The sequence below is a fragment of the Scomber japonicus genome, chromosome 17 (genome assembly GCF_027409825.1).
Source record: "Scomber japonicus isolate fScoJap1 chromosome 17, fScoJap1.pri, whole genome shotgun sequence".
NCBI lineage: Eukaryota > Metazoa > Chordata > Actinopteri > Scombriformes > Scombridae > Scomber > Scomber japonicus.
The window spans coordinates 14,373,651-14,445,739 of NC_070594.1; the positions used below are offsets into that span (position 1 = coordinate 14,373,651).

The 72,089-nt window shown below is 38.5% G+C and overlaps 1 protein-coding gene across 1 annotated transcript; it reads right to left on the bottom strand.

Moving 5' to 3' along the window:
* Window positions 1–5,210: 5,210 nt before the first annotated feature.
* On the bottom strand, window positions 5,211–31,903 carry syndig1l (synapse differentiation inducing 1-like). The gene is made up of 3 exons (XM_053337168.1): window positions 31,391–31,903; window positions 12,905–13,042; window positions 5,211–5,396 (listed from the first exon to the last, which is right to left on the bottom strand). The coding sequence occupies exons 1-3, from the start codon at window positions 31,901–31,903 to the stop codon at window positions 5,238–5,240; spliced, it is 810 nt and encodes a 269-aa protein (XP_053193143.1). The 3' UTR covers window positions 5,211–5,237.
* Between the last annotated feature and the right edge of the window lie 40,186 nt (window positions 31,904–72,089).

Here is a 72,089-nt window from a genome sequence, read left to right on the forward strand (position 1 = left end):
TTGTGTGATCTATAGTTATAACCTTAGGGACTGCTATGAAAATGGAGCTGAATCAGCCTGGGCCTTGGCTAGTCCTGCCATCCAAGATGAGAATATTTAAAATATGTAACATCTGTATGGCTTTTTACATTTTTTAATGGTTTGAAGCCTGTGAGACATTTAGTTTCCTTTCCGCGCCTTTCTTAGTCACATTACAAATTCACACAGCATGCTCAACACTAGCACCTGTTCATTGTGCCCTTTTTTTATATAAATGTGTGAGTCATATGAGCTAACTGGATCTTTGTCTGTGGCTGCAATCTGTAAAAAAACCTTTTCAGTGCCCCAAGCACTTTCTTTAAAAAAAATTAATTATATCTTTTTTTCTTAGTGTAAAGGAATTTTTCATATATCAGGAGAGCCAGCTGTCCTCTCTTTGCTTAGGCTGACCTCTCCTCATGGTCAATCTCTTGAGAGCCAGTGTTGAAGTAAACAATCTTATAGCAAGGTCTCAGGTTATATTATGACTCAAGCCAAGGCCGTCTGGTAAACAAATCCTTATCTGGACTTTAACTAAGTGTTGCTCACACTCTCCTTTAAGACTTAGGGTAGCATCTAATGGTGTGCAATGAGACTGCATCCATATGTTAATCAATAAAGTCAAATGTTTTGCCAGGTTTCTTGGTACTTTCTGAATTACAGCTCCAAATTTGCATTATACTTATCAAATCAATGAAAAACTAAGGCAATGTCACGAATTGACTAAAGTCAAATAGGTTAACCAAGTATGGCTACTTGAAAAATGATTTGCATTGCTTCTTATTTTACAGCTGTGGGGAAACATCCCAGGGAGTGACCTCGGTGGGAGGAGGCTTCTCGCTCGCTTTCATTTTCCATTTTCCTCAGCTTCTTCGATGGTATGAAATCCTAACAGGCTGCCCTGAAGGCACTTTATCTCCCCAAAGAAAAATTAAAAAAACATTTAAGAGAGTTTGGGTTACTATGCGTCACACGTAACTTTGGCAGATTGGGAAAACAATATAAGCAAAACAACAATATATATATATATATATATGCAATATGCAAAATATTCTATAGCATTGCAATCAAATTCAGTCTCTTTCCTTTCCAGTCTCTTTCTTTCTGTTTTAAATGATTGTCACGTCACCTCTGTTTACTGTGGTGAAAACAACAGTAGGAAAAGAGTCAGACTCAGAAAACAATCAGTGAGGGACATGTGGCGTGCAGGCTGTAATTAAAACACAAATTGTACCACAGTGTGGAAGCAGTTCCAGGCTTCTTTTTGCCTAATCCGCCTGTGAACAACATCACCGTAAAGCAATAAAACTCCAGTGACTTGCAGTTTCTGTCGTGTGTGGGCAAGAGTGAGAGCTCATAAAGTGGAGGTTTCCAGGGTATTGCACCATCCTTGAGTGAAATACAATAACCAATCTCAAGAACCGCACTTGCAGAAAAATACCTGTAGTGTGGCATTGTAGCTTCCAGTCAGAAACATGAGGTGAGCAAATACAGCTATTGCTTTGATAATCTTTGTCATGATGCACTGTTGCAGGCAAGAAGTAGTTTTTAAAATTATGAGAACTGAGACGCCCAGCACTACTCTTTTTAGACAAATCTAAAAAAAAAACCCTCTATATTCGGATATGAAAGACTGTGATGACTCTATTTGTAACTTTACAACAGGGCCTGCTCCTTTATATTTATAAATTCACATATTATTTTAAGGGAGCATATGAAATCCCTCTTGCACAAATCAGGCAGAACACCAGAAGATGAGCAAAATATTTTTCTTGTGCAGTGTCTTGTTTGCTCAGGCAAACTCACTGAGCGCTGAAAAACGCAACAGTCTCCTTTTGATCTGTAGTGCTTATTAATTCAATCTGCCTGAGTGGTGTTGAGCGTTGCCTGTTTAGCATATCCTGGTGGAAAAAAAAGTGGAGCATGCTCTTTTTGTTTTGTTTTATATGTGCATTTTTCACCCCTGATGACTACGCAATCATCTCAACATGGTTTATTGTGCTGCGGTGTGTTCACTGACAAAGACATCAGCATGTGACTCACTCCTTACTCACTCCTGCAATGAGAGCTCTTCCCCAGCTGGTGCTGCAGTTGCACCCACCACTGTTGCATGTACCCCCAGCCATGTTCAGCCATGTTCAGAATGAGGCTCTGGCACAGGAGGATTTGGCTGCATGTTGAGTTCACTTCCTTCACGGGAGAATTTTGTGAAGAGGGCTCACTTTTGTAGATAATAGCCTACATATCAGACAATCTGAGCACACTAAAACATAATCTCTGCTCTGTTAGACTTTGTGAATATGGCTATCAATATAATATCTAGGCACAGTGTGATGTGTCTGTTTGTCCTGTACTTTTATTGTTCGGTATGAAATGTAATGCTGAGCGGTGTGCAGCTCTGCATTGACGTGCAATAACCATGATAGTGACAGCAAAAAGAAAGGTATACTTTTCAGCTATGACAACACTATATCTACACATTTCTGAGCTTCTCCTCTGACTTTTTCTGGCAAAACCACCTACACTCCATGACTCAGTCTGTTTGCCTTTGCTTTAAGGACAACTCAAGCATCTCAATTATTCAGCCAATTCTCTCAGGCTGTTCAGCATATTTGGATCTGACTGAAGGCCGTAATGTTATATAAACCACAGAAAAAAAACAAATTCTGCTTTTAAGAAAGGCCATCCCTCCTTTCTGATTTATTTGTCATTACATTTGAACATGTCTTTATTTGCACTATGTACATGTTGCCTTCACACACACAAAAAAAGTTCAAAAACAGAAATTAAAAAAAATTTCGGCTGAAGAGCAGGACACAGAGATAGCGCTATTACCCTGGCATTGAGGAATTCATTCAGCAAACATCTTTGTTGCGTGGATGTGTACATCAGCTCATCACAGTGAGGGGAAAAAAGCACTGAGAACCACATACTGTTGACACCGTGACACATCGCACAATACCAGGTTGCCAAAGAAACCAGATAAAAACACATCATTTGAATGGCACGCTACATAACACAAAGCATGTTCATCATTATCTGCAATAAAAACGTTGTCCAAGAGATGAAAGCAAACATACAGAGGCTTTTAGTTTAATTACAGTGATGGTCATCATTTGTGCACACACTGTTGTGGAATAATGAGTTAGCACTGAAACATGTGGTCAGAAGGGGTCAGAGGTTATAAGGCCAAAACATATACTGTGGAATAACAAGCTTTCCAGATGACCAGAAACTCAATGAGGTGAATGTGAGGGCTCTGAACAAATGCCATGAAATCAATCAGATTTATCAGTCTTTATCTAACTGCTTTTTATCAAAAGACGACTGGATGTTTACTCACAAAGGCAGAAAGGACAAAAAAAAGTTGTAGTTGCAGTTTTTATTTAAGCAAAGCACACTGTCGCCCCATGGAAAGTATGGGAAATATTCACTCTTCATTAGCACAAGAGAACTGACTTACATGTTTATTTTAAAATGTTCACAGAGCTGGGGATGTATAAATGGATTGTTTACTTGCAGGGTCTGACAGCAAGCAATGACGCCAAAAGTGGCTTATTAGTGAAATTAATGTGGTTGTGCTATTTTAGGGCTATGCTCCAGAGAGTACACATTCCTTCAGAAAAAGCCATTACAGGGAGCTAATTGTGCACCATAAATGTCAGGTATGACTAATGCAGGATGTATGCAGGGAAACTAAGTGTATTATGTCACCTCTTGAGGCTTCACTGCTTGAACTACTGTAGCATCCGCCTGGCTTAAATTTCACAATATTAAAAGAAACACAAACCAAACCATCAGTCACCAATAAGCCCTTGATAGAAAGATTCAATGAGTTTGTCTGTTTCCAAACTTGTGTGAGAAATCTTGAACATGTATGAGGAAACATATAGAAACGTCTCAGTGTTTTATTACTATAGAATGTTTTTTTTAATAGCTGAATTGAAGAATGTGGGTTAAGTATTGTTGACCCCCTTCAAAGCCTAATCAATATTAATTGAAGCTTTTTTACGATCTGACAAAAACAAGTTCTAAATCCAATCATTCATGCGTAGCAGTACGCTGCTGGCATAGCTAGAGTCATGCAAAGAATAACTGATCACGGTTAAATTCAAAGCTGTCAGACTGCAACACGTTTGTTTATATGTGCAGCGGATACGTAAGGCCTGCCTTTTAATGACTTTAATTATCGACCTGATTTATAACATTTATCACATCCTCATTTGTGTTTTCTGGATGCAGCCAACGTGTAACACACTGGACACTGTTCCCCTGAATTTCTGACCATCTGGCCACTGCACATCTGTGCTTTTCTTCAAAGGCTGTAAATGAACATTACTGAAAGCGAGATTAATCAAGGTGCCTTTAGACAGCAGGGAGCACAAAAAGACAAACATAAAAACAAAGCACATTTTCATTTATGTAGGCAAACAATGTCTGGCATGATTTTGTGAGATTTCAGGTTTTCCACAATTGGATAGTAATGCCTTCTCAGAGGTAAAGCACAAGCTTGAGATTCTTGTAATTCATGCCACTGCATATTGTTCAATGAGAAAGAAACAAGTCTGCAATTTTTATTTGATCTTTTTTTTCCACCTCTCAGAGTTTTATTCTTTCATGATAATATTGTTGTCAGTTGTTCTGTACATTTTGAAAGTTTCTCTGGAAATGAAAACACCTCTGTCAAGACTGATTAACTTGGTCCGTTAAATACTGTCCTGACAGGTAAACTGGGATGACAGGAGACAGGAGGAGACAGGACAGGACTGTGTTGACTTCTAACTCTCTTTGACCTTTGCTAATTGCTCAAGTTCAAGGAACTCATGTTATTGTCTCAGTTTGTTCTCCTCAAAGTTTCTGCAGGGGTCTTGGAAGTTAAAAATCAGCCAACCATAGGAGGTTGAAGACAAGAGGGATTTATGTCAATGGGATGCAAACTGGGCTCCAACATGGAATACTTCCGTTCAACTCAAACCCACTCTCTGTTTAAAAAAAAAAATCTATCCCCAATTCCCTCTTTTCTCACCCTCCAACTTGACCTCTCTCCAGTCACTGTGGCTAATCTTGGCTGGCAGAGGGCCTGTAGGGAGAGAAGACTGGAAAGAAGGAAGGTGGAGGGAAAAAAATGCACATCCCCAAAAAACTTTCCCCGAAACCAGCAGGAGCAACGCCAATCCCGAGAGGTTCTCTTCCTGTGTTCCCTGGAGTGTGTATGGCTGCTATATGTGTCCGGGTTTGGAAAGGTAGGCAATGAGAGCAACCACCACCCCCACATACACACCGGTGCCTATAGTAATGGAGAGGGCAGCTAGGAACAAAGCGCGTCGGGAGGCGATGTTGGCCAGTGGGAAGTCACCTTTGTGCACCGCCTTGGTGGTCTGGAAAAGAGAAAATCCAAGACAAGATGGAAGTCAGACACAGATTGGGGTCCTCAAGAGAAAGAATTCATTTTTCAAAGGAACCACAAATACAGAAGCTGTTTATAATATCTGTCTCAGTGTGAAAAACAAAAGGAAATGAAATTGGAGGACATCGAACAACCCAGGAGAGCTTATCATGCATGGCAGGATTGAAAAAAATGGCAATTAGTGTGAAAATGTCAAGGACTTGAGGTTATGGTCGTATGAGCTGCTAGCACTGAATGATAAATGGCACATGATAAAAGCAAATTTATCAAAATGTGTCAAAAATATTAAAAAAACAACAACAAAAGCAGCAGAAATAATGCTATAAAACAACATCTTTCAACTCAAGTAAATAAGAAAAATGTCAACAACTACTTTATATTTAGTAGAAGTTAGAACAATCTAATAATTGTTGAATAAGCAGGTGAATTGTGTACATAAATTGCTTTTTCTTATTTTTTTCGAGGCAACAACCCCTTTATCAGCCTGACCCAGTTACTGCATTTTAAGTTACAGTGCATTGATACAGCCCACTATAGGCACATATAGATCCTCTCTGGAGCTCGTTCTCACGAAGCCACGGCTGCACAAGCTTTCACAACAGAATCAACCAGCCCACTAAATAACATTCACTAATGAAGAATGAGGTATGATACTTATGATTTAACCCTCCTGTTGTTCACATCACCAAATGCAGGTCAGCACTAAAGCAGAAAACACACATGCAGACAGTAGAAAGTGTTACAGTGGCATTGGCTGGATTTTGAATAGTCTTTTAGATTCTGTCTCAATTATCTTTACCTAAACTAATTTCTGTTCTGTTTTGTTACAAATGCAGTCACATAGTCATTCATATCTATTCTTTAATTTATTTTGCTGATGATTCATTGATGTTAACAGATCAGCAACAATTGATGAAACTGCAACAGTAGTTTCTTGTTGGCTATTGTGCTGCAGCCATACTAGCATAGTATGAAATGTTGAATCAATTCTAATAACGATGGAACTGACTTGTGATGTGTGTGTGAGTGAGAAGGAGTTTGCATCAAGGTCAATGCTGGCTACTCCAAAGCCACGGTTTACTCATAAACTTCAGATCTATTCAGTTAGGGATTCAGCTTCTGCACAAGGACGAGCTTATGTGTCATAAGGGTGTCAAGAGGGATTGTGACGCTTTCAGGTAGTTAGGTGCAGCATCTGCAGTGATGCTGACTTTTTATGTAACTGCGTATGAACAGAAAACTAAACACTCTCTCTTGGTTGTATGGGCTCTTCACAAACCCATGAAAAACGTGGATTTCAACTTTGCTCACAAGTTTTCTTTGAAGGATGCCTCTCCCTATTCTTCATAAACGAGCTCAAGCTCATAAATCTGGGAGGACTTAGGAATCAAGCCACTGCTTCTCTTCATCAAGACCTGTTTGGGTATGGCAACTGACCCCAATCCTCCTGTCTTTTTATAAAAGTGCTTTATATGGCTAACTGAAGGGAGAGCCTAAGGCAAAAATACACACAGAGACTAAAACTCCCAGCTAAAGCACATTCCCCTCAAGGAGCTAGAATGTTACACTTTTGGCTTTGGGATCCTGACCCAGATGAGCGGCTAGAAAATAATGACAGGACTGATATTTAACCATTAGGAGGTGAATTTTGATGTTCTTCAAACCTAGTGACAGTCAAATGGGAGTGGGTCAGGTAACCATGCAGTAAAAATCATGTCCATCCTTATTTAAATAGATTTCAAAACAGTAATAGCAAACAGATGAAAGACTGCATGTCCTTTGAAGTTTGCATCACGTAGGGTTGGACCTAATTTAACCTTTTTTCATAAAAATAAAATCTATGCACTACCTGCAACATTTTCTTGGTATACAGATACCCCCGCACATTTGTTTTAATTAATACTGAATGCTTACTGATGCCTCTGCATCTTTAATTTGTATGTAAAATTGTGAAAAATGCTTTATTATCCCTATCTCCATTTAGCTCCATTTATACCACAGTCGACTGGAATTTATCAGCATTTAAAACATATTCAGACAGATGCAAATGACAAAGTGTGTGTTCAGTTTGTTGTTAGGCCATAATATTGGAATAATAAGACAGGTGGTGGCAAATATATTACTGCTAAGCGAAGCAAATTAGATAATTAGTATCTGTCTTTTCTGCATTAGTTTAGGAGGCATCACAGCATAATGGCTACTTTGCTAATTTCAAGTGGATTGTTATGTTCATTGTAGTGGAATGAAATGCAAGTTCTTGATTGTGTTGTTTGCATTTCATCATATTAGTGTTGCCTTTAAGATGCACTTAGTGCCTCTAAAATGGAGATGTCTTTTAGTTGTATCTCTCATCATTTGTAACTACAGCGCTTTTGTCAACTAAGTACTACATTCTTTTAAAAAAAAAAACTCCATTTACCTTTTATCCATGATGGCTGCTACATTTGTTTTTTAAACTATGTGTAAGGTCTTTCCACTGTGCATCAAAGCATTTTAGTAGTGCCAAAAAGACTTTTAGAAGACAATGCTTAATAGTCCTAAACAAAGACAGCCAGATGGGAGCCAAAGAAAGAGGCAAATATACAGTATACAAAGGACATGTATTCAAGGCAGGGCCTTTAGCTTCCATGCAGTAATTATTGAAACAAAAGCACTGTTTTGAAGGTCTTATGGGAAATTAGGTTTGAGTTTTCTTTCAAAAAGACACACATTCTCGTGTTGAGGATGTATTATCCCCCCAGAAAGTATTGGTTGAACACACCTTGATTCATCAGATTTTTTTCTTTCCTTTACATGAATACTTAAATGAATGTATGTTATGGGTCCTTCTGAGGAAGAGGAAAAGGATTCTGAAGGACTAGATATAATATAAAACAGATGAGGGTAGTCTGTTGAAAGTGTATGTGGGCTTATTCTGTCTCTCAGTGAGCATCAGCTGTGTATAATCTACCTGCCAATGTGCTGATTTTTCCCTGAATCCCCTTGAGAAGAAAATGGTTAGACGCATTAAGGCTTTATCTCTACAACCTTGACAAAATGACTGAAATGTGGTGTCATAGAAAAAATAGATTAACATCTCAGACTTAGCTGCATTGAGACGCATTTTGCGATGTGCGATTGGAAGTCAATTCAGCACCCTCAACAGGTTTTCCTTCCATATAAACAGCATGTGAAGCCCTAAATCTCTCCCTTTCTCTTTCCTGTTCTCTGTGTTTGTCTCTCGACCTCCCTCACGCAGACACACATGCTAATATATTAAAATGTTACACAATAATTAGCTCATTCTTTTTCATCTCTTATGACGATGTGCATGCCATAAGATAACTTCAGGGGAGTCTTATTTGCATAATCGTGAAAAGAATCACTGCAGCTTCTCAACCCTCTGTATTTCCAGCGCAGATGTCTCACAGCTGAGAGAAACATTTATCAACATCTCTAAACAAAACCTTCACCCTATTAGTGGCAATAATTGAAACTCAATTTCGCTTCCCAATCAAATGTTCAAAGCTAATTTCCCCCAGACATTCATGGTATTCTAGTCATTATCAGTTGTGTGTGTGTGTGTGTGTGTGTGTGGGTGTGTGTGTGTGTGTGTGTGTGTGTGTGGTTAAAGCTGAATCCTGTGCAGCACAGTGTACCATGAAGACATTACAATGTAAGATGCAGTCTTTGGCAAATAGGATACAGATGATTTGAAGCAGCACATGATTGCATGTCTGTTTAAGCATGTTCTTTGACAATTATGCACATATTCAACTCCTGTAAATGAGCAGCCAGCAGCTCCCTGTTTGACTAGGCCTGACCTTCCAGTGGGACAAAAACACTATTGATCTGCTTTCTGCAGACTCTGTTATAGTGGCTAACCTGTTTGTTTGTATATGTCCTTAGAGTAAGTAGTGAAGTTGATGTACTATCATTTCTAAACTCAGGGCTGCCAAGTTTTGACTTTAGCTTGGCGTGATGAGGATGGATTACAGTATAATAGATTTGTGTATATTTCTCGCTTCCCCCCAGGTGGTCTGAATAACTTGCTGCTGCAAAGTGCTACTGTCGCGCTGTGCTGCTCTGTCAGTCTCCCCTTTTTCAAGCTGCTACATTATGAACTGTTTTTCATTGTGTGAGAATTGTGTGTGGTACGAGAGCGTGTGAAAAGTGTCAATTGTGTGTCTGCTAGTCAAAGCTTGAGAGTTGGCAGCCTTGTCTAAACTCTTTTTTCTGATTCAGTCTGCAGCCACAGCAAAAATAAGAGTTGTTAAATTTCTTTTTAAGTAGATTTCTCACTCCAAAAAACGTCTTCATCACAAACCTTACAAAAGTCTTAAAACGATCAAGATACTGTTTATTTGTCCAATATAAAGAGCAAAAGAAACAGAAAAAACAAACAAAATACCATCTTTAAGCTCTATTTAAATTAATCTGATCTTTAATTAATTAACTACTTAACTACTTAACTATGTTAATTAATTTATAATTCAGTACATTTAAACATGTGAAATATAACCACAATAATTCCACTAGAGTAAGACACTGAAGTGGCTGCCACTGCTACTCTACCAATATGCTTGGCTTTTTTCCTCCATCATGATGGAGTTTAGCTACTGTCTTAGTTATGATGGGATAGGCCTAGCTGTGGCAACCATGTTATTATAGATCCCACTGTTTTCCTTGGCAAGATACGCCCTTCATAGCATTAAAGTTCCATGACTGGCCAAGCATCCATGCCTGCACGAGGCAATGCATGAGTGTTGATTTTGCCCATGAATGTATTTTTAGAGCTGCATAAGACTCCGCCACTCAGCCTTGTAGCCAATTTTTCCAAGTGGCCACTTGTGGTATTGCAGGAAAAAAATTCCCCTGTGGGGCAAAAAAGCATTTTCCCCATAGACCTCCATTGTAGACCTCTGTAAAACTGTTGACAGGACACCTTTCACTGCAAACAAGGAAAATCATGACTTTTTCTATTATGAATTTTTATCCATGGAGCCAAGAAAAGTGATTAAAAAATCAATGATGCCAGCACAGTGTAAAGTCTACACTTTTTTTCACACATGCGCCGGTGAGCAACTTCAATTGGACTGAATGCGTGCCATTTTAGGTCTGATATTCAGCTCTCATAATACATCCATGATTTTGGTTCAAAGTAAAACTGTGTCAAGATGGCAAGATGGTTACATGAACTTCTGTTTTTATATGTAAAGTGGAACTGATAAGCATCGCATTGACCCACTGTTAGCACATGCTACCGCCAATGTTATTGAGGAAAAAGAGCTGTATCTATTGAGCTGTGTGACAATTAATCAGAGACAACTTCCCATACAGAGTCAAAATCAACACTCATCCATTGCCTATTGCGAGCATGGACACCTGGCCAATCATAGCATTTAAATAATACACAGGGCATGTCTTTCCAAGAAAAGCAGTTGGATTTATAATATTGCATGGCAACCTCAATAGCTAGCTTACTCTAACAAAGCTATCATTCATTAGCTGTAGTTCCTGCAATTTTTTTATACAAACAAATAAGTAGGGCAGTTACTGCATTTTGGCATTTTTGTGGGCCAGCACAGATCCTACTCTTCTCAGAGTATTTCGTAAGTTCATACAGATAATCAAATTATAGCCCATGTCGTCCTAAAGACGTACAATATCCTTGTACTACCTCCTACAGAATTCATTTGTTTGGTTTAGGGGCTTCCTAAAATGAGTGAATGAAACAATGACCAGTGAAATGGCTTATTGAGCTATAAAATGAAGCAATCCTAGACTCCCACCATATCTTTTCCTGACAGCTCTTCTGGACTGCACCTACTAAAGTAGGGAGATTGGCAGGAAAGCCATCCATCCCTAAACACAGCCATCACTTTCCCATAATTACCTAGGAAGAATCAAATTAGCTCCTGACAAGATAATTCACTGACTGCCTTCATGTGTCTCGGACTATTCGTGCCCACAGATAAGGGCTAAATGCTCAAGCTTTTGATAAGAATTTATAGTAAAAGGCAGAGTAATTTATTGAAAAGCTCCACAGTTGTCTATCTCTAGCATGTGTGTACATACAATGTGTGTGTTTACATGCGCTTTTGAATGTACACTGTTTTCCTGTGTGTGCTCCAATGTGCACCTAATATTGATGGTGCACTTAAGAGAGAAAGAATTGATTAGTAGCAAGACAAGAGGCAATCCCTGTGCTCTTTGCTTGACTGACACATCATCATCGGAGTTGTTTCTTATAGAATTGAAAAGACGGTAAAAGTCCAGTTGGAATCCATTAAATAATCATTATGTGCAGTTTGCCAATGTTACCAGTGAAGAATGTAGCCTTGTGATACATTGACAGGACTCCACATGGGCTTGTATTCTTTGCTGAAATTGCTGCTGTCTCTACACTTCAACATACACATTGATTCCTATTGTAAAACGACCTCTTTGGATTTCTTGTACTATAGCTACCTTGAGTGTTTTCTGACAGATTAAAGGTGAACAGACACAATGTACAATATTTAAACCCAAACATGATGTGAGATTCAAATACTCAACACATTTAAAGTATATGTCATCACCTTTATATACAAAGTAAAGACTGTGGAAAGGTAGTATTATTTCCAAGCACCTTACCTTTGTTAATATACAATGTTGAATGTCAATCTATTACCCACCAGGGAATTTAACACACAAGCTCTGAATATAAGGAATAATAGTTGAACTGTTGAAGCACTACCTCTGTTTTACTGCTGCGATTTTGTGCATGGAAGCCAGAAAGACAGCTCCTATATTATTTCTTCAGACATTTTTAGACAGCTTCCTCCAGAACTATAGGAAACATTATACAGATGTAGAACTTCTCACGTTACAAACTCCTCTCAAGTAACCTGAACTTCATGCGTAAAATCAAGTTTTTAGTGTAGTTTCAAGCATGTCTTCCCAAAAATGATATGTTTAAAACAACAAACTATATTGATCTGACAAAGTTGTTAAATGTTTCTGAGAGCACATCACCTTTAATATGTTAGCACACCTATAATTGGGTCTACCATCAATTTCCGTGAAGATCCTACTAGTTCAATGCACTCTCTCATCTTTTTTATTTTTGAACACTGAGCCTTGAAAGTGATTTATATAATCTTTAAAGCTTTCAACCTGTTTACAGAGCATCAAGCAGCCATTACAGATTGGCCTTGAGTTATTGATGGGTCGCTCAGTAAAAATGGCCTTGGATCGGCAGCAAGAGCGTCTACTGAGCGTCCGTTTTTTATGTGATAGCCCTTAATCTTTCGATAATGATGAGTCATACATACACCTGGGTATGTTCAAGTGTGTTTGTGTGTTCCCATCCCATGTCTGCTTATTCATCACAATATGTGTGGGTAGATGCACCTGTTTTATGTTAGACCTCTACAAACAGATGCTGCATCATTCATGTGCAATAGACCACAACTTTGGCAGTATGTGTATTGCATGCGCTTGTGTTTGTGACCTCACCCCTTGTGAGAAATAAAATGCTGCGATTCCCAAGGGCCAGAAACAGCAGAGCATGGAGAAGATGGCCAGACCCAGGTGGTCTCGTGGAGGGACGACTATGAAGTTGTCCTCGCTCTCACTGTCGCTGGAGCAGTCTGTCTGCACAGAGAAGGACAACTCAGGTTAAAACATACACACATTTTGTTACCTGCACATGGACAAAAGGTATAATCCATGAGTAGTAATGTAGCAGCCAACAAACAGATAGGTCCACGTAACTGTGACATACATTCATTCATGTATACAATCAACAATTAATGATTAATTCCAACTTCCACTTTCTCACATGACCTGTTTTTTTTCTCTTCAAATCTGTTGGGTGTTGGGTTGCCCATTTGATTCAGCTGTCAATCGAACTGTGGTGTGGACTATACAACTGAACTGTGGCCACCTGAAAATGTTGGCTGCATCTTGCTTACAAACAGACTTTTGTATGATATGAAAGCTAAATGGACCAACCACAGGACTGGGTGACAGTGGATACAGTGTGTGCACTTCACCATGAATCCAAAAGCTAAATCACTTACAGAAGTGATCTTGTGAAGGATTTATATACCTGCTCATCATTATTCATAAAATGAGGTTTAGTTGCAGTCTCATAATCAAATATTTCTTCATGAACTCTTTGGTATGCCAGAGTACATACATGGTATACACATATAAGGTCCAGTAAAGTACTACAAGACCTAGTGTCAGTCACTATAGTGTAACTTTCTGTACATCGCTGATGAAGAAGAAGAATGAAATAATTAGTAACTTGTCACTCTATAAAACTTCATTTATCAGTGTAAATATGAATTGGACCAGAACTAAAACTCATTAATGTATAATTCAACAAGAACACAAGTGAACTCAACCTCAAATGCCCTGATCCTATATAGCTTTGCAATTGAGGAAAATCATTGTTCTCCACAACCCTGACATAACACATCTAAGACAGTGACTAAGCATTATTTTTATTGACTAATCGATTCATAAAGTATTTGTTTCAGCCATAGTGACATCCCAATGAATATCTGCAGTGCCTCCTGAGTTCCAGGAATTCCAAAAGGGGAGCGACTTCAGTAGTGTGGAAATGTTTTGGTTACAAAAGATCAGATGTACAACAACCCACGGTAATATGTAATAAGAGCAGAAGACTGTAACAACAAAAGGGGGCAATAAAACAAATTCATTTCACTACCTCAAGCAGAAGCACGCAGCTGAGTATAAGGTGAACCAAATATCCTGCCAGAATTATTTCATCATGTCTTCGAAAATATCATTATCTGAGAAATACCCTGAAATATTGTGATATTTTAGGACCATATAACCCACCCTTAATGTCCACACAGAGTGGTAGATTGAAGAGCCACTTTCAAAACACGTTTTCCTTTGTATAGTACAACAACGTGAACATAGGTAGAGGAGATTTTCTAGTCGACTGGGCGAAGGAAAGAATCTGCATTCACAGAAAAAGCAAAAAGGCATTTGTGTAATGGGAAACAAAACATCGACGAGTCACAGCGTGCAGGATCATTTTCTTCCACGTAATGCCACAGCTCGTATTCATGGACTTTTTGTGATGGCCCATTAGTTTCTCATTAGTTTTGAGATATGCAAATTCATTTTGGCATCTAAACAACAGATGGCCTTAAAAAAAAAGCTACGGTTGAAAGTACTCTTCATTTCTGATGTGAAATAGTTATGAATCAAATACTCCTCCTCCCCAAAGCTTTATGAAACTATTTCACGCTCTGTGCAACATTCCTCACATAAAACAGAAATGCCCTCAGCAAAAGAGAATAGACATATATCTGCATACTGTTTAAGCGGTAACAGATTCTCAGTCCACAGTAGAAAATGTCACTGTGCTTTACAATTTCAAATTTGGTTTGTTATGACCACATCTCGCTTAACAACCTATAACATCAATACACATTTAGAGTACTGTATACTGCATCCTCCCTACCATAAAAAGGAAGGCTAAGAACAGAGAGTTATTTTCTACAGTGCCTCTAATGAAAAAAAAAGAAATCAGAGATTGAGGCCACGGTTTTTGTATGAAGCATTAAGCTGCTTCCTTCACACATCATCTTGTTTGAAGGATGATCCAGCATGAGGGTGGAAAAAAATAAATAAAAGAAAAAGAAAAAAAATCAAGACTCACAATATATTTTTGTGCCAAAGGAATTGAGTTTAATATTAAAATTAACATTTCAACCACAGAGATAATGCTGAAATGTCAAGTCATCACATTCTGACAAATAAAATGTCCCCAAATATCTCTAAGCTTTTCCTGCATTTTCACTGAGCAACTGGACATCTTGTCACAATGTAATCCTTATTGTTATGAGTATTTTTTGTAGGTTTATACTGTTAATCCCTCCATTTATTTTGTGGTTTTGGTGTACATAATGAATTTGAATACAGCTTTTACCCCACACCATAATTTGATATGTAGTGCCACTTTCTATACTGTAGAGATCTTCAACAGGGGGTCCGCGGAGGTACTGCATTTTTTGTATATTCCCCTTCGCAATTTTTTCCACAAATTGAAATGTTTTTAAATACACATTAACATGAACCCAACACACTGTAGTGAACAGATAAATGGAGGCAGAAGACATCTTTCAGTCAGCAGTGCACACATTCAGCGACACACAGGAGCTCTTTCAAGCTGGGCACCGGTTCATTCACAACACCTGTCCCGCCAATGAGGAGGACTCGCCCCTATCGCTGCTGTGCCAATCACGAGGCCATACCTTGCACAACAAAAACATGAATATATGTGTAGCCCGGGGAAAAATGTGCATAAATATGTTAAATAGTTGGTGATAGATACATGAATAAATAGGATTTGATAATAGGTTAAAAAGGGTGAAATACATATATTAGCAAAGCGTCCTTATAGCTCTGTGTTGCCACTTATTAGACCGATCGCACCCCCCCCCCCCCACCCCGGACCAACACCAAGTGTAACAGGAACCCCACCCCCAGTACGTACCTGCCTGAAATGACTTTCATGTCTGGTGTTATTTGAATATCTTAGTATGAATGCACAATAACAAGGTACATTTATACATGGCACTATAGGACCAGTTTAATATAAAACACCATTTTATACAATATATATAAGTAGGGGGTTTCTCGCAGTTTGGGGGTCCTTGGCCTGGAAAATGTTGAAGACCCCTGCTATACTGTATTTGGAGTCACCCTGATGTGTGGTGTGTTGGCCTAAGGCCTGCATTGGCCGTGTCAATGTTAGACAGAGCTATTGGTTTTTCTGGAGCTGGTGTTGTTGCTCTGAAAACAGACACTTTCACCTGACTTGCGTCAGGTTCATGCCTCCATTCGCTCTTTTTTGTCATACTTCTGTTACTAAATGTGTGCTGCAGAATCCCAACAAGCTAACAAGCTCCGTTACATGAAAGTACAGATAGTCTGATATTAAAATTTGTCTTTATTGCTCTAAACTAGACTTGAATTTTGAGTGATACATTTAACTTGTTGAATTTAAAGCTGCATTTCAGGAAAACTGCTACCGGAAGGAATCATAACTGGGTATAATTTTATGGAGGACAATTTTGAATAAATAGGCGAAATTGTATGAGTGTTTTAGTACAATAAGTAGTACTTCAAATTACTGGTGTTTGCCTTGTATTACATATTAAATCACTGCAACTAAGTGTTGGGAGTGTGAAACAGTTTCCAATTTATTTTAAATATATGCGTCTCTTATAGTCATGTTGCCTGATTGATGATGGGTATTAGTGGGTGGGTGATGGAGATTTGTGGGGCCCTGCCCACTAATGGTAGGGTGATTAATTTACTCCAAAAATAGATTATATGGAAAGCAAAACAAGTATATTAATCTCAAAAAGAGAGCAAGCAAAGCATTCAAATGCAGATGATGCTGTTGTGTCATCAAGCTGTACATATGAACCTATTAAAAGCTGTGAACACATGCCCCCGCTGTGATGATCAATATATTTTTCATTCTCTTCATAACACAACGCTGAGGGGAAAAAAGGTCATAATACATGAGCATAATGCAGCCTACATTCTGCATAATGTCATTCTGCCTTCATGGCCTTAAGCAAGTACTATAGAGCAATATCTGCAGAGCCAGGCCCGCTCTGCTGTGCATTAGAGCTCACTGACAATATCTGCACAGCCTTCTGGCTGTTTGAAGAATGAAAACACACATCATCCAGGGATCCTGGCTGTTTGGTTGGCTTAGGCTACCAAGAAAGAGAGAAAGAGAAGTTTGAGAGGCAGAGAAGGTCAGTAAAAATAGTGAATGATGAGGTTGTTGCTATAGAGTCCATCTGGACCTGCAGACAGGTTTGCATGTACAGGAAGCTACAAGCAAACCTGTCTGAGTGTGCAGGCAAGTCATTATTCATGAATATTTCAGATGGTTATAAGAGATCCAACGCAGAAGACAATAGGCCACCAATCCCTCTGCAAAGCATGGTGCAATTCCCAGAAGGTGATTATTATTAATATTATTTTTTAATATTCCTAGAAATTCATGCAATTCAAGTCACACACGAGAGTATAATGTGAGAATCAGTCTTCATCAGTTAGACTTCAAGTTATGCATGAGCCACTGCTGGTTCCGACCAATCAGTGTCCTATGACGATTCTCTTATGATCTCTCTGTGGTAGACGTTGACAGACAGATGGTTCATCCAATCACTTGCCAAATATTTTTTGAAAGTGCGAGCCCTTTTCCAAACAGTTTCCAAGGACAACTTCTCAGATGGTTCGAACCATCTGTTGCAATAGGTTAACTCTCAATAACCTATGCACTAAAAGTCACAGGTCACAAAGCCACTCAGTCACTGACAGGCTTTGGATTTACTGACAAGCTGAATTTCTTTTTAAGTAAACAGAGTTGTGTTTACCAATTTTCTACCAAACTTTTAATGAGCATGTGCGTGTGTCTCTCTGTGTGTGTGTATTATCAATCATTCACCACATTCCCTATAGCAGAGAGGCCTAATGACTATGCATGCCAGTGCTGCTAGCTGTGCTCAGATATGTCATGTGGGGCGTAAATCCTGTCAACATGAGGCAACAGGCTGACAGGTAACAAAGAACTAATGGATGGTTTCACCATTCTGCCATGACAGCATAACCAGGATGAGGGCTTGTGTAATTTATTTTGTTGCCAAATTGCTTCAGCATACAGGAAATGCGCCCCTGTCCACTCTCCTACCCTGTTCTCCACTCTCCCAGCCTTTGTTTTTATTTTTTTCTTCAGATATTATGTCAGGTACTTTAATTGTCTCCTGTGTGTACTTGGCAAGAAGGTAATGACATGAAAATGGCATTAGGGTGAATATGAATTTTAATGTTTCTTTTAATTGAACTACGCTGTACAAAGTGTCTCACGGGTTGTCACTGCATTTATTTAATTTTCTTTTTTGTGTGCAGCGCTAACGCAGTACGAGGCAGATCTACAGAATTCAACTAACTAGTATGAACATGAGATAATTCAGACACATAACTCATGGCAGTAAAATAAATCATTTAAAAAGGCTTTGTGCTCAGTCTACATATGGTGGTTGGAGAAACAATCATGGGGCCTCAATTGCCTCAAACTGTTACACACACACAAAATGGGGCTTGAAAGACACATCCCATGAAAAAGAGAGATTTATAACAAACCTGACGAGAGAATGTGCGCACCTGTTCGGAAACACCCATTTGTATGAACATTTTTGAGACAGGAGAAACCAGTGGTGCAGATGGCTTTATGATTAACTGAATCTAGACTGTATTATGATCCGTCTCATACATTTAATTTCACTTAATAGCAAGCATTAATTATAAATTCACTTTATCATAAACATTCAACACAGCACTGTTGCGTGTGTTTCTGCTTGTAGCAAGCCATACTTATTTCCTAAGCACCTTTCAATTTTAAAAGATAAAAGCCAACTCAGATCTTAACCAATTACATCTGTAATTTATTATTAAACTATTATTGAAACCCTACCGTACCATCGCACAGGAGAGGGCCTGACTGTATGGCACTAACACTCGGTTGGTCATTTGTGGAGCAGCAAAGTGCTGCTGAGATGCTGGGATGATGATGGGATGTGGTGGCAGGATTTCCCCAGACATTATCCCTGAATATACTGATACCTTTTCACCACATTCATATATCATCAAAGAAATACAAGATTACATCAAATGTATTTAAAGAATTGGAGAACAGAGTGGCAGACTTTTAATAAAATCTTAAATACTGTGTAGATATCACCAAGTACAACTGTAATTAGTTTTTATGTAGTCTTAAAAAATTGCGTCACTAAATATAACTGTGCTGTCAGTCAGGCTCACGGAACACTTTGGACACACACTCACACACTGCCTAATCTTCACCACCTGTACTGTTATATGGAGTGTGCAAATTAGAGAAACACCTGCAGGCTGGGTTTTGGAGTTAAATACTGTGTCTTGAGTGTGTAGTTTCATTAGTCACGTACATCTTTATATAGATGCTTAACAAATGCCAAGCAGTGAGCTTCAGTGTCCCCAGTCCTTACCCTGACATTGTGCAGCAATGCATTTCTTGCCATGCCTACACTTTGTTTAATTTTGTAGATTGCTTTGTTTGTTGCACCCAGTGTATAAACAGCCACTGTTGCCACCAGCTTCTCAAAATTTCCTCAGTTTCCTTTTTCCATTGGAACAACATGTGCATCAATTCATGAAGGCCTCTATATTGACCATTTATGGTTATGTATGTAAGAGGTTCATCAGCATTCGGACATGTTCAAGTTGATTGTGATTTATAAAGGGGAAAAAAGGTTTTATAAACCTCATTCATTTTCGGCAGATGCCATTTTTGACTTTTGTGCACATGAACACTTTTGGTATGTATTCTATACGCTGGTTTATGAATGAGGCTCCTGGTGTATTGACTTAACTATGCCAATTAATTTATTTTCCCTTTTACATAAAACAGTAATGAAAATGTTTCTGAGGCTACTGTCCTTGGCTACATATCAAAATGAAACAATCTGTTTTCTTTACAAATATTTCCTTGATATAGTTTTGAGTGCAGATTCCTGTTGTCAGGGATGATTTTGGGAGATGCCAAAGTTCTACAAGAAAAAAGTGGATATGTCCTTTCACATTGCCATGTAATACAGTAAATCCAACAAAGTCAGTGAGTCCACAAAAACAGTACAATCAAAGATTGTATGCTGGGGGGGGGGAACTGATTTTAGATCTGAGGAAGGCAACTGCTTAAATGTAAGAAAAAGGACAGTCAGGAAAGGACACTGACCATACTGAACCAAATGAAAGCAACCACAAAAATTAATGTTGTGTGGTGGGTGGTCTGAATCCAGAGAGAACCTACTTCACAACCAAAAGGAATTCAATTACTTGGCTGAATGCATAAGCAAAGTTAATGAGTGAATGACATTAAAGTTGCAATACTACACAAAATCTCATTTTCAGCATATTTCCAAACCTGATATATGAGAAATGAAAAAAAAGAAATCTTGCAAAGATCTCTTGCATTTGCATCTGTGTCCAAACCATGAGAAAAAGAGGAAGAAGTCAGAAGTCATTATGACTGGTGGTCCTTTAATAGTCTCTTCTCCTTTAATTACATTTCAACAAAAGACTGTGCATGTTCGCTTAGCACAAGAGTCAACAGCAGGTCATCTGGCCTCCATGTCTGCCATAAGGCCATGCAGTCAACATTCAGTCACACCCTCTGCATCCTAATGCTGCATCAGTGCAACACATTCACCTGGTCTGTACCCATGCTCCAGATGGTCATGTTAAGTTATGCGGGGGCAGGAGCCCATGGCCCCAGATGTGACTAGGGAGTTGTCTTAAGGGTTTATAATTTATCAGGCACTTAGATAGAGTGCTACCAAAGGGGTCAAGTGGTAAAAAGAAATACAAGCTTTACCGTGCTGTTAATAAGAACTTGTGATTTATACAGTGTCTGAGCTGAGCAGCCCTATGAGGTCCAACACACTCAGGAACCTCAAAGAGACTCTCAGTCACAGAATGTAGGATCACAACAGCTTCGTCATGATGCAGTCCTCTTAAACATGTATTAGAGTCGTTGGGGCAAAAAGCTCTACCTGTGTTGAATTAATGAACAAAATATCTGTTTGTTTTGTTTTTTCCCCCAATTACCCTGCGGCCTCTTGTTGACAGCTGTGCAGTTTCAGATGGTGTAATCAGACTACAATGGGGAAACACTACACATCATGTTTAGTATTCACATCGTGCTCTGTGAGCACATTAAGCTGCACAATCAAGACTGTTTCAAGAAGCAAAGAAATCAGTAATTAAAAATTACAACGAATTCTTGGGGCCAAAATACTTCTATATGTATATTCTATGTTATTTTACAAACATTTGTTATTTATAAATAGTAGAAAAGGTTTTTGTGTCTTTTGTGTCTTCACATAAGGTCAACCCAGAGATCAGGTTAAAAAATCATTCAACTCAATACATTACAACGTCAAATAAAACATATTGGTTGCAGAATCAAATGCATCGAATACAGATAAAACACAGTAAACAAGGAGCAACATCATGCAATATGCAATAAAAAAGCAGCTTAACAAATAGTTGACCTAAAAGCTGCAGTAAAGAATGAGACTGGATTAAATGACTGGATCTAAATATTAGTAAAATCTAAAATTTTGGCATGAAACATGCTCATGCAATCATCCCTCCACATAGCAAACCCAAAGATCCAAAATCCAAATATTTCAACAACAGTGTTCATGTTGTGTCCTCTGATGGTGACTTAGATTGCAGCTGCTTTAGAATGAAGTGGCTGACATCTATAATTTAGCAGGTAATTGATCAGTCTTTGCCTGTACCTGTTTAATGGGATATGACAAGGCTGTATTTCATATTCACACTCGATGACAAGGTGTCAAATCAGATCTGCTAGTCTAACAGAGAGACACAGTATATAGTTCATGACTGAGAACTCCCACGATACTGTAACACTGCAAGGAGAGCATTATTCTTAGTTTATTTTTTGAATTTAAAAAAAGTCTATATTCAACAGACTGGTGGACAATTGTTACATGTCAGTCCCCTAAAAAACTGCTCAGATTTGTAACATGTAAGGCCCCGAAGGGCTGATATTACTCAAAACTCAGTGCATTACAGAAGCCTCTTTCTCATTATTCAATTTTTAATACTCTGAGCTGTCATTGAGGCAAGGATTAAAGAAGCACCAGTAATGTTTGGCAAGGAGACAATACAGTGCTGCTTTATTCATCTTTCAGAAAATGTATTCCAAACCAAGAATGAGGAGATTCTTCTAGTTTCTACTAATAATGAAATATTAGAAACATGTCTCACATACATCATTTTCTTTATATAGACTGTTGGGTCAGTTATTCAGACAGCTATTTTGGCAATCAAATTTAAAACAAAGTTCATATTTGTAAAAAAAATATGCAGATAGAAAACCCACATGGATGTAGTTTCATAAATGCATAGCTAGAGAAACACACAGACATACAGAGCCCCAAATACAGAGAAAATATAACTATCGTAAGTTCTGCAGCTTTATTTTGGATTTTGTGACACTTTATTTATGACATGTTGTGAGTGGTGGTCAAATTGCGTTTTGATAAGCAGCTCTCATATACTCTGTGGCTTTTAACCTGTTTTTGTTGTTTTTGTCATTACTAACATTCAAATGTTTAAGTAAATCTACAAGTGATAAGTTGCAACTATGCATCACCTCAGTTTCATGAACCTTGTTGTCCTCTGAATACTTTTATTCTACCTTATTTGCGGGCTCTGTGAGAACAGTGAACCTCTCCAGTATGGCCGAGAGTTTCTCCTACTCCTTTGTGGCTCCGGAGTGGGTGCTGTAGACTCCTCGGCAGTCTTTCCTGCGGAGATCATCCAGCAGGATCATTCGGGGGACCAGAGGTGGTCATCCAAGCCGACAGGCGTGAGGAAAAGCGGGAGACGTGGTGGTGTTTGCCAGCACCTTAAAAGACAATGTCTTCGCCGTATCCCCCTGCCAACCATTATGCTTTCCAACGTCCAATCCCTCCGAAACAAGGTGGATGAGCTTCAAGCCAACATTAAGATTCTGGAGTGCTTGCCTCTTCGCTATCACAGAAACCTGGCTGAAGGATCACAACCCACAGTCCGAGCTGGAAGTCACTTCAGTATGGGGTGGCTTGACTCTCTATGTTAATTGGAAATGGTGTGGAATCATTAGAGAGTCTTCGTGCCCTGACATTGAACTTCTCTCTGCTTTGCTTAGACCATTTTATTTACCAAGGGGATTCACTCAGATATTTGTCACACTGGTATATATTCACCCTAAAGCTAATGTAGACATTGCTACTTGAGCACTAGCGTAGTACAACGGCTACAAGCTACATCACCAGACGCACCGAACATTATCATGGGTGATTTTAATAACTGCAAAGCAGGGAAATCTCTGGGAAACTTTTTCCAGTATGTGACTTGTGCGACAAGACTTACTAAGTGCTTGGATATTTGTTATGGTTCCATAGGGCTTATAAATCTCTCCAAAGAGCTCCACTTGGTGCGTCTAACCATAACGTTGTTTATTTGGTTCCGTCCTTCAAACCAGTCCTGAAGAGGCACAAGCCGGAACAAAGATTAGTTCCGGTCTGGTCGGAGGAGTCTATTGAACGTCTCCAGGATTGTTATGCCTGCACAGACTGGGATATGTTTAAGAAGTCATGTGAGAGTGTGAATGAGCTCACAGAGACAGTGTTTTACTATGTAATATTTTGTGAGGGGTTAATTATTCATTAAAAATCAATCTCCATCTTTCCAAACAATATCATTCAAAAACGCTATTAATAAAAGAGACATCAGTTTTTATTCAGGTGATATGGACACATATAATGAGCTACGGAAGCAGGTCAGGAAATAATTAAAACTCTCCAAACGGCGATACAGGGATATGGTGGAGAACTGGTATAGCAGTTTAGCATTGTCAATGTGTGTAGTAAAATCGCTGGTACTCCACTGACAGACATCTCCCTCAGTTTACGAAAGTTAATTGCCCCTCCCTGAGCTGCTACCTTATCGTGGTGGAGGGGTTTGCGTGTCCCAATGACCCCAGGAGCTCAGTTGTCGGGGGTTTTTATACCCCTGGTAGGGTCTCCCATGGCAAACAGGTCCATGGGGAGGGGCCAGACAAAGGTTAGCTCAAAAAGACCCCTTATGATGAGTTATAAATATGGTTTTCCGTGTCCCTCACCCGGACGTGCTTTAAATTTATTATTTAAAGCAGAGTATTTTTCTATGCATGACAACATGGATCTTTAAGCACAGTTCTTTGATCAATCCATTTAGGGCTTAGGGAGAGAATGGACAATGGTCGTCATTTGAAGGACATATTTGCCAAGAGTAAGTAAGTAAAGAATGTTGAAGTAAACAATGTTTGAAGTTCAAGGACTTATTTATGTAAGTAACTTTCCTGAATTCATTACTTGTCTGAGTAGTTTTAATAATTACGTTAATTATTCTCAATTATCAGAACTCCTCAAGGGCAAGTCTGTTTCATTTTCTCCTTCTATTGGACCCAGCCCCCTCACTTTGCAAGAGGCCATTTGCGTGACGTATGGTGCTATGTATTACTACGTGCCAAGGGGAAGTGAAGGAGGGCACATGAAATGATTATTGAAATGCACTGAATCAGACTGAATGGCCCTTTCATTACCGCTGCATCCCAGTGAGCAGTAGAGATATGAGCATACTTCCAGCTGAGTTTGGTTGGCATGCCTACACTGGTTGAGTCTCGTCATCTTGTATTGGACAGCACATCGCAGGCTGTTATGATGGAGTGACACTGTAGGACTTTTGGTGTTAATGTAGTTATTTCTGCACAATAACTGTCTTCATTAGCAGCATTAGCATAGAGAAGAATTTCAGTGCTTGCACAGATACATCATCAGCTTGTGACAGTGAGAAATTGCCAAAACTGTGTTGTACTTTTAAAGATATTACAAGTTTAAGATCCATTACATCATTTCAATAGTAGCCTACCGGCAGAATCAAGGACAGTTGCAGGCAGAGAGTTTTTTTTTATTTAAAAAGCAGCTTTTCCCCCCAAAATTAAACCATTATCCATCACTGAAATTAAAATGTAGAGAATAATATGTAGTTTTGGCCGGAGTTCCCACCAAGGCTGCTTGTGGATAATCGTTGACATTTCAGACATGACTGAATATATAAAAGTAGATTTAATATGAGCGCCAGTGAAATGTTGGGATTTCACTGCCAGAAAAAATAATCTAATTATACATTGAATGAAACTTTTTTTTGTTTGAGAACAGACATAATTGAATACCTACCCTTCCATTAAAGGCATTATTTGTGCTTGTTTAATTTGATTAGATGTTTGAGTTTGTTTTAAATGCCTGATGTCATACCTGCAATTTATATGATCCAGACACCACAGTAAAAGGACATATTTCTTCTTTTTACAGCATTTATTCAGCAATGAAGTGATATCTTTTGACATGTCATAATTTCCAGCTGATGATTTCTGTAGCTCAGAGACACACGTCAAACCATGGGATAAATATCCCCAGTTAACAGAGGGGAGCCAGCTTTCAAAATCCATTGGACAGACCTGCTTACAGCTGAATTGAAATGATCCAAGAGATCAGTTTGTCATTTACTGCTAAATGATAAATGGGATATCTCTGAAAGATTTCACTAAAATATATGACACAAGCTCATGTTGAGTGTTGGACCCTTCAGAAAAGGAACAATAAATGTGCGCTGAACTGGAGCATGACTGCATTTTAGATTTAATGAAGGCATAAGTGCTCATGTCTCCTTCCAATCAAACCTGGTTTGATCTAAAATGCTGCAGAGGTGAAGCAGAGAGCAGCAGGAAATACATTTATTTTAAAACTGATCTCTCTATTGATTTCACACCCATGGCCATGATTTTAATGCTCCTAAGATGGAAAAAAGTGTAAAATCAGAACAGCTGAGAGGAGACCATATTTAAAATGTTTCACATGGGCAGGACTACCACATGTTCAAATTATGTGAATATGAAATGTACTGATAAATGCAAATTTCATGCACTGAGGATAGTGTAACAGATGGCAGACAAATACAAATCGTAGGTCTTATCCTTAGCTCAAGTGCTGTTTTTTATTCAGGTGGAAATACATGAACATTTTAATGGACAAAGATATCCAGGGACAGCACAGCTGAGGAGCACTGTCCTTGAGGTTATAATCCTTAAATATATTCTGCCATAGCCACTAAATGTATTTCCACACATTTACCTCTATATAGAATTTTGGATTGTTCTGTTAATGTTTCATCCATGTAGTGGAAAGAATTTGAAAGACAAAACGCTTAAGCATATTGCATCTAATTTGTGCACATGTGCATATATTACATAACGATTTTATCCTGAAGAATAGAAATGCTGGACAGAAGACGAAATGTACTTGGGTTGGAACAACTATATCTACAGCAATTTACAGTGTAAAGAACATGAGCTGCCATCAAGTAGTCATTTTCTTTTGTATTTTCTGCTCAAAGTGGGTTTCTGCCCCACTCATCAATAAAAGTGTAATTTTGAACAGAACTCTGGGACTTTGCATTACTACTAGTAATCACAGGTGTTGCAAAATCAATCAGAAGTGAAATCTTGAGGATTATCACCCTCAAGTGAGCTACCAACAAAAATGTCTTCATGACATTGAGAAAACAGCACTGGAGCCAGGTTAAGAACAAGCCAGTTCCTGCAGGTTCGTCCACACCATTTTGATCTGGAATCTGAGTGAGCCACCATTACTTGCAGGGATGATTAGTTTAAACTAACGCACAGACGTTGGTTTGTCTTGTTCTATCACCTATACTTGTTATACATGTTGTAAATTTGTGAGGTGAGTACACGTACAGAATATAGAAGATTTACTGGACACAGCACAGAAAAGCATAGTTTACTACTGAGCTTCAGTATGCTGTGCACTTGCTAACACTGTCTCTCCTGCTGAGAACAGTTTCAGGCCATGGCCATACTAAGAGGTAATAAATCTGAAAACACTATATATTGTAAAAAATCTCCACAATGGCGTGTTATGGTCAGGCTTCTGTTGTCAGACAACTAAACAAGAACAAAGTAATGATTTGACCACGGCACATACCTGTTAGCCTACAGTAATACCATCACTGCAGCACTGAGAATATTGATCAGATCACGGTTTCATGCTTGCAAAAATCTGACAACATAAATTTTAACACAGGTTTACTTCAGATCTGCTATGCTGGCATTTAGAAATGATGGATCACAGTTGGGACAAGAGCCGGTTTATGTAATTTGTCCAAAGCATGGATCCTTATCACAAAATTCACCTGCCATTGAGCAGGGAGACAAGGAGGGAGGCATGAGACAGAGGGAGGTCCTCTTTGCAAACCTCCAGTACTTACTGTCCACTTGTGAAAGCTGGAACTGATAAGAAGATGGATGTGATTTTCTTGGTTATCCAGCAGCAGTGGCTTCTAACATGGATATAATCTGCCTTTGTGAATGCTTTGTTGGTCTCTGAAAGCATATTCTCTTTTCTTTAATCTTCTATGTGGAGGTCAGAGTGCAGAACTGCGACCTTGCAGCTGGGAGCTATTCAGTGCTGCGCTTACGTAGAGCTTTTTCATGTCTGCTTACTAACTGCACCATTATATTTCCAATACTTTGCTCAAAGAGAATAACAATAAGTTAATAAAAAAGAGGAAGAGAGAGGCTAAAGGTGGTGGTACTTGAGAAAATACGAACAGATATTGTACATCTCTTATGATTCAAAGTAATAAGAAGAAAAACTAATAAAGGGAACAATCATATAGACATAAGGCACTTGACAGCAAGCATACATTGAGTAGACACAATTTTGCTGATTCTTAACAAGAACTGATAATAAGGATGTCTTGGTTTGGTTGTTTTGAATATGCAGCTAGTCCTGAACTCTAAATGTGTTTTTAGGAAACAATGTGAGGTTAAATCACGATGGGGATGCACATTTTTTGAATTAATACCATTAACCAGTATAGTAGATTATTAGAAGTTGGGATAAAGGGTGGGGAAATTAAAACAACATACATCTATATAATGAAATTTCTCTCTTTACTGATCCTCTGATCCATCTGATATTTACCCATACACTGTGATAATTGGAGAGTTTATTCTTTATTTAATATATCTACTTAAAATAAAACACTGTAATCCACTGCAGTAGTTTCTCTCTTTCTTCTACGTATGACAAGTTCCTACAACACCTTGCTTTTATTAACTGCAAGTTAACGGGAAACCAAAATGAGCACACTTTGTGCCGCCTGGAGTTAATAACCTTTTTATGAATTTGTGAGGTTTTGCAGTTCATTATTTTACATCATTTCCCACATTGTCTGCAACACCTGGTTGAGTAGTGGCATTTCCTCAAGCCAAGTATTCCTCCACTTCTTAACTTTAAACTCTTCAATCACAGAAAGCATCTTTGTATCACAGGTATTGTTATGTGATTAGTAATATTGTACTGAATTGACATATTTGCTCTTCTATCAGCCTGTGTAATGTTTTTGCTTTAGTTGTTTGTTGAGCTCCTGGAAAGCCACAGCACATAATCAGATTTATTGTCACAATTTTTCTCTCATCTAACTGCAAAGTGCTGATTTTCAGATAGCATGTAATAATATGCTTTTGAAACGGCTTTACTGTTGCACATCGCAGGATTATGATGCTTACGGATTAGAAATTGTATAAGAAGCAGATTCCGTTGAGCATTGATGGTGCATGGAGCATGATGATTGTTGAAAAACATCATTTTTATGGACACTAACTCTTCTCTCTCTGAATCAGCCAAAAGCCACAAGACCTTTTCTGATTCTTCTGTTAAATGGGTACAACTCACGGAGGAAGAGGTGTATATAAAGAAAACCAGATGGATGAGAAAAGTTTTACCCCGCTGTGATGAAGATTGTGAAGAAGGAGCAGGGGTTAAATCTCTGATATAATTCTCTATTATGTTGTACAGAGGGAACACTATTTTGACGAAAACAGCAGTGCACAACATGCAGTGCAGGGGTGATTGCTCTGAGACAACAAGGGAAGCTCACCTTCCCCTAAAATTTCATCAAATAAATTGTCACAACTGTCATATTAAATTCACACTTAAATTATAATTTACATCACATCAAATCTGCACTTGAATGTGTTCGATTTTACAACTATGTCGTCTTGTAACCAATGAGGTTTCTCCCAACAGCGGTTTTGGACCAGGGCAGGACAAGCCAGGATAAGACGCTCAGTGGACACCCCTGGACACTAAGCGTCTCTCTTCTTCCCCTGTTTAAAACACCAGCAGCCGCCACTGATGCAGTGATAACAACATACAATCTTTAACCTTTGAGATTCATCACCAACCCACACCGTAGTAGCAAATGTTTCCATCTCGGGTGTCATTTCTCTCAACCTGCCAGTGAATCATAATGTTACACCAACCCAAATCATTGTCATACTCTACCTAATAATCAAAGCAAAAGCATGAGGTGTCACTGCTGTGCAACAACCACCTTCTTCTTCAAAAGCAGTACTTCCAAACATCTCTCCACACAGCAGTGAAAAACTGAACAGCTTATGAACTAGCTTATACCAGACAACCACATCATCTCTTTGTGAAAAAATAATTCAGGAAAAAAACAGTATTCTCCACACATGTATTTAAAAACACTTCATAGGAACAATTATAGTTAAGTACAGTGTGTTAAAATACTCAAACACATCACATGAATATCAACATCATATTAGGCATTTAATTTAATTGATCGAAAGTAAATTAAATTGAGTAACAATAGTTACTCATGCAGTTTGGAGAAAGTCCATGTGACCTCACTTTGAAAAAATAACAACAGTTTTGTTTGCACCATTCTGTTGCATTTTAGAAATTCAATTAACCAATTATAATTAATTATAACATTTTAAAATTGAACTTCATATTTCATAATAACAGCCTAAATATATATGTAAATATCACATTTACTTTACTTTTATCAAAAGATCCAAACATGTCATTCTAAACTAAACAAACCTGCCTCTGCACACAGGGGTTTCAGTTTTTCAGCAACCGTGATCAAACTTTAATTTCAGAGTGGGCCTAGTTAATGTCTTTACCAGACTTTTGAAAACTAAACTTTGCCCTCAACCTGTTGTGTTCAACCCCTCAGGAGTAAAAACCAAACAAAATGCATGATGATAACTAAGAGAAAACAAATGATGAAAACAAAAAGGGAAAGACTTCCAGAATGAACTGTTCTGTGTTCACGTACATACTGTACAGACTCGAGTAATAAAAAATCGACATACAAGACGTAACAGCAGCAACACCATTGGAATGGTAAGTTTGTGCATGTCAGTGAATGAAATGTAATTTCTTCTTCTTTCAGACTCTGGGCATTGTGGTAGAGACCACACTTTGTGACATCATTGGTCTGCTGCTGAGAGGCAACATAATGAGTCCCACTGTGTATTTTCCTCTTTTCCTGCTTATTCATTTGTGAACAGGAAGCATGTGGAAAAATATGAACAACATGGTAACTTGTACACTTAACATTTGAACACCAAGGAGGAGCTTCCAGTCCTTTACCGTAACTTCCATTCTCTTTTGGTTTGCAGGTTATTTGCTTTTTGGCATCTGTGCATCATCATCATCAGCATATTTTTCTCATCAATTTCTCTGAGTGAAGCTAAGGGAGTTCATGTACAACAATTTTTTTCACCCCTGAATATTTCTGTTTTGTAATGTCAACTGTGAATCTTTCAGCAGAGTGAGCCTGGCTATATGTGCCTGTGTCACATTGCATTTCAACAGCTACATGTTTATCACAGGAATCCAGGTTAATTCCTGTGGACTCGTGGATGTGTGGCTCTCAGTCCATTAGCTCCTGCAGGACATTGGTCGAACTCAACACCCTATTTCGCCTGCCCAATCCCCTAAATCCTTTGGAGGGCTTTGTGCTATTGGCCGTGCCAGTTGGGAGTGAAATACTGTAGCTAATGCTGTAGTACTGTAGCACCTAATATCCCTGTGCAAGCCAGGCATGGGTGATTTATTATTATTATCTAACGATGAATTTTACTATAGTAGGGATTGAGGCCAAGGTCAGTGGATCTAGTAGGATTTGTGCTTGGTAAATTGTCAGTCTGATCCAGGCGTTGGACACAATCCTTTGGTGTGATCATACAAGTGTACACAGACCACAGGAATACAAGCTCATCACATCTTTCTCTTGTTTAACACAAACACAGTACAGGTAGGCAAGCTTATGTTACACGGATAAATCAGCCTGACTGAATAGCACAAAAAATGTCTGCAGCTGAATCCATTCACAACAATCACAAGTTTCTTTGTTCTACATGTACATTTTCTTTCTTACCTCATACTCCACATACTCTTCCTCCTCCACCTCATAAGAAACTGTTTGGATCTTGATGTTTTCTCCATCCTCCAGCAGCTTCGCCTGGGGGTCCTCCGTGCCAGGCGCGTCCGGCCCTGCCGTGTTCGACACCTCCTTCGCCTTCTTCTCTGTGAAGGTGGTCTCGCAACACTCACTTTTGTATTCCTTAGCCTTGATGCTGCCGCTGTCCTCCTTATACAGGATGAAGTTGGGCCTGTAGAAGGCCTCCACTGCCAGATGCAGCGAGGTGGCGTCCAAAAGTTGCTGAGACTTCATCTTCCCATTGGTATTGTAACCTCCTCCACTCACAACATTGCCATTACTCACCTTTCCACCTCCTCCTCCTCCACCACCCTCGCCTCCTCCTCCAGCAAAGTAATTAATAATGTTCTCCTGGTATTGGTTATTAGGGAAGTCTCCCCCATAACCGTTGACCATGTGCTTACTGTTTTTGTCCAACAGCGGGTTCTGGAGCTCACTGAGATTCTCCATAGCAGCTGGGGTTAAAAGGTGAGCAGGTGGAACTTCTCAATAATTTTTAGCTCTAGTGAGGAATTGGAAGAGTGGCGGGTGAAATACGTTCCTCAATGTGCAGATGTCGGTGAAGATGGTAATGGCATTCAGCATTCAGCACTCTGAGATCTACGGAGGAAAGAAACAGCAATGCAAAGAGGGAGAGGTTTTAGATTCAGTTAAAAAACTAGATTGACATTTTTATTTGACATCCACTATCAGGTAACAGTTTCCCAAATACTTTATCACATCAGATCAAAGTTGAACTCCCTCAGCAGCGAAAACTTTTACAGCATCCTGCTTGTCAAGAGCTGCACCCTGCCGATGATTCAATTATGTTTAATTTGCTTCCTCAGAAGACACATACAGTAATGCACATAGACATATACACATTCCAGAGTAGTAACTGTTATACATCAAAGCATTGCTATCTACCTTTGCATGCTATCCTTCACCATCTCAATGTGTGTGTGTGCATGTGTGTTTTATGCTTCTAATGTGATTGTTATCAGTCCATTGTTGGAATGCAACAAACTGAATACCCACCCTCCACACACACATAACACAAACACAATCTCCTTATAAGCATATGAACATGAAAACATGAAAGGACCTTTTTAGAGCTAGTTTTTTGGAGGTGCAACATGGCGGGCATTGTGGAAGAGGACCCGCTTCATGTGTAGATATAAAGGGCTCAAGTTGATGAAAATGTGATGATTCTTATTTTCGGGTGATACACTAATTAAAACATAATTGTTTGACCATTATTATCTCTGCCATGCTTGTTCTGCTATATGCCACTGAATTCTTCACACAGCACCTTTAATTGTGGTCCTTTTAAATTTGCACTGGTGTTGTATGTGATGTATAGTTGCAGCTATTCCATCTGTACTGATAATCATTTTCCAGCCTAGCTATGTGGTTATAAAAGAAACGTGAACTTGAACTTGAACTTGACTTAGCCCCATTTACGCCTCCAAAACGTAATAAATATACAAACGTCAGAAATATGGATGGTTACAGCCTTTATAACATGTACCAGTAAGCCATTACTGATCAACATGATTTTAATACTGCTTCTATCCATACAGTGGAGTGCTAATATTTTCTTTGGCTTTCGCTACCACAGAGAACAGACCACTACTATATTTATGGCCCTCAATTGTCAATGTAAGATGAAGCATCTACTCTACATTTAACTATAAAAGTATTAAAAACAAATTATATACTTCTTGCCCTCGTGCTCCTAGCTGTTTCCACTCTGCAAATATAACCCTGAGTCCTCTGCTTCTCAGACGTCACCCTTAACCTTTGCCTGATTAATCTGTTTTAAAGTAGAAATGCCAAAAGCAGATTAATTCATCGGGTCTTGACCCCAATTGTGTATGGCTGGCTTACTGCAGTTTTTCCAAACGCATATAGAAAAGGTATTTCCAACTGAAGACAACAAGATTACACATGAATCAAACTGGCATTGTGGCAGTGGGATATGGATAATACCCTGTGCACAGGGCAGTAACTTGCACACTATTAAACCATGTTCTCTCTCTAATTTTAGGATATTAAAGTCTTAAAATAATTTAAACTATTTTGCAAAGGAGGGTTCCCACTACAGGTGTCCCAGACCCCGAACGACTGTACTGACCACTCATCCATAACTCAGCTCCAACAGCCATCAGCTATTTATTCAATGCAGCTATTTATACATCCATGATACAGAGACAGACAACAGAGCGGAGCAGAGGAGAGAGACAGAGACAGGGATGTAACCGTACTACACTACCTGCCCAACCTGCATGTTGTTATTTGACAGGTGTTTTTTCTCGTTCTGAAAACAAATCATTTTTATATTTAGTATCTGTACAAAATGAATATTCATAAAAACCCACTATTTGTGCTTTTTCGAATATTGGGTTCAGCTCCACCCCTAGTATGCATGGTCTTTGACGGGAGGCTTTGGAGTATATTGTCACTATTTATGCACCAATACTCTGTCTTATAAAGGACCTCAGTTTGAGTCTTTCTTTTACATATCTTACTTTTACCATATCTTTCCTTAATCTATTTAGGTTGTAATTTTCTGTAAGTCTTTCTTAGTCTTTCTTTCCCACATTTCCCCCAATGTAGATTTTTTGGTTCGAAACACTTTCCATGTTTTCTTCCCCATGAATAAAATACAAGCCCCACGCTCCCAGCCTTCCTGAAGCTCAGTAAGCACCGGACAGCCAACAAAGTTTTCTTGGTTCCTCCCTCTTGGACATCCTCCTTCCGAATATGCTGACATTGTTGTTACACACCAGTGCACCCTTTGGTCCATGTATAGCTCCAGGCATCACAGACTCATGCAGTTCTTCAGTAAAACTGTGAGTACTTTGATTATGAGTGAATTCTCATGAAAAAAGACAGTGCTGTGCTGTGCTGTGATGTAGTTCTTATCTACTTTGGATGCTACTGCAGTGTGTTTATATACTGCTGCTTTTCTGGGTCAAGACAATTGCTGACCCAGGTTCAAGCCCCATGGTGTCCTTCAGCGAAATACTGCACCTCTGCCAACTCCATGGGAGACGATTTGATGCTGAAAATTAACTGTGACTTCACTGGTGTGGGTGGGTGAATGATCCAAACTGATTCAGATATGGATGTGTACATCTTTTTTTTCAAATGTGTAAGTCTCTCTACATTATTTGTTCCACTGGGTGTCAGAGACAACTTTTACATCAAGCAAGCTCATGTCCTTGAGTTTTTTAAATGTCAAAAATAATTTATTTTTCATATCAAAGGATATCCTCTTAAGTTAAAGGGGCTACAAATAGCATTTTAACATCAATAAATCACTGCTGCATTAATACTGAAGCAGCGCTGTGATTGCCATAATCATGTGAGACAGTTTGCAAGAGGACAAGCAACTTCTTCACTTAGATTTGATAGTGTAGTTTTGCAGGAAATCTGCTGAGTTGCTTGTAAAGTTCTAAGGGACATTGGTTAAAAACAAAAAAAAATATTTGGAAGTTATTCTTCTTCTAAAAAAAAAGAAGCTAAATATTTCAGAGTTTCTCTTTATGTCAGATATCAGCCTTGAGCCTGAGGTTTTCCAACCACACTAATGCATCAGGTACTGTATTGCGAACAGATCAATGATAATGAATTTGATAATGAATTGAGATTCACTCTGACATGGTTTGAGGAAGCAGATGTGGTGGCTATCATGCATATAGGCATAAATATCCCCCAAAGTGTTTCCCTATGTCTATACCATCTCCTACTCTGCACATACTGTAATGCTACAAGCTGACAGTGGATTACTGTTCATGCAATTTCTTGGGGATGCACTGAGAAATCTGTTGGGTGTTGACATGCTCCCAAATCAATGCAGCTGTGTTGTGCAGTGCAGAGTAGGCTTTTTTTGGGCAAATTAAAGTTTAAGTGTGAATAAGCTATTTCAGTGCAATCTGAGCAATGTAGGACACTTCATAATCAGTAACATGAATGTCATAGAAATAATCACACTTCAGTGTTTTGATGCACATTTGTTTGTGGGCGTTTGTGTTTTGAGCATGTACAGCTGCAAATAAATACAGCATGATGTGTGTATGAGTGGGTGGATGTGTTTAAAAGAGTAAGGGAGAGTAACAAATAGACAGAAGGAGAAAAAGGGGAATGAAAGAGAGAGATCATACTTATATGTGATTCTCTGGTTGAGTGCGTTCAAGCATGTTGGCTGACAGCAGCAGCTGGGAGGTATAAAGAGCTGGGAGGTACGGCTGAAAGCGAATGAGGCAGAGCAATGCTGTGGCGTGGAAAACAATTCAGTATAACAGAGATGGCACCGGTACAGGCCTGTGTGCCGTGCTGCAGTGCTGCTTTGTAAGAGAGCCCTGAGGTGTCAGACAAGGGGCTAATAGATTAGTGAACAACCTGTAAGCATCCAAGTGCGGGAGGGTAAGAATGAGACCATGGCATTGCTAACATGCCAGCCACGCTGATACATCTGTGCGCTTCAACCCTATTAGACTCCAGTCAGCACACTCTATTTCCCTTTGTCAGCCTGTTGCCAATCAACCTCAGACCTCTGACCCTGAAGCTGAGAGCGGGTATTATCAGCCAGGCCCCGAAGCCAGTGTGGCGAGATGCAGCTGAATACCAATGTGTCTTATCTGTCACCCATGTTTACCAACCCATTCCATCCAGGTTGTGTCTCTCACAGCTTTTCCTGGATACCACATGTGGAGATTTGCTCACTGCACTCGACAAAAACAACTTCATCTTTTTGTAATTTAATTTTGGGAACAGTGGCTGGCGTATAATATGCATAATAAGGTAACAGCAGGTAGTTATTGATGATAACCGGTCAGGATAATGCATGAGGGCTCAGAAAAAAATGCAAATAGATCCCAAACCACATTTGTGAGTGAACCTTACCCCTGGCCTCAGCACATTAAAGTCCACTGACAGATTAAGCAACAGAAAAGGATGATGTCAGTAATGGGCTTAACACCGTGTTGACTGATCCTTTTATGAACTATTATCATCAAAGGAGACTGTGTAAAATGTCATAATCCACTTGAAATTAATCTGAATCCTATTTCTGTGTCAGCAGCCACTGCTGATAGTCTGTCCCCTCTGTCTCCACGTCTATCTGTAGGGCTGATAAGACATTAAATCTTTGGCAAGGAACGTTCCACAGGACTCAGGACTCCTCTGGAGTCCTGTCTCCTTCCATGTAGCACTACACTCTTATCACTTGGCTTGCTGTCTTCCACACCTCTGTCAGATGATTTAAAGTGTTCCTTGATGTGTAAATCCTCAATTGAAAATCCTTGCCATGTGTGTTTGAATAATTCAGTGGGAGGGTACTGTCAATAGCAGCCATGTATACTGCTGCTAGAGTGGCGAGAGTCAGGCTAACTTGTCTTCATTGCCTATTGATTATGGTCTCCAGTCGCTAATGGCAAGACACTAGGATTTTGATTGTGTTTTGTCTCTTGCTTTTATTTCTGAAAGTGCTTGCTATTCTGTTTTGAGAAAGGGTAGAGGAGGTATAAGCTCTATGCTGCATGCCTCTTTAGTTTGCCCACGCTATTTAATTAAATAATTATCCTTGATATCATCTTAAACAATTACTAATGTCATGCCTAAAAGATAATAGAAGGAAATAATTAAATATCCTGAATGCAGACACTAAACCAATCCTTTACAGTTTCTTCTCATGTTATTTATTAAAATTAATTTAGGGAGTAAAAAAAAAAAAAATCTTGAATACTCTATTTTGTCCAAGTGGTTTGCCTTTTTCTACACACAGAAAAAAGGCACAATTTCAGAGTGCAAGGAGCGATTTGATGACTTCATGATAAAAGCATTCCTCAGTCATAACACACACAAAGAAAAGGGATGGGATTCATTCTGAAGCAAATCGCAGGTGGAAACTGTGTGCAGAGTTCTTTATCAACATCCTCCATCACCAGACACATTGCAATGCGACACTTTAACACTTATTTCTATTTATCACGGAGATATGAACATTACTGTAGCTGACAAAATAATTAACTATTATGATAATGTGTTTTGAAGCTTAAAATAGAGTAAAAAAAAAGGCGCTGTTAAACTGAGAACAAGCATACAAATTCAAAACGACTCAGGTAACATGGTGTTTTTTACCTTTAATGGATACAATCCCTACCTTTGAGTTCTTGACAATCCAAGTATTGTTTGGAGATTGCAAACACTCGCCTGTTTCCGCCTGTACATTATGGCTTGGTTGCTGAAGGTATCGCCCAGAGAAAAACACATTTCTCAGACTTTCTCATTTGCAGAAATAGCCAATCATTTCGGGGGAACAGGTCTCCGCTCGGCATAACCACCGCCGTCACAGTCACGCAATCTCCCTTCTCTACAAAAATGAAGGTATCTCTACCCAATGAACCGGTTGCATTGAAAGTCGGCTAAAATATTGTCGCCTTCGGAAAGTTAAAATCGCGTCTGTGAGAGAGGGCAGATGACTCCTGGTGCGGGGAGGTTTCAGAGAGACAGACGCGGAGGGAAAGGAGGAGGAGGAGGAGGAGGATGAGGAGAAGAGTCCAAGAGGCTTCGCAGTGAGCGCAGAGCTAGAAAACAGCGTCCACCCCCCCCACCTATGCCTGCGTTTACTTTCAGTGTACTTCTGTGTGTGGTTCATCTTCTCCTAGAGCGCCTGGTTTTACCACATCATGAAACTGCAACTGCTCAATTACAGCCTAGATAATTTGCCTCTTTATTTACATCAATTATTAAAAGCTTAGGATATGAGTACACTTTGTCTACCTGGTGCCAAGTCTGTGTATTATTTAATGTTATGCAAAGTGATAGTAATGTAAGAAAATATCATATAGCTCACATTTCAGGGCAGATACAGTAGTTACAATAGCACCTTTCTTAAACAGCCATTGCCTGTGACATACTCAAATTAGTTACTTCAACTTTCTCCAATATCCAAATAGACCTGAGCCAAAACTGATGTATGGTCAACTTTAAAGGTACTGAAAACCTCTCAATCAATTTATTAATCAGATGTTTTTTCTCACTGGTTTGAAGTGGGTATGGCCCAGTTGTTTAAAGGGCTATCTGATTGACCCACTTCTGGGCTCTCTGACCTCTATCTGAACAGACTTTTTGCTAATTTTAGGGATACACGATATTTGATTTTTTTTATTATTAATATCTAATTCATGTTTCCAATTTTGGCCATTTGCTGATGCAGATATCAATATTTGCACATATTTTCTTTCCACCTGGCTGTGGAGACTATTATACATGCAAGAAAGATCAAGAAACAAATATGAAGGAAGAACTGCAGTTCAGCAGCTGAGCATTAAAACTTCAATGAACCTGCCAAGTGGGTGGAGCAGTAGAGTTTTCTTTGAGTGTATTAGACAGACAGGATTAATAGATAGAATTTAATCTCTGGTCCATACTCCAAAGCAGAAGATGGCAGTAATGCACCTAATGTGCTGGTTGCCAACCGCCATTATAAACTACAATGTTTTTTTTTCAAGTAGAGTGGTACATTCTGTCAGCCAAGGTGTTTCCTACCTGTGTAGCTGTACACAGCAGCTCCTCCACAGATTGTTTCATTCTGACAGTCCTTGTGCTTCATCCACAGGCTCCATTTCATTCAGTTATCTGACAGACCCGGTGCTTCTTCCCACTTTAACCTGAATAACAACTTGAAGTTCGGTGCTCTGGTGAGATCCACACAGAGAGTTGGGAAGCTATAGCGGAGTGTTACCCACAGTCAGAGGGAAGCACATCCAGCTAGCCTCACAATCTTGTCAGTTACATCACACTTCGCAAGAGTAAGGGTACTTTCAAATTCAAGCAGACACATACATAAGTTAATTTGAGCAGGAAAACTGGTTGAACACACAATGTATATTGTGAGAAACATCACTTATTTAAACATAATACCCCACCAAGAATCTGTGTGACCATCTGTACAACACAATACATAAATAAATAGTGTGAAGTTGCTCTTAAAAGTCTAAATAAATATTATAAAGAGAATCCATTATTTTCCAATCTTTTACTTTGACAGTTGCATATTTAATCATTCATTTAACTTTATCAAGAAAACCATTTTTTCCTAAGCATCAAACCTTGAGATGACAAGACACAATGATTAATTTTTGAAAAGAACAAAGTACTACAAATGTCACAGAAACATTTAGATTGATACAAAGTCTTATTAATGTTGCATGGAAATGAAAACTAAGAGGGCAGCAGTTTCCTGATGTTGACTCGTTGCTATGTTGAAGGACTCTTTTCCACAAATGTTATGTCATCCTCACTGGTGTACTTTTCCTGGTATTTCTATATTTAGAAATGTGATATGATTATAAAAAGCTGCTTCAGTCATCAATGCAGTGTTATGAAAATAAAGTCAACTAGATGGAAACATACATCTTCATATATTGAAAACAGTCTATGTTACTACACATGTAAAAATATATAGTTTATGATAAATATACTGTTACTCTTTTTAGATATGGTTTATTTTCTGCCTGTTAAATAAAGACTGTTATTTAAGGTTCAAGACAGCCTCCGTGGGTTAATGCAGAGTTCAAGTAGCTCATTTAAGTGAGAGAACTTCAAAGGTAGTCAGGCACCAGGTCTGAAATCCCATATGATTATCTGGGATCTAAATCTTCCTCAACAGCACATAAGAGGAGTCCTGACTACAATCTTGTCATTTTGATATTTAAAGAAAAAGCTCCTCTGTTTGCAGCTAGGGATTTTCAGTATTGACACCTCCTTCCTTTCATGTACATTATATTGTGAGTTTGACATTTGAACCTGTGCACAACAGAGCTAGAGAGAAAAAAAGGTCAACAAATAGACAGGAAGTGAGAGGATCAAAAACTGTCATGTTGCTGCACTGATCATTTGCCGAGGATGACTAGGTGACAGCCAACGGGGAGAAAAAAGAGGGCAAGCGCAAAGGGAGGTGGCTCTGACAGTCTGTGTAATAGCTTGAGTGTTCTGAAACACTGCTCGCACTGCTATTTCAACATTTTTCCTAAACCACCCTCTGTTCTTAGTCTGCACAGTTATTTCTCTTTCACATTGCTGTCCACTATCTTCATTTTCCTCCCTTAACTCAATATCACTGCAATCATATCTGACAAAAAGATTCAGATCCACTGGCCATCAGTCATAGATAACATGCATATCTTTTCTTCTTTCCTTCATCCCTCTTGTTTTAAACCCGGCTTGGCCACTGTACCACTGTCACGTAGAAGAATTCAGCCATATCCTCTTCTGCTCTTTGGAGGCGGTCATTCAACTCACCGCCATACCTGCAGGCCTGCCTTGCATTGCAGATGAGCTGCAAGATCCAATTTGTTTGTGTTGAGATGACTCCAATTCCTTTGCCACAGAACATTAGGGCTGCAAATTAATATCCCTGGGCTCAGCAGCTCACAGGTCTGTTTCAAGACAGGAGACAGGCACACTGGGATAATGGCAGCTACATGGAGAGAATTCTTTAAGACCTCTGGTACCTTGTCTTTATAAACCCTTGTTCTCGCCACCCACCTTTTTCTTTCTTTCCCCTCATGGTTTCATCTGTCACCTTTCTCCCAAATGAGTTTAGGAGGTACAGGGCTCATATACCCTGTCGTGCTCAGAGTTACATCTACCATCACTCTTATCTTTCAGCAGGCATGCACAGAGAGGAGCAGAAGGAAATACAAGTGAGCAACAATATGAAAATAAAGTTTTGAGAAGTCGTAAACTTCTACACATCTAAGACAGGTGATGTCGATGTTCGTATATGCTGGGTACTCAGTGTTGTATGTCAGCATACATTTTTTATATATTTTATGAAGTGTATGTTTAATATGCATGCATGCACGGTATTCATCTTCATAATTTCTTCTTTGTAAAACATATATTTGTGTTGACAGATTCATTAATTTATTATATAATAGATGTAGTATATTTGTCATAATTAAGTTAAGCCTCAGAACCTTGCTGCTGGCAATACTGGTGAGGTCTGCCATCTGTTTCTGAGTCTTAAAAATTAATAATACATTTTTACCATAAGGTGCTTGTATTGAATAGAGGCACTTGCGGGCTAGGATGGAGGGCAATCGCCCCACCTGGTGCCCTGAGGATAAAATAATTACACAAGAGTGTCCTCTAAGGTGCCCACACAAAGGAATAAACAAAATAAAAATATACCAAAATTCTGTAATCACTGTCTTTGTTATGGGTAAATCAGGATGTAGTACCCTCATTGGTGCCCTTTAAGATGAAAAAAATGTGATAGTGCCCTGTGAAGTACCCCCACAAGATGCACTATCCATTGGCCGGAGCTGGAATTCTGAATGGGTGCCCTTCTCATGAAAAAAAAGTACAATTAAAGGATCCCCTCAATAGTTTTCTCAGTTACACTCTCTTTAGATTGTTTGGGTTAGTGCAGTCTAAGCTGTAACCTTGATCCTACAACAATTTGTGAGATAGGTCACATAGCAAGGCTTTTCACAATTTAAACAAGTGCTTGGATTAAAATGTATTAAGGATACATTACTAATGTATATAGACTGTATTTTCGAAGTTGGTTTTATATGTAGAGCTGTGCAAAGCTCTATATCAAATGTAAACAATATGCTTGATGGATAGTCACTCAGCTATTTGGTACAAACAGGAAATCAACCTTGTGGTGTAGTAAAATCTTAAAAGGAAGTATCCTTTATTCAAAATGCATTTACAAACTTTTAGCTTGGATTAACTTGTACTTCTTGCCAAATTAAAGAATGCCAGGACGATACAAAATATTGATGACAGTACAAAGGGAGCTGTAAAAGGCAGCTAGAGGCAGTTCTTAATTGAAAGATTGGAGCTTTTTGCACAGCTGCAAAAGCAAGGGAGGAGATGAGAAAGATGGCGGCATGTTTGCATTAGTCCTTTGCAGTTAGATGGGATGCCCAGTAGAATTAAACCTCTACTTAGGCATGCTAAAATGTTTTTTAAATGATCCTGTCATGAAGTCTGAAAGAGAACATTTTGAGTCAACCTGATAATAGACACAAAATAAATGCATTGCCAGTAATAACTGCATACATGTAAGTCTAGAGCTCATTCTCCAAATTGAAGCTGATCAAGACCCAGCTTGGAAATAGATGTGGAGAAGGAAGGCTATCAAATCTTCTTCTGCTGTCCATTGAGAGGGACATCCCAATTGACCATAACGAGGTCATAAACATTTAAGAATTCATGGCTGGAAGAATTCTCCTTTTATTTCACCTTGCTTCACTGATAAGACTGCTCAAAACAACTAATTCTAAAAATGTTCCATGTTTTTACTACAGATGAGAATATTTAAAATGTTACACATCCCCTGTACTTTATTACAGATGTTCACAAAATCAATGTTTAAAAAGTAAATCTTTTATCTATTTTTAATACAGAGATGTTGTTTTCAATATATAAATCATATAAAATGTTCATCTGAATTGGGGATGTAACCTTTTTACCAAACATGCAAACACATTTGAAATTTTACAAGAATATATTCATGAGCCTCAGGCCAAAGTGTTGTCTCAAGGTGGGAAGAGTCTAACCTTTCTTTGCGTGTTTAATGTGGCTTTTGTAGAAAAGCTTACGGTTTATATGTAGCATACTAAACACTACCACCTCGAGGTAAACAAAAAAGGTGTTTTTTGGGGCTTTGCATGCATTTAAGTCCTCTGCTGACAGTGAGATCAGTAGGTAAGAACATCAGTCACATACACTATAGAGCCTATTGACAGCACAGAACCTACACACTGGTGGACTCTGAGAGAAAATTTAAAGCCTTGAAGACAGACAGAATTGTTGCTTACTTGCTCTCAATACACAATTGCCATCACTCTGAAGACAGTGCACAAAGAAAGTGTATTTTTTAATTGCTGTTTAATCCTTTGACTTTAAGTCAGTTTCATTGTGAGGCCATTTCTTCTGGGCTTCAAATAAAATCCCATTTATATTTAGAGGTTATTCTAACTTCGTTTACACATTGATGGGATTTTGCAGTCGAAATGAGAGCAGATCAGAGTATGCTTCTCAGACAAAGCTTTGTGCTTTTCACCAAACAAAATGCAGAACACAAAAGGCCCGGAAATAATCAAGCTAGAAGTGGACCCCTCCTCAATGTGGAACACATACTGGTCCAAAAAGGACTTTGAAGGTCTTTCATGAATTTCTTGTCTAAAAATGAAGAGAGCAGTCATAGCAGATTATTGAAGAAAGCATTGAGGCTGTCAAGTCATGCAGTGTCTAGACATATCTCTCCACTCCAGCTATGTCTTTAATGTACATTCACAGCCACAGTTTGATTTAGAGGCAAGTCTTCAATAACGCTCCTCAAATGCGCTTTCTTTGCCCACCCCCATGTCAAACATTAATTGTTTTTATGCTTGTAATCACCATTCTGTTTATAGCAGCTGGCCTTTTCATAATAGGCTTCACTGGGAATCCATCAAGCCTCTCATTTTAATAGTTTCTCAGTTCCTTGTTGAGATTGACATTTTGCCCACTTGCTGTCTTTAAAAATCATTCTGCAATAATTCATTTTTTCTGCCAGGGATCAATTTGTTCTATTAGACTGCTTCTGGAAATGAAAGGCAAAACCTCTCCTTATTGCTCTCTCTGCAGTCGGAGTAAAATAACACATCAACAGGTTCTTATAACAAGGGTAAATACCCAATAATGTGCTTCCACACTAGCTTCCGATGTTAATTACAAACACAGTACAAGTAGGTTACTCAAATCTTGTTATCATTTTTTGGAACTGTTAATATGAATGAAATAAGAATAGTATTCAGTTTAAGTGTATTTAGTGTGCAAGTGTGAAAGAAAAAAAAAGGAGTAGAGTTAATTCAGGCATATACTGTAGACTGACTCAGACTGAGATTAATTCTTCACCACAAAGACACTTGTCAGAGCCAAGTGAACATGTTTCACACTACGTTTAACTGTGAATAGTAATTTTTCACTGTCACTTGATGAAATGAGTAGTTTTTTTAAGAAAAGAGAATTAAGTGATCACAGATTTGTTGAGTCACAAATGGAATACATTCGTCTTGTCTGTAACTAAATGGACGGGCCTAATAGTGTTATGACTGATTAATGCCAAGTAGTCATTTGAAATCATGGCCATTACGTTTAGCTTAGGAAGATGAACATACAGTGCATTTGGCATGAATGAAATCCTTTAATGATAGAAAAAGAGAGGAAAAATAGTGTGAGGCTGACTTGTGGATGAACCTATGAAGCTCCTGGCATGGCTTGAGGCTTTCCCTGACAGTGCATGCATACATATATGTGTTGGCACATATGCATCTCTGAAAAAGATATATAATACATGTATATAAAAGCACTTATATGCTCCTCCTGGGTGGAGATTGAACTGTGTGCATCAGTCTGAATGGTATTTTGTGTTCATTTTGCATTCACACAGTAGATCCAATGCAACATATTATGGTGGGTCTTTGGGACTGATGAACACTCTCTGCTCATCCTCCTCTTTGATCAGGGCCCTCTCAGTCTCTGTTGCATCATTGTAAGCCTTTGGGTGTCCTTTTAAGCATCTCCCTCTCTCTCTGTGATTCTGTGATTCCACCACCTGCCTGTGCTTGTTATGCTGTGCCTGGCCATGACTGTTTTAGCCACCAAGCCATGAGGGTTTCTGCTGTGTGTGACCACAGATAACCCCCTAATGAATGTTTTACAATCACATAGCCCACCCACCATTGAATACTGAACAACAAAGTGAGCCATCAATATTTGAAAAAGGAATCTCAGCAGTAAATGCTCTGGTGTACATTATAATGATGTAGCAGCAGTCTTGTTGGCAATTAATTAAACTGTACACTTAATTATCTTAATGGAAATATATTGCAGAAGCAGTTATTTTGTAAGGTCTCTTTCATCCACGGACTACTGCTATATATTAACTTTCAACTTTTTTTGAGGGAAGAAAAACCTGCCTTGAGGGAGTAGGAATCAGCATGGAAGCAAAATTAAGCTCAAGCCATATATATTTGCATCTCTCTCTCTATGCCTGCACCATAAAATAATTGTGCCTATCAAAAAACCAGGCCTAATTTCACCGTCCCTCATGCTCAGTCAAGCCTCCTGTGGCTCTCACTAACTTGTGTGAAGACCCTGGATATGTGATTGGCAACTGTTTAATGAGAGCCTGTGTACCTTTGATTACTCGTCCCCACTAATGAACAGCATGTCAGTTTAGCCCTATTAGCAGGGAATAATGTCCTGGCTACACTGGGTGGAGCAGCTCGTCCAAATGCCAGTCAAAGGGCACAATTGATATTTCATGCAGCTCCCTGTAGAAAATTCTCATCGTCATTGATATCATTTCTCTGGGTTCATGTCATCTGCTCTTAATTAGTGTTTGGATCATAAATGTACACACACTCTGACACCATGATTGTATTTATTGAAGCTCTCCCAATATTCACCCTGCACTACAACAACCATGCTGACCTTATTGGTTTTCTTTTCTTTTCTCAGGAGTGGCATGCACGTATGTTCTCAGCTTGCATTGGTAAACAGAGAGAGATTGCAGCTCTGGCAGAGATGGGAACATCATTTCAGTAGAAGCCATGAGGGAGAGTAGTCTGAGTGGTCTGGGCAGGGTAATTGCAAGGTTGCTGTAGGAAACAGCAGCTACAATTTCAGCCTGGTAGGAGAATCAGGTGTCAAGAATCTCACACAGATTTTGGTAGATGACACAGGTGTTATTTTGGCTTTGTCAAAGTGTTTCATTTATATTTATATCCCATCTTTTCTCCATCCACACTCGGAGCTACACCCAATGTTCTGCCCTATTGGCAAATAAGTGTATTTAAATTCAGGGTGCAAATTAGGCCTCTGCTTCTAAAATTGCTGTTATTAAATCACTCATTTAAAAAGCTAACACCAGATTCAGAATATATGAACAGCATCAGACCAATGTTGCCAACAGTTAGTACTGTAGCTTACGTGAAATAATTTGAAATTAAATAAGCATCTGCAATCTAACACTCTTATGATTTCAGTCCCACAGTACTTTTCACAATTGAAATGTGTGCTAATTTAATTTATATCTTTGGCAAACATTTCACTCACATGTGATGTTGCCATTGGTTCTAATACTCTCTTAGAGCTGTGTGACCTGCTGGCTTCCTCCTCACATGGGTTGACTTGGTGCCACATTTTACATTTTAATACATTTGCATTGCAAACTCATAATGGGCTGGCCACAAAATTGTTTTATGTATGTAGGGACTCTGGTTTATAATCACAGACTCATTTGGATTTATTTCCCATTTTTCTTTCCCCTTTCTTTTACTGCATACGTTTTTTATGGATGTCAACATTCAATTACTAAAAGCTATGGTAAAAGTCTCCTTTTGTAGTAGGTCACAAACATTTTTGCAATGAAAACAATAAATCCACAGGAAACTAATTAAGTCATTTCTAATAATTTGGGCTATGTTTCAGGGAACATACAGTAAGTGACAAGTCTTACAGTAATTGTATGTGATATGAGATTACAGTGACAAGTCAACAAGCCCGTCAAATCCATGGTGTTTAGTGCATATTTATAGCATTTTAGACAAAAAGCAAGAGTCCCCTAACTGGAAACAGCCACCTTCATTGTGGGCAGACATCTGAAGAAATCTCTAGATGAGTCAGAATGCACAATGAGGGACTGCAGAAGAAATATTCACAGCTGAGTGCTGAAGGAGGCAAGAGAGTCTAATCAACAGCCAAGGCTCAGTTCTCAATCACACAGGAAGACACACTTAGACACACCTGGAGAGAGCAGAATTAGTACAAAACAAGGCAAAGAATATGCTTCACGGTTTTCTAGCTCAGCCTGTTTCTAGCTCTGAGCTTATTTTGTCATTAATACAAAATATAAAACTTTACTTACTTGTGAAACATTTTACTTATTTATTTATTTTTCACTATATTCCAAGGGAACATTTGCAATTATTGATGTGTGTGATTGTCATCTGTAGTTCATAATGAGGATGTGCTGACAAAAATTAAATTCTGTGTTTTTCTTAATAGAAAATGACTTTTTCCATTGCAGAGTGGAGCATAACAGTATTTGCATGTTAATTGTGAGTTATCACCATCTTTCTTATTCAAATATGGGCACCCATTCATTTATATTGTGGCACATTTACATCCCTTCACTGCACTGTGATTTTGTGGCCCACGGAGAGCCCACAGTTATAACAGCACAGACTCATGACTGAATTACATCAAATATGGGGTTGATATAGGAACGGCTAGGTTTGTGGACATATGCGTCTCGTTAATGCCCCAATTCAATTAGAGCCTCATTTAGCATGTCTCATATAGCCTAATCTCTTTGTAAAAGATATGGATGACCAAAGGGGTTTATGTATGGAGCAATACATTTCCTCTCACTTTGCAGAAAGTGATGACACCCTCCAGCCACTGAGATTATGACTGAATGACTCAGCCGGAGGTGGATATTGGAAATAAGACTTTACTTGGAGTTACTATACCATGTTAGGAGAATCTGGCTGTCAAGCCTTTTTCTCTGTAAATTCAATTAAAATGTCAGACCTTGAGTTGGTCCATGCATAACGCCAGGGTGTATTATATATTTTCTGAAATAGGGGAGGACAGCGAGTGGGAGGTTGGGCAAGTGAGTGTCCTGTGAGTACAGTAAATCACATTTTCCTGTAAAACAGCTTTCAAATGGGTGCTATGAAATATGAAAAAGCTCCCAACAGGGCTTGAAGTTAACTTTATTGTCTACTGGCCAAAAAACTAGTGAATGTTCAAATGTTCTTTACAATGTAGCAGCTTTCCTTTGTAGACTGCATTAAAACTATGCATAGGATACACACACGTTGAGCTGATTCTCTCCATTGTAGGTCATCCGAATCTACCTTTGGGTACAAATAAAGTTACCTTACCTTACCTCACCCTTTATTTACTGTAAAGTCAGTATGTTTGTCATTTGTTACAGTCTACTACGCACTTAAATAAGAAGAAAATACATATAAAATGATCTGTGTAATGCTAATCAATAATATAGTCATACATTCTGATGGAAATGAGATGATCTCAAGTATGTGTGTTCCTCAAAGTATGCTTATTTATTTTGCTTTATTTTTTTCAGAGTGGCTGGAGGAAGGTCAATATCTATATCTATCTATGACTAAGTAGAGAACACATCAAACTGAATCCATATAAAACTAATCAATAATAAGAAGTACAAATTTGCAATTTGTGTACAAAACCAAATCAATGCTATTTTTTTAATATCATCTTTGCTTCAGTAGACAGTGAGGGTCAAAGCACAGCTCTGTGTGAGTATTATAAATCTTCCTTTTTTGATTAATTCAGCTGCCAGACCATTAGTCCTGTCAAGGGGGAAATTTATTCATCCGTATTGTTTTTTTCATGAATCATAACTGCCAGAGGTTATCAGCATTCCAGCACCATTTTTTTCCCAGGTATGTCTTAGATAATTGGTGAAATTATGTTGAGCGCTCCGACATTATTTTTGATATTCGAAACTCAAACTCCTCTGTGACTCCTGGAGGCAGTTTGTTGGATACATATCTTATTTATGACAGAAATGTATTGACAATTGTGCTATCATTTGAGGCTTCCCAGCATATAGGAGATAAAAGGTCTAATAGGTCCCGGGGTTTGAGGCAATGGAATCATTAAAAACACCTTGAGCATGAATATGATATGCAAATTTCATGTTACTCTGCCAATTACATTATGATGAATATGGAGCTGACATTTGGGGACCATGAACACCAACTTGCATGTTAGTTAGTTTGGCCAGTAGTAGTTAGAATACAATATGTTGCCTTTTTGACAGTCATTGACAGACATTGAGACTTTATAGAGAGAGAGAGAAAAAAAATCCATTAAAAAATAAAAGAAACACTTCTAGAGCTGAAAAATTCATGTCATTTCCAATATTTTCTTTCCAGTGGTTGAGACTGTGGCAGTGAGGAAGCTCTTTTTTTGATGTGCCATATACTACATGTTCGCTTCATTTACAGTGTCTCTTGGCATCTTGAGTAAAACGATTTGGGATCAGCTACCAAAAATGTGAGCCAGACCTCTCATCTTCACACAGTGCTGCATATCATATACAGCTTTTATACCGCACTGAGCCATATTTGTGCAATGCTTGCGAAATATTTGGGCTTAGACTTTGTGTGTATGTGTGTGTGGAGGTTCAGATTTTTCAGACACTGCAGATATACTGTGGTATTTTCCCAAATCAGCACAATATTGACAGTGAGAAATCTGGCCAAAAATAGCATGATGTTTGTTTGTTTATATGTCAAAACCCATTCTGCTTCTGCCTTCCAAAATCCTCATCCCTGAGCAGGGACAGGCAATTTTCGTTCCATTATGTTCTGAAAAGCTGAACAGGCTAAATGAACAAGCCCAGAACAAGCCAAGCAATTTAAATGGCTTTCCATGTAAGGCTATTTTTAAAACAGCAGAACATTGTCAACCAAATTGGGTGTTTAAATCTGCTTGTTGTCTTCTCACTCTGTGTTTAACCAGTGGCTGCAAATGCACACAAGGATAGGAGGCCACCATTAGCTCAAATGCTTTTTTTCTTGCTCTCGCTCAAACAATCACAATAAAGCCAGTAAAAAGCCACATGCATTTTAGTGTCTCTGAGTGACAGACAGAGACTGACTGTCTTTTAGAATCTGGTTAGAATAGGATGTTACAAGAGGCAGCAGTTCTTTGGCATCGGAGTTTGATGTGTTTTGTTTTTCTTGTCTATCTCTCCGGTCTGCATCTTTGTGTCTTTGCAGAGCCTGCCTTTTCTTGAGGAGATGCTTTTTCATCAAAACAGACATTTCTCAGAGGAACTGCTACAGATGCAAGCTATTCTCACAGTCATTCACCTGACAGTGATGCCATGTCTTCTTTGCCTGTGTCTTGTTCTCAACAATAATCTTCATCATTACTTATTGTAGACACACATTTTCATGATGCAGGGCAAGTATAAGTAAAGGAATCAGTGAGTTAAAATGGTGCTAAATGATTTTGTTGGTTTTTTAACTTTTGGTGCACTGATACCAATAGAGTGTATCAAATACTGAACATTACAGATTTGTTGGCATGAAACTAGAGTTTTGAATGCTCATTAATCAAGGGGGAATTTCATGAATTGGGATTCTTGCCATAAATCAACAGATAATTGCTGAAATAAAACCTCTACTTCACTGCAGATACGCTTTAGTTGTCAAAAGACTGAAAATGGATGCAGAGTGTGTATGATCTGTCGTCTTAAAGGAAACACCATTCATTTTAATTACCGCATTCACTCTCCTATAAAACACATGTTCAGTTTACTTTAAATATGATACAGAAAATAACATTCTTTCACAGGATAATTATACTGTAGATTCACTGAGTCATTTGCATTAGCCTTCAATGTAAACATGTAAAATCATATTTTTACATCTCAAAGAAAACATTTTCTTGTCAAGTCCTTCACAGCTGGACACAAGATAACTGAAAGTGCTGTAAAGTTCAAATTTAATTTTCTTCATCTGACAAGTCTATGATTAAAACAAAGGAGGTGTTTTAACAATACCTTTGCCAATGCTTGGCATTTCAACTAAGTCATAGGGGGCATGTTATAGGAACTGACAGACTTCTGCAGAAATGAATGAGCCTCCAGTGTTCTGTGTCTGGAACAAGAGGCGGGAGTCTCTGTGCTGAGAGATAAATTTAGGAGAGAAAATGTCAACTTCTGTTGTGTGCTAGATTTGAAATACACCGGAGATGTGAAGGTGAGGCTGGAGCAGCATCTCTTGGTTAAACATGCACATACACGCCCATGCACACACACACACACACACACACACACACACACACACACACACACACACACACACACACACACAAATTAAGAAAGAAACAACCATCTGCAGTTTTTATAGTATTTTACTTTTCCAGCATTGTTGTTGCTGTACTTAGCTTCACTTTACAGACCATTTATCTTTATTTATATATTGTCTTTTTTAGAGAATTATTAATCTTAAAGGCTGCACTTTCTATGAGGTGGAGCTAAAACTATTAGGATGACAACTCATTTAATTGGTAACATTTTACATTACGGTAAACGAAATTGTAGTAGTAAGCAAGGAAGCAAAAAGAGAAGAAGGGAACAAATGGAGAAAAAAATAAATGTGTCACAGATTTTGGGGCTCAATGTATTGGTTATTTTCTATTTTGAATGTTAGCAAATGTGTATTTTAGCCAAAAAATATATATCAGGGCTATTATGATGTTGCAGCATAAAGAGATCCTCAAGTTTAAATAAACAATGAGTGATAATTATTATAATATGAGATTATTCTGAATTAGTCATCAAATCAACTTCTGTACTTTTAGCTTTTTAATATCTTCAAATATGTGATCTGGGGCCAACCACTTCCTCTGGTTACAAAACATATCCATCCTTTTTCTCCTGCTGGTATAGCCAGATAAAAGTATCAAAGCACCAGAATACAGGAAATGACATAAAATCTGCTAAATCTTTTCTTGGGGAGGACCCAGAGTCCTTGTTAGATTTTCCCACCAACATTTTAAATGCTTCCTGTGCCAATGCAGCTTAAAAAGTGAAATCAATGATGGAGGACTGACAGAAGGACCAGCAGTTGCTAATGGTGACATGGATAGGGAATAAGATTTATTGAATATTCTTAACTGATGATAAATAAGAAATATAGGTTAATATACCATACTTAGCTTTTAGAGTAACTGTAGCCGATAGGGAAGAGCTGTGACATATGTATATGAATATTAATGTAGGTTATAATCTGTGAATATGATGATTTAAATATTTTTTATGAGAATCCGTCAGGTCTCGAGTCTGTTACCTAACTAATTGTGAATCCTCCAGTAAAAACCCAGGAGCTACTTGTTAGTTTTGATACTTTACATTAGTGGCTTAAAGTAATGAGGCACAACGTGATAACTATTCAGCTGGTTCAGAGTAAATCAGGAGTGACTATTGAAGAAAGTGGTGAGTAGTGATGGGAATCGATAAGGTTTTATTGATACCAATGCCATTATTGATTCCGCTTATTGGTCTGATTATTTATCGGTTCCCTTATCAATTCCTGATCAATTCTTTGTGTGGACAAACAAGTTGGCCTACACAGGTTTTCAGTGACAGCGCAAATGTTTCATTATCTCCACTGTTTATCAATTACCTTGCTGAATGATCAAATTATGAAACATAACTGGTATGAAAGATAAATGGTCTGCAGCCAAATGTTAACTGAATTAATTATTGAACAAATTAATTTTAAGGCATCTTACAGTTTCCTGCCTCTATGAGAATAACAAAATTAGGGGAGGTGGAGTACCTCACTGTCATTCACATTGATGTTGTATATTAACGTTATATCTCCAACAGTTGAGAGCAGTCTCTCTGCTGCACCATTAGCTGTGACACCATAGGAAGTTCACAGTATATTTCATGTTCATCTCACTAAAGTAATTATTTAGTCATCAAATCAAAACAACTACTACAAGCAACTACTGACGTTTTTGAAGATTAACTACTAGATTACAAGATAGCTGAAGATAACTTCAGCGTGTGTGTGATGACAGTTGGGAGGCTGCACTGCCCTCACAGATGAGTTCCTGGGCATTGATAAGAAGAATTGATAAACTCAGAGGCATATGATTTTGATGAATTGGACAATTAGGAAACGGTTCTAAACTGGTTCTCAATTCCCATCTCTTGTGGGGAGTATGATTGATTAACAGATATTCATACAACTTATCATTACCTAAAGATTCATTAATATACAATCTACCAGTCACTTCTCTAGTAATTATTATAGTCCTCCATTAGGAAGTATTTGTTGACAATACATCAATAATCAGGCAGTTCCTGATTTGTTCCTCAATCAATTCCTTTGTAACAGTGTTCAATAGTGTGTATCATATTGTAAAGCATTACTAATTATTTAATTTAAATAATGAGAGATGCTGTTGTACTACAATATGCTTGCCAAACAATTAGCACATTGTAGGACACTTTATGCTTATTTTTAGAACAAAGCGACAGGTGTTACAGCTAACATGTTTGAAACATATTCATACTAACCACAAATTAGGTGAGACATCCTAGTCACTATAGCAACATGATGTCATGGGACATTTTTTTCATACCAGCAGTCAGCTTGCACATATGCACACTGATTAGTTTAATGGTTTATTACCATACAGACGTTGGCGATGTCCTTGGATGAAATTACTGGTGTGACACACTAGCCAAATATGTTTTCCTTCAATGAAACAGTAAGGGTCTCACAGAAGGCATAAAGGTATTAAAGGAAAGCATTATGATTAACATTTGTTTTAGCATAGCACAAAAGGATTATTTATGAGAGGCTGGGCAGAGGATCAAGGAATACAACTCCTTTTGATGGCCGTGTGCTTTCATAGCTCCCCATGAATGGACATTGTCGTATCTCTGCATGTGCTCCAACCCTTCATTTCACAGGCAGGCAGGGATATATTAAAAGCGATTATAGATTGTCGGTGCTTCCCTGTCTATCTGTTTGTCCATCTGTGGATCTATTGGACAGGGCATCCAATATATCACATCATCCCACTGTGTCTGTAATATACCCTGAGGCATTTCATGTCTGCTGGGGCAGATAGCAGAGAATTCAGCTAAAGCTTACAAATAATTTCTAATGAATCACTGTGCATCTCCTCTACCCCCAAAGCCTTCTTTCACCCTCCTCCTCTCATTAAGCTTTTCAAAAAATAAATTCAAGAGAGATGAGTTGTCCACAGGCTTCTATGCTACTATTTACCCCCCACCACCACCACTACCACTTTATCAACATCATCTGATATGAGAGGAAATTGAGTAGCAACAACAAGTGTGACATTTGCTTAAAGATTTCAAACACATTAGGAAGGAGGCACTCATTCTGAAAGTTTTTTTTGAAGCCTATTCTTTTTTTTTACCTCACAAACACAGACACACACACATTGTGAAAAAGTTTATTAAAAAATTGGTTTCATTTGCCTGTGAGGCAGTTTGCATTATTGTTGGCATGATAATACAGAGCCTCTGGCTGATATTAAACTGCCTTGGAAATGAAAAACATGTAACTTCCTTTTTATCCCTTTTCATAAATGTCTGTAACAATATGTGAAAGGAAAAAAAATCAAAGGACAAATGAAACCCACAGGATGAACAAGTAAGATGGTGAAGAGAAAGGGGAGAACAGTGGCGGTATGTTTACCAGTGAGTGAATAAAACACTTCAGAGCCCCTCCCTGAGTGGGGATAGTTTTTTTTTCTTCCTCATTCCAGATTTCTAGAACCAGGGGAGTTGGACAATTCATCATACACAACACATGCATTGACACATGCTTGCTATACTTTCAGTGGCCCAGAAACCCACTAACAGTAACTAAGAAGACACCTGTTTAGAACCGCTACAATATACATGTCCTACCGTTCAACTCAACATACTGGGGACACGTTCAACACCATTTTCCCATGGGGGGAAAGTAACACATTTTCCTTTTTCCTCCACAGATTTGTTATCAGGAGGACTATAAATAAAAAGACAAGACTGACAGTTTTAGAATTGCACTATTGTGCCTATAAAGCAAGATTAACGGTGACATGCTCTGTGTTAGATTTTGTTATCTTAACTTTTGGCCTTCCTGCTTTCACCAGGCATATGGAGGGAAATTGCACTCGCTTCTTTGCCTCTAATGAGGTCTATTGGATGCTATACCGATACACCATCAAAGAGAATGATCATCAGTGGCAGACACTTCATTTACTTCCTCGTTTCTCTTTCTTATATTCCCTTTGCCTTCCTCTCCCTGTCGCTTTGCTCACTCTCTGTTGCCCAGCCTCTTCCTTTTTCACTCTCCCTCTCTTTCCACTTGGGCATGAGTAGCATACCTTATTTCAGCTGCATTAGAACCACTCTAATCTGTGTGGCAGGGTGGAATGGGATGTTCAATGGCTTTTTCTCGTTTCCTGGCTGAGAGGGCCGTGTAATGTGCTAATGGACTCTGCGGATGCTGCCTGACCCCCATGGTAGAGCGTGCAGAGTCAGGGCTCACAGCTTTGACTCCCCCTTGCTACTATCTCAGCCAAACAAGCATAGCTTTGTGGAAATCTTTTTATAGTTGCAGAGAGACTGGCCATCCACTCCCAGGTCATTAGAGCTTCCCAGGTGAGGGATCTGAACTCTGTTTGCTGCATGTCCATGTGCTGTACTTCTAATAGATTTAGATACACATGCACTCTGACATAAAACTGTTAAGCACTAATGCATTATCAGCAACCAAATGGGTCGACAGTATATTTTTACTCAAGAGTGATATTTTAGAGAGGAACCTATATCAAACCCGTGCTAAGTGAGTTACTTACTGCAAGTAGGACTATTTGAGATGCAAAGCACTTAATGAAAAAAGAACTCTTCAATCATTCATCCATTCACCCTGATCACCTCTGATCCAAGTCATTACCAAGTCATGGCAAGGACGACAACCTTGCAGAGTTACTAACCCTAACCCTGTTTTCATTACAGCTACAATGGAGTTGACAGCAGAAAAATATTCAACTATTCAAAATATATTGGTATATAGTGATTCTGAGAGGTGTTGGGAATTAAAACAAGGGTAGCAAACACGTGACCAAAAGGGTTTTTTTTGCTGTGAAGTAGCTTGGGGTTCTAATTGTTGACTGAAGCATGCTGCAGAGGGATAACATACTTTATAAAATCTGAATGAGAAGCCTTTTTTACCCTTTTGTGTGCAGATCAGTTGTACGGGAGTACCTCCGCAGGGGCAAAGCAAAGAAGAGGCACAAATCTGTGATACAAAGGTATGAACATGAATGTTAAAAAAAAGAAAAAATCTGTATGATAGCAGCTCCTCTGCTCTACAGGAGCTAATGTTGTTCATGACATGTTCATGACATTGTGGATTCTGACTGGGTTCTCAATTATGAAGCTTGCAGCGCAGAGGGTGGTGTCATGATATTTCTCTACTAAAAGCAGTGAGATAGGTCTTATTTCAGATCACAAGCAATTCTGATCTCAGTGTGAGCTTGGCACCTCATCAAGTGGTTCAGCAGTTTGCATCAAGTGTAAGCTGAATCTGATCCGTGCACATCCAGATTTTGCACCTAATGTGGCCTAGTGTCACGTACTCTGTCAGAAGTGTCATTTGAGTGCCTAGTGTAATTCTAGCTATAGTGACCAATTTTCAACATCAGTAGAGCATAAACATAGTACATCTTGATTAATGTTGTCTATCTCCTACAGATAACTAAAAAATGACTAGACTAGAAGAGGATCTGTGCCGATGAGAGCCATTATGGAAAATGTAGCCAGAGATGAACCAAATAGGGTTGGGAAGAAGTGGATTCAGCAAAAGTAGAAATTATGTTGAATTGTCTTTAACATAAACAGGAGGAGACACATTTCTGACGTCATGAACTGATGACCATGCTGCAGAAAGACTTAAAACTGTATTTAGTGAGCAGTTTATGAGAAAATACTGATCCCATAAAATAAATCTGGATCTGCACTTGGATCTTAATCCGCAGGGATGAAAGGAATCATTTATTTTCTTCACCCATGGTCTATCTTTCTACAAATGCCATTGCAATCTGTACACTTCAGATGTCCTACAACAGATAAACAGAATTGAAAACATCTCTTGTTTGGCCAGATAATAGCTGAAACAACTTGGACCTTGTATAGCTCTGTGTGATGTGGCCTTCGCCATCGCTAGAACAGGAAAATAAAAATCATACGTATTCAGAAAGCAATGATAAGTGGAGGAAGTGTTTTCCTACCTCAACAGCTCCCTTTAATAACCATTATCACCTTTAAGAAACTTGAGGAAACCATTGTCACACTTTAAAGCCATAACCTTGGAGCAGCTATCAGAACACTTAAAAGCACAGTGCTAATAGTGATGCACGTATAATACAATCTTATTTGAAAAGTGTCCTCACCATTTTAACCTGTTCTTAAAATCACTCTCATACCACATGCAGTGCTTAGAGTGAAATGGGATGCTGGAAGCTGGGGGCAGTGTGACATTTTGAATCAAGATACACACAGAAACATTTAATCAATAGTTATTCTTCCCTTTTGACTTGGACTTTTCATTTTCACAGGAGAGCACAAATTGAACCACTAGGTCATAAATGATATCCAGCGGCAAAATGTTTTCACCTTTCAACTTCTTGCATTGACCTGGAAAGAAAAACACATTCAGGATTTACACAAGTGAAATAACACCATAATTATATACTATTTATAATATATACAATATATTTTTTTGAAATGCCATTTGCTTTAATGTCATGAGTGAATAGCATATATTACTTCAGTGATAATGGAAAATACAGCTGAAATGTGCTTCAAATAAAAATGATTTAAAAAAAGACACATTAATAAATTATCATGCTGTACTATAAATAACCTGCAGAAAATATGAATCTGCTTTCAAGAATGTATGAATTACATGTACAGTATGCTTTTAATTTGCTATGGTTAGGAGGGAGAAGCAAGCCTGCATAATATTAGATAATGCTCCCATAAACATTTATTAGTAACCACCATGTGATGTTTTGAGCATTACAGCTCTTCTTCAGAAAAAGAAGCATACAGAGAAACACCTTCAAATACATACCAGTCTAATGATAATATACTCAGCAAGTTAGTGATAATTGTAACTGTAAGTGTGACTGTATATAAACAAAAAATTATGAATAGTAAGAAATGCAGAATAAAGCCCTAGAAAATGCACTATATATACACACACACACAAAATATGAACAAAACTCCATGGTACACTTCATAAAAATACACTTGTCTGTGACGTCAAATACCTTGAACAGTACCAAGAGCCTCATCAAAGCAGCTTGAATATCACAGCACTAGAGCAACAGGTATTCACCATCATAAAGCCATAACAATATGGCATTGAACAATATCACAGCAATGGAGAGATGGTAAAATAAGGTAATATAACCTACAAGCTGAGGATATAATGTTGAACATCAGAGCAATTAAAAAGACCCAGGGCATATCATGAATACGTGCACGCACACATACACACACACACATACACATATGAGAGAAAAAAATGCTATGAGGTAGGTGTGTGAAACTCACTGGCACTGAACCACTAATATCATGGTTTTAGATGGTGGATATGTTCTCCGAAATTCTTGTTGCAAGTGGTCTGGTACTTTTTCTGATGTAGGCCAGGCCACATGGGCATTTGAGCATTGGTGTTATTGGTGTTGCATGTTATGACACCCTTGATGTTGAAAGGTTTTCCTGTTCATGGGTGATTGAAGGTAGTGGCTTTGTGTGTGAAATTGCATTATGGGCAGCTACCACATCTGTAATGGAATGGTGTGTAAAAAATGGAGCTGGGTCAGTGGTGGAAGGTCAGCTCTCACCAGCCTGTTTCTCAGATTGGGTGGTTTCTTGTAGAGAATACAAGGTTGTGTGGTTAAACATTTGTTTAGTGCAGGGTCAGATTCTATGATGTGCCAGTGTTTACGAATGATGGATTGAAATTCCCTGCCAAGGGGTGACTACTCGATTATACAATCGACTCTTGACTCTCTGGTCTGGTTAAGACATTCCGCTTATCTCTATAAAGTCTCTATGTGCCTGTCGCACCGATTCATGTTCATACTGTGTTTGAACATTAACATTTCTCTAGGTCAGTGCTTTTTACACTATACGTTAGGACCAAGTCTGTTAGAGTTCCAATAAAAAAGGATGTCTAAAAAGTTAATCTTTTGCTCATCACATTCAATAGTGAATTTCAGATAGTGACTGTTAGTATTGATGAATTTATGTAACACCTTCATTGGGGTTCAGATTAGTTTCAGGCCCCTTCCAGTTGGGAATGAAGGGTATGTACATTTTGCATTGGTGTTTGACGAAGATTTCATGTTTGAAGAAACCACAGAACAAAGAAGCAAAACTGGGAGCCATTTTGGCCCCATGCTTATGTTTGATAACTGGTGGTAGAAATCAGAACCAAACAGAAAAAAAGAGATGTGAGGACAATCTTGATGAGGTCCACAATGCAATGAGTAATGGGGATGCAGTGAGTGCACTGATTTAAGAAAAACTCTGCAGCCTGTTGACCCTTCAAAGGGTACATTTGTAAGGTACATTAAGATTTGAATATTTGATTTGGTCCATGGTCACTAAAAACACTGTGAAAACACGTTATTTGAATAGACTGAACCATCTTTATGAACTCCATTGAGTCTTTTACATAGGATGTAAGGGAAGTGACATGTGATGTGGTTGGAGGCAGTAATCAATAAATGCTGAAATGTCTTCTGCCAGGGACCCAATAACTGCTACAATTGGTCTGCCTGAGGGAACATCTGTGTTTATTTTGTGGATCTTGGGGAGGTTATATAACACTGGTGTGACAGGGAAGTCTACTGCCATGAAAGTATGTTCTGGTTTTGTGATTTCCCCATTTATCTCCACTAGTCTGCAATATGTAACAATGTATTTCTATTTTTCCAACTAAAAGGAGTGTTAGGTCCAGCAAAAAGTCTTAGGCTAGGGCTTATTTCATTAGCAGTGGAAAAAGGCCAGTCGTCCCTGGTGAAACACTGTCTTAATGTCAAAGTCTGAAAATATTTATCAAACTTCACAATGGTATGAAAAGACTTGGCAATGTGTAGTGGGAAGAGAGGTAAGTCCTTTGCTTAAAGCAGTCAAGCAAGTGTGAGAAAATGGTCTACTGGATAAATTAATCATATTTATTACCTGTTGTGTTTCATGCTACTCTCATATGACTCTCTTGTGGGAGGAGCCCTTCCTTTCTCTGGTTGTTGATGATTTGGGTCTGTCTCTTTGCGCAATAATTCTGAGTCATACCCAAATACGGTGGTCCACTGATGATATGTGTAGTTGTAATTAGTGGGTTTTCATTTCCATTCCTGAGGCTTTGTGCAAGAGAGCCGAATCGCTGTAACTATTGTTGCAGGTATTTAAAAATGTCGGGTTTGATTCTTGTGTTGGACGGCTCATGACTCTTCCAGTGACAACACTCTGACCAATCAGTGGCCGGCAGTCTGTTGATGTCACATTTAGTATCTGCTCGGCTTGCTTGGAACCTCGGCAGAGCAGGTACTAAAAAAGTACCAGGTACCAGGTACTATCCCTAATGGAAAAGCAAAACATTTTGATTGGTCCAATAAGCAGCAACACAGAGCTATAAGGACGCTGTGCTCTCACAGGTGCTGCATTGATAGTCACACAAACACACACACATGCACAGTCACTCTCTTGCTCGCTCGCTCTAGATTCCAGGAGATTGGATCCCATTTGTGGGCGTCAGGGAGCTGCTATCAATATGCGGGAGAGTTGGGATGTCTGGATTACATTTTGTATATAATATATTATTTCTGTGCGGTGGGATCTATCACTTCTCAGCGTGAGAAATGACAGGTGTGGCATGTGAGCGTGTGAACTGCTTGAAAAACCATGTGTCTCACGGTCAATGCATGAGACTTGAGAGGTCTGGGCTTGGGAAAATAGCATTTTGAAACTAAAACATATGCACCTCAACCAAAATTTAAATGTTCTGGTTTGAATACACATGGAACACCAACGAGAAGCTACACAATGACATAAAAACCTCAAAATACACAAATCAAACCAACACAAAACATAACAAAAAAGAATGGATCTGTCCTTTAATGAACAACCAGTAATACTTTCAAGTGCTGCCTCTTGGGGACCAGTATACGACCAAACACATGCATACAGGTATCTTTAAAGTCACCTTTCACTCCTTGAAGCTGTCACATAGTTGAGTACCCTGAGAAATACTCCCTAAGGCCCTCCTGGCCACAAAATCCCCCCACTCCCACAGGGGAAGAAGCAGAACTGATGCAGAAAAAGAAAGGAAACTATCTTTTGTCCTCTTTTCATAGTCCACAAATCCTGCATTTTGATTGTGAGCTAGCCAAGCTTCATCAGTGATATGGACCCTGATTTGTATTTCAAAGCCTCTCAACAACATGATGGCCAGTAGATATAGGACTGTTGAAGGACATGCATTCATTTCCTGCTTTTGATCATAGCCCTCAGCATTTCACTGCCTGAATGGCCAAAATACACTGGGCACGGACACGACTCAACATGTCTGTCACAGCATGGCCAAAGCAGTCCATTATTATAATACAATAAATAAAGCTGCTACACTGACCACAAAGCTGAAAACACCCACACATGCGTGCACGTCGCTCATCACACTTAACGAGTAAAGACAACATAGAACTGTGTACAAACTAAGTGCAAACTGTCTAAAAATGATTCAAATAAAAAACTCATTCTACTAGAAGCAATGTAATGCAGCAGTTCAACCTTTTGAGTTTTTTTTTTTAAATTGCACATTGAAATAAATCAAGATCAATGTGTATCCATAATCCTATAGTTTGTTAATTAAATGAAGTTTTATAACAAAGTTCAGGAACGGATACCACGCCCCATACCTTCTGAATTTCCGTACAAGCAGTACTTAAGTCACACCATGTCCGCTCTATCCCCCTTCGTCTCATTTCGAATATCCCTCCGCCCTCAACATCCTTCTAATGTGCTCCCTCTTTTGTTCTATTCCAGGAACTGGGGTCTGCAACTTGGACCAGACATCGAGACAGCTCCCCCACCCAGAGTCTCATCCCACCCCGGTTCCCTATCTTACATCCCATCCCTTCCCCCATCCCCACGACCCTCACCCCTACATCCAATCGACCCTCACCCCTCATCCAACTTCTTCAACCTTTCAACCGTTCATCCCTTCGACCCTCATCCCTTCATCCCTACCCATCGACCCTCACCCCTCATCCCTACCCCTAATCCCTCACCCCTCATCCCTTCTTCCCTATCCCTCAACCCTTTTTCCTTCCACATAATAAATACTTAAACTCATATCTTAGTTGGCGTGGTCTTTGTTAGTGAAGTCAGTATGAGTTCATGCAGCCTACATTGCCAAACCCTGCATAATCAACTGCATTATTACTTGGAAAAACTTAACATGCATGCAGTTATAGAGACTGTTGGTGTTGGTGTAGCAGGTAGAAAACACAGCTGTACCCTACATCCATGCCTGTTGATTTTTAGCAGTCCACCTTTTTTTCTATTTTACATTTTTTATGTGCTCTTTGATAGACACCAAGATAGACAATCTGTTAGCTCAACATCTTTTGAGGGGATCTTGGGTGGCTAACCTTGAAACTATACACTATATTATAAACTCAATGTGCTCCTGACTTGCCAAATAAACAAAGCATTTAAATAAATAAAGAAAGAAAGAAATAATGGAAATAAATCCTAGCAATGAAGGTGGGAGTAAGATCTTTCTTCATTGCCTGGGCACACAGTATTATTTGGAATTAGCATTTTTAAACCACAAAACTTAATCTTAAATGCTGGCAGGGATTTCAGGTAAAGTGAAAATGAGGAAATGTGTAAAAAATGATACTTGAGACAAGCAATAAAAAAATCCCCAAAAACATGATATCAGATATATTTCCCTCAGTGCACTGTAGGCACTGCATCATACAGTTGGTCCATAGAGTAGCATATTTGAAAATTTGGATGACGTGGCTGTCAAACAATAAGGAATTGTGCTGTCTTTATTCAAAGAAAATCAAGTGAAAAGTGAAAGGTTTAAGCTGAAATCTACAGTACATAACACAACTCTAATTATGTTTTCTGTTTGATGTTTTGAGATTTACTTCCTGTATTAATTTTTCTATCACTTTTTAAACACATTTGTTCCACTCAGTGTAGACGGATCATCATCAACTGTCCCACTGTGCACATTAAAAGTAATGCCACAGGGAGAAGCTGGAGGTGTGAACCGGTAATTTAGGAGGAGAAAAAGTAATTTCCACAAACCAGCTGACATTTAAATTCTCAAAGGATCAGAGCAAAGACACATTTAGAGTGAAACTTTTAGACTAGAACTTTTATTAGCAAATTTTTTTATGTAGCCAGTATTTTGGATGAGTTTAATTCTCTTGTTGTTTCATATATACTGAACATTCTTTAATTTGTTAAGATCGATATTTTCATAGAGCTACTTTCCTTCCTGAGGATTTATTCTCTACATAAACTGATATTGATCTCTTACACATGAAGGTCAGTTTGCCCATCATTGGGAGCACTGTACCACTCAACCTGTGAAAGCAGTTGTATAATCTCTTCTGTGTCTCTGGGAATGAAGTCTGATGAAATAACCAGAGTGATGCAACAAATGTTATCTCAGTTTAGGAAAAGACATTTGCATTACAAACTAGTCGTGTGCAGTTTGATAGACATTATGTGCCAGGGATGGTGGGAGCCAGTGTTTTTGGAATATTGATTTTCATATTCCAAAAACACTGGCTCCCACCATCCAATATTTCAACTTCTGCATTATTTTGTCAGTCTTGATTTATATCTCTCTAACCTTTATGGATGTACAATACTAAAACAATGGGGTATCTCCTTAATATGATACCTTTCGATCTAGTTTAACCAACTGATAAGACCACATGTGCAAAATACTGTTGCATTTATGACCAATTAAAATATGTGATGTATATTTCCTAATTGTATTGCTGAGACTTCTTGTTATCCTGTAATGGGCCCTCTGGGTTTTCAATAATCAAAATACAGTCTGCTAAGAAAAAGTTTGTACTTTACTGCTTTTTGTTTTTTTACAAGGACAGTGTTCAAGATTTCCATAAAAAGAAAATGTCCTCCAAAGAAATCATCAGAGGACATTTTCTTTGCCAGACACCTGTGACATTAAAAGGGAAAAATTCCGCCCTTGCAATCTACCCTTCAATTTTCTAATTTCAATGCCCTCAAAGTTTCTTGAGGACATCACCAGGGAGAGTGAAAATGAAAAAAAGGAAATCAATATTATTGTATTTCTTGAACTGATTTGTTTGAACGTTGCTGTCTTGGTCTCATGAGGAGTTCATATTCCTTTTAATCTTTTACATATTTTTTGTATTGATATTTGAAATTGAAATAGCGCTCATGGAATTTTCTTATTTGCACTGACTATTTTCATTATCAAACCTGCAATGCATTTTGTATTTTCTTGGCTTTGTCACGAAAGCTTTTAATAAGTTAATGCTGCCTGGTCTGTCAGTGATAAAGTGCGAGTTGAGAAACACCACAAGTCCATTTATAGGTTGGTATGTGGTCCTTCATATCGGCAATATAAAGCAATTCATTGAGCTCCTCAGACCGTTTTGGGGACATGTGAAAAAAAAATGTCCACTGCTTTCAAAGGACTAATCCTGCAACACTACCTCATAGGGTTTTTTTTGTCTATGCTTTAAAATACAAAGCTGATTTCTAAAATTGGATTTAGGCAAATGAAAGCCTCAGGGTGGACAGACGTTTCATTCAGTGCTATGACAGTTTTCATTTTGAGTGCTTTTTGAGGAAATTCAATTCTCACCAGTTTTGACTTAATGATTCTGAGCAGGGTTCTCTCTTTGACAAGTGATGTTCTTCATACTCTTCTTTCTTCCTTTGAAGCTTTCGCACTTCCTGTCTTCAATCTTTAAAACCTTTTTGCTCATATTTTTATGTTGCGTCAAACCACTTCATTTTTTAATGGCTTGTGTTATTTATAAAATATATTTTCTCTGACAGCTTCAAGATCAACTTGTTTATTTCTTTACTTCCTCACACTATCTTTTTAAAAATAGTTAATACTTTTTGCCCTCTGTATGTTCTAGCAGGCCAGATCCCCTTTAAAGAACCTTTGTTATATCATATCTGACACTACACTACATACTCAGTGCAGTACAAGTACAAGAGCACAAACGAGTAACATATTTTATGGTGTCATACTTACAAATTGGACAGGCATTCACTAAAATGTGACAATCAAACTGCAACGGCCACTATTTCCAATTTAATTTTTGAGAACTTCCCCAAATTTTAGCACAAAGTTTACTTTGCTTTAATACTACTGCGCACCCTTTTTTTCAAGCTGGGAGTAGCTATTTTTTGCATGTGATAGAGACATAGCTTTAGATTTTAAATATGTGCATGATTTAGTGGTGTAGATGCATAGTACCGGCACATAAATCACTGTCAGTTTGTGGATAAAACTCCTTTGCCCCTGACTGAAATGTCTCAACTATGGGATACTGTATATAAACATGAAACACTTAGCATGTTAGCATGTCTTACCATTGTGCCTAAATGCAGCCTCATAGAGCTGCCAGTTTGGTTGTAGACTCTTACTCTTGCTACATACACACATAACTTTTTACTCCATACTACTCTAGTGTTTTCAAACCCCAAAATGAAGACTTTTAAAAACACTGCATCTTCTTTTGTTCTTCCTCAGTATTTTCTGCAACTGAGAATCCAACCACAGAGTAAATAATCTGCTTCCTGTTTTCATTGGTGCACTGCACGCATGCCCAGTGTACATGGATGGTCCTGTGATATGCATTTTCAGGCACGTTAGTATGGACTGAGATTATTTCTGAAAGAGTGCTGAAACACTTGTGTGGGGGCGGAGATTGTTGAAAACATATTAGTGTGGACGTAGCCTGTGCGTTCAGACAGACTGTAAAGCAAATTTTAGTGGCGGTGTCTGGTACGAATTGAATAGATAGATGCAAGCTAAAATTCACCTTGCACATTGGAGTCAACATTGTTAGACATGTTAAGTGTCAAGTCAGGTATTGGACAACTGCTGAAAGAGTAAAACATGGTTACAGTTGTAGTTAAGTCTGTTTTATCAGTTTCCTTGGAGAGAGTACACTTTGATGATGCACCATCTTGGGTGTAGGATGCTCAGTGCTTCACTTACTTGTGTCTGCATCCACCAACGCACTGGGTGACAGTCTCTCAGGCTGCAGTACCTGATGATGAGGTAACAGGAGTGAAAGGAAAGTAAAACCCAGCGAGCAATAACAATGACAGCTTGATCGACTCAGAGAGGGATGTAAATAAGCCACTGGTGTGCCTGATGAGTGCATAAAGTGGCAGATTCAGCCCCGCTGTCCGCCCCCTCTCAACATCTACCTCTTAACGCCATTAGAGGCTATAATTAACCCCAAGATGCTCCCTCCCATGACTCTCTTACAGCAGCCTCACAGAGAACTGAACTGACTAACTTATGCTTTGTTTTAGTTGCTCTGTTCCGTGTTTATGAAGTCTTTCCATTTATCATCTCTTTGATTGTATTTCTCTTTGTCTCTGTCTGCTGCTCTGTACAGTGTTTCTGTTCATTCCAACTGTCTCATCTCTCATTCATGAGATCTGTTCTTGTATTTATTTCCCGTCTGAGTCTGTCCTCTGGCCTGATGTCATTTTATTCTGTGATAGTGTCCTCTCTGCTGCCTGCATGAAAATAACATGATTTTCCTTTGTTGGACTAAATATTTATTTAAACAGCTTAAAAGCTCCATACAAGAGAGGCAAATACCAATGAAATGAATAAAGTAAAGCTGATGGACAGAGGGGTTTTTAATCATGTATTTACACATACTTTCTATAGAAATAGTAAAGCTTTAATAGAGTCATTATTGGCTAGTCTAGATAGCTCATAACAGCAGTGCAGATGCTATTTACATGACTTGAGAACAGGGCTCCTCTATCCTAATATCACCCCAACACTGTGATTGATTGCTTTGTCTTTTCATGCCTTGGCTGCTGTAATGCCCTGAACACCTGTCTCATCCAGCAGAATATATATGTCTGTTGTGCTGCTAAGCAACAGTAAATTATCTTTCGCCCCTCTAGTGCAATACAAGACTCATTTACATGTTATTTTCAGCACATTTTGGACAAGAGCTTGATTGATTTAATGTCTCATGACTACAAAGGCAGATTGATATCCATGGACAGTATCATGATGTTGTCAGTGTCACGTTGATTTTCACATGTTCCTTTATGTGCATGCTGGGAGGCTTAATGTTCCTTTTTATGCCACACAATGAATTTTGCGCCACAATATGGAAAAAAATAATTTAATAACATATTAAAAAGAAGAATGACTAATTTATTGAATGCTTCATTTATTAGACTGCTACATCAGCACTATTACTCCTACTGAGAAGAAGAGAAAGAAGAAGAGATCATTATTATGAGCTTCATATTTTCTAAAATTATATTATAATTTATATTATATATTATCGCTTCATTTATTATATGAAGCTAAAATAAGCTTCAATCTTCAAATTGTTAATGTATCTTCTAAAAATCCACTTTTCACTAAAAATATGGAATATCACAAAAAACGTAAGTATTAATGTAGGGATAAAATGATTGTATGTCTCCCCTCTCTTATTCCCCCCCCCCCTCTCTCTCTCTCTCGCCCCATGTGACAGACTGTATGTGTCCCCATATGAACTGAACATGCAGCCACATGTCAACAGTGTGTCAGTGGGCCATTTGTACCCACTTCATTGAGTACAAATTTGTATCCATTTGTATCTCTTCCAACATGGCAGCCTGAAATAAGCAACATTTGGAAGCAGCAGTGAACTGGACATGTGGACGGTTCCATCATGCCACCACCTAACAAGCAGACAAGTGGCTTAAAATTGCTACCTGCCGTGATTTGTCTAAACCGGCACTCAGACATGCACCTGCAGAGTGCCTCTACACCTCACATCACTGGGCACTCGATGGACGTCAGAGACAGAAAGAAAGTACGAGCATGACCCAGAGCTCCAACCATTCGTGAAACCACCAAACACTCAGAAAAGAGGTTTTTCTTTGACGAGTCCGGCAGCAGAGCAGAGCCTGAAGATGCCCGCTGGAGACAAATGTGCAGTATGATCACACACTTTGCATATCTAATCAGATAAATGTACAAAGTACAGTAAATCCATAATCCCCAAGCTGCAGAAGGACTTTAGAAAATACCCAGCAGTCATACTGGGGCTCTCTGAAGCTTGGAGCTTCAGGCAAAGCTTATGAAGCTGATTGTCCAAGAAATACATGACCCATCATGCTAGATTTCATGGCTATATTGTGTTCTTCTGTACAGCCTAATGATAAGAACCACATGTGACTATCTGTTTCTGCACAAAAATGAGTAGGTAATCCAGTGAACAGCACACACAGCAGGACATTCATCATTCCAGCTGTGTCTGGATGCTGTCAATCTGCAGCAAATTGGAATCATTAGAGGAAGATGATTGTGAGAGATGGCCAGACATGATGCTTACTAGCAGATGTGGTGAACCTCACATTTAACATCAACACAGCTTCTGAAGAGAAGTATTAGTGATAACTTATTCTTTTCTCTAGTCTTTAAAGAAAAATATTTTTTTTCGCTCTTTTTGAGGTTTTATTAATGTGATCTGTCTGTGGCTTCCTATATGTGCGTATTGTGGAACCACCAATGTTGAGGGTACTGTAAGGGGTACACATTTATACAGAATTTACCTGACATTAACACAGGCATCATAGGACTGTATTTTCTGCAGAAAAGCTCCAACCATGAGTCCTTTTCTGTTTAGCAACACATGATCTGGCTCTTGTTGATGTGGGTGGTGAAAATCTAATGTTGATAGTTACTAAATAAAGAGACTGCATGTGGTGCAAATATACAGAGGGCGTACAGACTGTAACATTAAAGAAAATATTGACAGATGTGGGATGAAGTATGGGTTGACTGAAGCGTTAAAATTCTAACTTTCACAACAAGTCACATTGAAACTATGTGTTGGTGTCAATTAAATTTGCAAGTTTAATAAGATGAGATTTTATGGCTCTTAATTATCTCAACTTTGCACCTGTTAAGCAATTAGGAGTGACATTACTGTGCTGCATGACAATAATCAATTTAATCATCATACAATCAGATGTAGGATGAAGTGTGGGTTGACTGAAGCGTTAGAATTTTAACTTTCACAACAAGTCACATTGAAAATATGTGTTGGTGTCAATGAAATTTGCAAGTTTAATAAGATGAGATTTTATGGCTGTTAATTATCTCAACTTTGCACCTGTTAAGCAATTAGGAGTGACATTACTGTGCTGCGTGACAATAATCAATAAATCATCATCCAATCAAAATGAAAATGTATCCAATTTAAGGTATTACATTAGACAGGGACCATTTTTATTTATTTATTTGATGAATAAACAAGCATGATGTGAGAACAAATCAAAATAAACCTGCACACTGTATACACAGAATATGACACTGTGTTGTTATAATGATGTTTCAGTTTCCTAGCAACAGAACATATTAGGCACTCTTCTTCTGTCTTAGATTTTTTATAATGGTAGCCAATGACTGCAGGATGAGTAGCAAACCAGCCTCTGATTAAAATCAGACACTACATGACACTTTAGAAGATGCAGGGAAAACAATATGAGTTACATGTTCAATACCAAAAATACACCAAATGTGAATTTCATCTCCACCAGCACCACTGTCATGCTGGTCTGTCGCCATTTTTGAACATGACTTTCTGTGCAAAGACAAAGTCAGTGTCTCAGGTTAGGGAAGAAAACAACTCCATGAGAGCAGCATATGACAGGGTTTAGCTGGTCCTGAGAACACATATTGTGTTTAAAAATATAACTTTTCATTTTCTGGCAAACTAAGAATTTGAGAGAGTAAGGGGGCTTTAAGAACGCACATATGCCCAATTCTTTTAAATTAAATGTAAAAAATCTGATTATGAACTTACTCTTGCTCCATCACATACTGTACAGTGTGATAGCATCAGCACCTTACATCAGCTCAGTAATAGTGAGGTTAAAATGTATAATCTTAGTTAATTAGTTAAGGTAAAGTCTTGGGCACAGCAGGGTTATACTGGAGTAATAATATAGATATTACAGAGGTCACAACTTGGTCATAACAATGAGTTAAGAGGTAATAGTGGTGTTAAATGTCTGTAATAGTATATCAATTGGGGAAAATAGAGGGTTAATAATGGTTAAAAACATGTCATGGTAATAGTGGAACATGTCAATATTAACATGATAGCAATGGAATCCAAACAAACTAATTTGTTCACAACAGTCATGTTTTTCTTGTTTACATGTTGCATTTTCCAGCTTTGATTCATTAATATATATCACAGAAGCTGCCATATGGTTTCAAGTATATAATCACATCATATGAAGTAGAATTTTCCTGTGAATATTTGTGAATACATTGATACTTATTTACTTAAACATAAAACTGATATTACCTCATTATTATTAGCAACTTGTCCTATTATCACCTCTGTATTTCACCTTTTTTTTAATCAAAGTATTACCCCACCCAAAGTATTATTACCTCCAGTGATTGATATTATACTAATATACTGTTATTAATGAGAACATATTACCTTGAAATAACCTGACTATTTGATCAGATTAATGGGTTAGCTAATTATTATCATGTTATTAGTGAAATGCTCTGCCCCTTGAGATGTTTTTACCCCATTATTATCCCATTACAGAAATTAACCCCAATATTAACACTCGTCTCATTGTGTTTACTAAGACTATCAGCTGGTATGATTATCACAGCATTATTCTGATGATTCCAAGATAATTAACCCCTCATTACCTTGTTAGAAATAAGCTGGAATGGAAAGTGCTTCTTACATTTCCTTTCTGCAAGTTGCTTCTTGGTTAGTGTGTAAACCAAACTAAAACCTCCACATAGATTCACTTGGTCTCAAAAACTTAAAAGACTGTGTAAAGTGAATTCAGACATTTTCCTCTAAACACATTAAATAGGTCATACATGTACTTCTAAAAAAAGGTGTAAAAAGCATTTCAACCATATAGATTTGAATTGTGGAGCTAGGCTTCACAAACTGTGTTTCAAGATTTCTGTGTTCGGGGTTTAGTGGGCGGGTCTGAAATTCAAACCTCCAAAGCCCCTGCTGCTGTAGAGGTATAAATACATTCAGCGCACACTACTACTACTACAGTCTACAGTCTACAGTTAGCCAGTTAGCTGAGTTGGCTGCCGAGTTAGCCGTTGAACTAGCTGCCGAGCTAGCAGCTGAGTTAGCAGCAGAAAGCTCTCAGACCTAGCGTCCATGTGTCTGGTAGAGATGGTGACTTTGATTGACAGGTGACACTTGGTAGGGGGCGGGGATTCAGTGAACTTGGCAGGCACTCCCACATCGTTTGGGAGCAGAGAATGAGGTGAGCTGATTTTTACGTAACTTTGAAGCCTAATTTCATATATTTGGCAGGGTGATTAACAACACACTTTTCTGTGGTATGTCAAACTCAGAACACATATTTATTCTTACTTTACACAGACTTTAAGAAAAGCCGATAAATATCTACAGATATGAATGACTTTGTGTAAGTCCGCCAAATGACCCCTGAGTCCCCTCAAAGGAACAACAAATTGCTCCACTTCCTGATTTCCATGGCAAACTCCATTTCCATCACAGTGTGATTTTGGATAGGAGACTCAGTTTCACCCTGTCTGCCATCTGTCTCTCCAATATGGAGTTTTTTTTTTTTTCTTTTTTCAGTGTTTTCTTTAACAAAAGAGAAAAAACAGCCTTTTAGTAGAGGAGG

Bases quoted from the DNA above. Each gene is read 5' to 3' on its own strand.
- syndig1l (XM_053337168.1), bottom strand. From the start codon at position 31,903: ATGGAGAATCTCAGTGAGCTCCAGAACCCGCTGTTGGACAAAAACAGT. The intron at 13,043-31,390 runs GTAAGAAAGAAA...TTCTCTGTGCAG, and splicing joins AAGAGTATGTGGAGTATGAG to ACAGACTGCTCCAGCGACAG. The intron at 5,397-12,904 runs GTGAGGTCACAA...TCTCTTTTCCAG, and splicing joins CATTTTATTTCTCACAAGGG to ACCACCAAGGCGGTGCACAA.